The sequence below is a fragment of the Haematobia irritans genome, chromosome 3 (assembly GCF_050003625.1).
Source record: "Haematobia irritans isolate KBUSLIRL chromosome 3, ASM5000362v1, whole genome shotgun sequence".
Classification (NCBI taxonomy): domain Eukaryota; kingdom Metazoa; phylum Arthropoda; class Insecta; order Diptera; family Muscidae; genus Haematobia; species Haematobia irritans.
In genome coordinates this window covers 63,255,705-63,327,793 of record NC_134399.1, presented here as the reverse complement: position 1 = coordinate 63,327,793, position 72,089 = coordinate 63,255,705, and the positions used below count along the sequence as shown (strand labels likewise).

The 72,089-nt window shown below is 34.4% G+C and overlaps 3 protein-coding genes and 1 long non-coding RNA gene across 4 annotated transcripts; 2 read left to right on the top strand and 2 right to left on the bottom strand.

Annotated features, from left to right (window-relative positions):
• Nucleotides 1-17,181: 17,181 nt before the first annotated feature.
• Nucleotides 17,182-22,356, bottom strand: LOC142230958 (uncharacterized). The gene has a single exon (XM_075301576.1). The coding sequence runs from the start codon at nucleotides 22,354-22,356 to the stop codon at nucleotides 17,182-17,184; it is 5,175 nt and encodes a 1,724-aa protein (XP_075157691.1).
• A 25,719-nt stretch (nucleotides 22,357-48,075) lies between these two features.
• LOC142230957 (uncharacterized) lies at nucleotides 48,076-48,740 on the top strand. The gene is made up of 3 exons (XM_075301575.1): nucleotides 48,076-48,099; nucleotides 48,169-48,507; nucleotides 48,582-48,740. Exons 1-3 carry the CDS (start codon nucleotides 48,076-48,078, stop codon nucleotides 48,738-48,740), a joined length of 522 nt encoding a protein of 173 aa, XP_075157690.1.
• Nucleotides 48,741-61,460: 12,720 nt separating this feature from the next.
• LOC142231822 (uncharacterized) lies at nucleotides 61,461-62,225 on the bottom strand. Its single transcript, XR_012720931.1, has 3 exons — nucleotides 62,133-62,225; nucleotides 61,733-61,949; nucleotides 61,461-61,664 (listed from the first exon to the last, which is right to left on the bottom strand). It is a non-coding gene; the product is annotated as an uncharacterized LOC142231822 (long non-coding RNA).
• Nucleotides 62,226-69,985: 7,760 nt separating this feature from the next.
• LOC142230956 (uncharacterized) lies at nucleotides 69,986-70,636 on the top strand. The gene is made up of 3 exons (XM_075301574.1): nucleotides 69,986-70,009; nucleotides 70,076-70,414; nucleotides 70,478-70,636. Exons 1-3 carry the CDS (start codon nucleotides 69,986-69,988, stop codon nucleotides 70,634-70,636), a joined length of 522 nt encoding a protein of 173 aa, XP_075157689.1.
• Nucleotides 70,637-72,089: the final 1,453 nt, after the last annotated feature.

The window sequence follows — 72,089 nt, the reverse complement described above, 5'->3', positions numbered from 1 at the left end:
ATACATTTGTTGGCGACGTGGATCAGTGGTTGGTACGTCCGCCTTGCATGCCAAGGGTCTTGGGTTCGATCCCTGCTTCGACCGACACCAATTTTTTTTATTATTTTTTTTACATATATTCCAGATACGTTCGGAATATCGCGAAAAGGTGATCAACATTACATACTACTATATTAAATTTTGACTACGAAACTGTAACGTGTGTCTTATAAAAGACTTAAAGTCAGAAAAGAGCAGTGCTTGATATAAACGAAATGGACTAAGTTCAAATCGTATATTATTTTTTTTATTGCAAAAATAAAAATTTTGTAACAAAAAAAAGGTTTCTGTATACAAGTTTAAAATTTTCGAAGAAATTCAAAAACTTTTACAAAAGAAGAACGTGAAGTCGAGTATATATATATATATATATATATATATATATATATATATATATATATATATATATATATATATATATATATATATATATATATATATATATATATATATATATATATATATATATATATATATATATATATATATAATTTAGAAATACAAATAAATATGAATTTTTATTAACGAATAATTTTGTACTTAATTTAATTCTTAAGGCCGGTATAAAGTTGGCATTATCGCGTTAAAATGGTCATGTTTACCCTTTTACTTTTCTTTAATAATTTAAAAAAAAAAAAATAAACTTATTCAATTGTTGCTTTGGATCATTCCCCACCATGTTATAATACAATTTACCGAAAAAAGTTATAATGTTATTCTGGTTTTACCGATTCGAGTTTTGCCTCTAAAATGAGAAATAATTTTAAAATTAAAATTTGCTTCATAGAGTCAAATACACAAAACCCTCATTTAAAATAGAATTGTGTCTTAAAAGTATCATTACTTGAATTCTCCGCTTCATTGGCTCGGAATCAATACCAAAACTGTTAAAGTAGAGACAAAATCTTTGGAACTTGACATGTTTTTTCAGTGTATAGAGCCCTTTCGTTAGTTTTATGAAGATCCCCTTGTAATTTTTATATTTGCCACTTTTTTTAATTTCCTTTGTTTGAATATTTTGACTTACTCGTCTTACGTTCCGATTTGTTTTGCCGAAACAATAAAAATTGTGCCCGTAATGCGAAAATGATAAACAAAACGCATTATCTCTTTGTTCTCTTTGTTTGTTGTTTTCTCTTGGTTCCGAATGAATTTTTTCTACCAACACTCATTTTAATATTTTTACTTAAGCATATACAATTTTTGGCGATGTCTTATATCACAACATATATATGTTTACTCCAAATTTGAAAATTTATACTTGGGTATATTCACACATAGTATTTTTCCAATCTTTAATGAAATTTTCTATGTGTATAACTATATATATTTTTAAGGCGCTAATTGGTTACTTTCATTATTTTACTTCCAGAATACACTTTGTCTCTCTTTGTAAACACATATATGTTTATGAGCTATTTCTAAATTAATATATGTTTTATGTCCCAAACATAATATGTTCTAACATATTAACATATATGTCCGAAACAAGCTATGCTAGTTTATGAACATTATATGCTTGCACTTAAAATATTGTGTTTAAAAATTTGAGTTCCAAACATATAATGTTTATACCCAAACATATGAAAAACAGTCTTTTTCGTCCGTGTAGGCTACAACACCATATATGTTAGCATTATAGGTCTAACCACTGCCGTGTATAGTCAATGCACAATTTTTGGTTTTAGTCCCCACTTTTTTCCTATTGCCTTTTTGCACGAGTACAAAGCTACTGTGGCTTTTCTCGCCCTTTCTTCAATATCAGCTTCCTGTCCAAAATAACGCCAAGGTATTTTGCACACTCACCAAAGGGAATTTCAATACCCCTAAGGATATGGGCTTAACCGTGGGAGTTTTGCGATCTTTGCAGTACATGACTAATTCTGTCTTTGCAGGATTTACTCCAAGACCATTTCTCAGTCATCTGGAGGGCTCTCTGTATAATATCTCTGATTGTGGATGGGGATTTTCCCCTGACTGCTAGCGCCACATCATCTGCGTAGGCCACCACTTCTATCCTTTCGTTTTCTAGGGAAACCAGAAGGTTGTTTATAGCAACATTCCAAAGAAGAGGTGATAGAACTCCACCTTGGGGAGTGCCTCTGTTTACATACCTTTGTATGTTTGCTTGTCCTAGTGTGGCTGAAATACGTCTCTTCGTTAGAAGTTCGTCGTATACCTGGATCAACATTCAGAGTTGTTAGTCCATTTAATATCGAGTTCGGATGGATGTTATTGAACGCCCCTTCGATATCTAGAAACGCCACAATTGTGTATTCTTTGACAGATAGTGATCTTTCAATAAAGCTGACTAGTTCATGTAATGCCGTCGTTTCGAGAGCAAACTTGAATCGACGCTAGTTCTAAGATAAATATCTATCATCCCCTCCCGAGTCTTAAGTAGGAATGAGGATAAGCTGATTGGTCGGAAATCCTTCGCACTTTTGGAATAGATGCTAAGTTGATACATCCTATATAAATAGCCGGCAACCAGGGAATGATTCTGTCAGTCACTGCTTGTAACTCCGACGGAGTAATTCCATCAGGTCCGGGGGATTTGAATGGCCCAAAGCTATTTAACGCCCTTTTTATTCTAGATTCCGATACAATTTTCTCGATAGGAAACGACCGCTGAGCCCCTGTGGCACCGCCAGAACATGGTTCGACCGTCTGATTTCCTGGAAAATGTGTGTCCAAGAACCTCCAGCGTCTCCTCACTGGACGTTGTCCAATTGCCCTGCGGAGTGCGTGGATGCTAGTACCTTCCGTAGTTTGGAAGCGTCGGACGTATTCTCAATACTGCTGCAGTAATCATTCCAAGAATTATGCTGAGCCTTTCTCAGTTCTCGCTTGTATTCTCTCAGATTCTTCTTGTAAGCGTCCCAATCCTCAGTAGCTCTGGTGGACTTTGCTGTGTTAAAGAGCTTCCTGGAAGATTTCCTCATATGTTATTACTTAACTCTGTAGACCAGAGTTTCAGTGAGATGTTAAAGGCCTTAGTTTCAGTGTACGCGGTTTGATCCTCCGTCCGGACAAAAGGTAAAATTTTATAAAATGATAAAAATAAAATCTAACAAATTATTCTAAAGGATTTGTACTAAAGAAGATAATTGGTTTGTACTAAATATAATATGACATGTATAAATGGGGATCCTCAACCTTGAGGTCTCCTTGCTCCATGTCACTAGATGGTCTAGGAGATCCAGAAGATTAATTTTTTTATACCCACCACCATAAAATGGTGACGGGGGTATAATAAGTTTGTCATTCCGTTTGTAACACATCGAAATATCGATTTCCGACTATATAAAGTCTATATTTTTTGATCAGGGAGAAATTCTAAGACGATATAAGCATGTCCGTCTGTCCGTCTGTCTGTCTGTCTGTCTGTTGTAATCACGCTACAGCCTTCAATAATGGCGCTATCGTCCCGAAATTTGGCACAGATTAGTTTTTTGTTTGCAGGCAGGTCAAGTTCGAAGATGGGCTATATCGGTCCAAGTTTTGATATAGTCCCCATATAAACCGACCTCCCGATTTGAGGTCTTGGGCCTATAAAAACCGTAGTTTTTATCAAAGTTGCCTGAAATTGGAAATCTAGAAGTATTTTGGGACCACAAAGAGGTGTGTCGAAAATGGTCTGTATCGGTCCATGTTTTAGTATAGCCCCCATATAGACCGATCTCCCGATTTTGCTTCTTAGGCGTCTAGAAACAGTATTTTCTATCCGATTTGTCTGAAATTGAAAATCTAGAGGTATTTTAGGACCATAAGGAGGTGTGTCGAAAATCGTTCGTATCGGTCCATGTTTTGATATAGCCCCCATATAGATCGATCTCCCGATTTTGCTTCTTGGGCGTGTAGAAACTATATTTACCGTCCGATTTGCCTGAAATTGGAAATCTAGAGGTATTGTGAGACTATAAAGAGGTGTGTCGAAAATGGTCCATATCGGTCCATGTTTTGGTATAGCCCCCATATAGACCGATCTCCCCATTTTGCTTCTTACGCGTCTAGAAACTATATTTACCATCCGATTTGCCTGAAATTGGAAATCTAGAGGTATTTGAGGACCATAAAGAGGTGTGTCGAAAACGGTCCGAATCGGTCCATGTTTTGATATAGCCCCCATATAGACTGATTTCCCGATTTTGCTTCTTGGGCTTCTAGAAACTATATTTTCTATCCGATTTTCTGAAATTGAAAATCTAGAGTTCTTTTGGGACCATAAAAAGGTGTGCCGAAAATGGTCCCCATCGGTCCATGTTTTGGTATAGCCCCCATATACACCGAACTCCCGGCTCTATTTCTTGGGCTTCTAGAACCCGTAGTTTTTATCCGATTTGCTGGAAATTAGTAATCTATAATAAAATTATAAAGTGTTTTCGTTTATTCAACGATTGCCTCTAAAATTTGTGTCAAAAGGAAACTTTGCTTGTCTAAAATTACGTTTCTCAAAAAAGAATACACTTCTTTCAGGGTATAGCAGGCGCACTGATCATGAAAATTGCTTCAAACTGAAAGTAAAAGTTCCAGATTTTACTCATCGTATTTAAATAAATGCGGAAAAATCTACAGATTTAAGATTTTAAATCAAGGCGTAATTTCAATATATACACAACATGTTTATATTTTCTCTAAAACTCTAACAAAATTGGTTCTCATAAATCCAGAATCTCATCTGGTCTTCATAGGTAGAATCTTTAAAGTTTGTCTTCGGGAGCTGCCTCGTTTGGAAGAAGATTTGTCATCAAACCCCCTACAATTCTATATATTATCAAGTAACCCACAACGACCAAGAGTTTTCATAGTAAACTATTATACTTGATTCATGGTGGTGGGTATTTAAAATTCGGCCCGGCCGAACTTACTGCTGTATATACTTGTTGTTTTTAAAAAATGTATTATTTAGTTAATTTTTTTACTTCTGAGCAGTTAAATTTGAACTTGACAAAAGTTTAAATAAATTACTAATGAACTTACTATGAGTACATGCTTCGTTAGCAACATACGAAGTTCAATATTAACACTAGTTAGTAAAAAAAAAATAACTCGCTAGTGGGTTCACTCTTCTCTGAGTGTATATAGAGGAGTCTATAAATAATTATGAATCAATTTTCACACGGTAATAAGAGAGCCAAAATGGAGGCTATACATATAATTATGGACCGATATGGACCAAATTTTGATGCTTGTTAGAGGCCATAGACTAACACCGGATCAGATGAAATTAGATCGTCCAAGCCAAATGTGGGGATCGGTTTATATGGGGGCTATATATAATAATGGACCGATATGGACCAACTTTGGCTTGATTGTTGGAGTGCGCACGGCGTGCTCATTTCAAAACGAATCGTTCATGAAAGTGAATCAACACACATGTGGTGTCAAACTGAGAACAGGCGGTGTCAATCTGACAACGATAAAATCGCACCATTCTTTGTCAAAACAACAACCAGCGTTCATGATCTTAAAACATTATGGTTACGACTTTATAAACAAAATTAAAAAAAGATTTCCACTAGAGTGACTCGAACCTGTGTTTTCTGCACCATACGCGTTAACAGGAGCCTTAGCACATTGCACCACCGAGGGAGTTGCCATAATAACGTCTAACGATTATTTTAAGACTTTTCATGGCCAAAGAAAAACGAATCCCGTTCATAAAATCGTGAACGCCCGTGGACGAAATTGTGAACATTCCGTTTTGATTTTTTGTGAACGTTTCCGTTTCATTTTGTGACCGTCCGTTCACGACTATGGAACGTAATTTTTTCTATTAGTGTATACTAATACCACGTAGCAAATTTCAACCAAATCGAATGAAATTTACTCCTCCAAGAGGCTCCTCCAGCTAAATCTGGAGGTCGCTTTACATGGGGGTTATGTATAATGATGGCCCGATATAGACCAAGTTTTGCATTAAAAACATTAAATATGCATACTATTTCATAGTAGGTCAATATTTGTTAGTGAAGCTCAAAAATTGACAAAACAAATAGAATAACATTAGATATTTTGCAGCACAATCGGCAAGACCTTTGAGAAATAAATCGACGTAAACACAATTATATACTATTGGCAAATACCTCTAGTGATTCAGTTTTGCAATGACCAAACTGTGTCTTAATATGAATCTTCTAATATGATCCTTCATATTTGTAAGATTTTGATATTGCCAATGGGGCACTTTAAATTCACTTCAATTTAATAATAGCGCCTAAAAGTGTACTCATTATTTGCATATATTGACCGATAAGTAATTACCCCACAAAAACTAAACACACGGCTTACACATACTGAAAACAACAACATATTTTTCGGCTTTTATAATGCATTTTTAATTTAGATTTTTAATGGAGATCCAAAATTTGATTAGAATTACTTAAAATGTTTTATGTTTTATATGTTATTAATTAAAAATTGCAATGCAAATGATTATTAGATTAAAAAGTTTGTAGTCGCAAATAACTCTCATAGAAGTTTGTATAATTTTGTTCCTTATTCATTGTATAATCACAATCGAAGTTATTAACAGAAAAAAAAAAAACTAAACTGTTTAGGAAGAATGAACTACCTTGTGCGAAACCTGAACTATTGTATTGTATTTTGAGATTTCCACAAAGCGTTGTTAAAACTAGAGGTGTGCGCGTGACACGAAATTGTCGTGACACGTGTGATTCACGCGTGAATCACGTGAGTCATAAATCCAAAATCCAAAGCAACTCTCGTGAATGTGCGTGAATGGGACTAAAAGAAATATGTCGTGCGTGAGAAATAAAATCGGTTCGTGAATGTGCGTGAATAAATTTTTGGCAAAATCACACTCACGGAAAATCAAGATTTAAATCTTACTCGTATTTTAAGTGAAATAATTTAGCCATTAAACTATATTCTATTTTTGAATTTTGTTACCTTTGCTCAATCCCGGTTGGAAAATGTCGTGAATCATTAGAAGTAGTTCGTGCTTGAGCGTGCGTGAGTACTGGTTTTCTTTTCGTAAATGTGCGTGAGTGTGATTGGACACCACACGTGTCATGCGTCAGCGTGCGTTAATAAACATTTTGATTCGTGAATGTGCGTGAGGCTGAGTGAAATTTCACTCACGCGCACACCTCTAGTTAAAACTACTGCTAATTAAAATAACTGCCATATAATACAATAATGGACTAAATGTAAAGAAAAACATCATTGGCGCCAAATCATGATCATTTTAAGCACACCCAGAGAAGGAATATGATCACCTCAAACATGTTTCAAGAGCAAAATGTTATTTTTGGATGGTAACCATGTAACATGTTCGCTGCAACCATGTTATTTTCTCAGAAATTATGGATCTGTTTACGGAAAGCATATTATGTTTGCCGAAAAAACAACATTTTTGCGACAAACACGTTACATGGTCTCCATCCAAAAATAACATTTTGCTCTTGAAACATGTTTGAGGTGATCATATTCCTTCTCTGGGTGCATACACTAGTTCATTCCTACTATCCTGCATTAGTTTATATTGAACTTATGAGTACGGCCGTTGAACTTTATACCCACGTTTTGTTCATAAAATGTGTGAAACAAAAAAAACAATAATATTTCATTGGCACTAAAGGCAATTGAACATATTTTAGTTCATGGGAATTATTATGTTTTAGTTAAAATTTACCCCAAAGGAGAATATTGCCTTTACTTTGTGTGTACGTTAGTTAAATGAACTAAAACTGGGAAAAAAGTCATGAAAAAATCAAAATTTAACTAAGTTCGTGCTTCCCGCAAAATAGTTCAGGATTTACTAAATTTTGTAAAATTTACGAAACATGCGTCCATCAATACATTTTTCGATTTAAAACAGTCAGACAGACGGACATCGTCAGATCGTCTTAGAACCGTGGAAATTGGTTTGAAGACCAATTGTGGTAAGAAAGAAATGATTTGCCGGAACAAATAAAGAATTTTAAAATTGTGATTACTATTTTTTGTCCACGGAACTCGTATTTGAAATTGAGAATTTTGCCCTAAGCACAAATATATGATCGATACAGTGAGCGTCATAATAAAGTTTACATAGGCACTCAAAAAGAGTAAACCTACCAGGAAGGAAAATGTTGGTTAATTCGGAAAATTTAGGTTAATTATAGAAAATTTAAATTAAACTGCTTTAGAAACGCGGTTAACACATCTATTTCATAAAAGTAAGTAAATATTTTTGACAAATTCAAGAAAAATTAGTAGACATAATTATTTGTTTCTCTTGTGAAAGAAAATTTCATAGTTTGAAGTAAGAAATTGGAGTTCAAAATAACAAAAATTTGAACTACGAATTTAGTAAATGTTTTTGCTTCATTTGTGAGTAATTTCCACCTTTTTAAGTTTATTTAACTAACGTACACAAAAATTATTAAAGTCAAGTAATCTTTCTCAAAACATAAAATTCCATTAACTACAATAGAATTAAATTGGCTATAATGCCATATAGGGTTCACTTTTTTGGAGTGAGGACTTTTCCAAATTTCATTTTACATTTACGATTTCATTAAATTGTTTTTGGAGTATTGAAGAGTATTGAAATTCCCAACTTAAAACGTAAAATAAAAAATTAACAGCAAAAACTGCAAACACTTTGTACAATTTATTTTGACTCTCACTGTATATTCCATATGGTCGGAAATTGCACTAAAAAAACTGAACCCTATATGACACTAAAGCCAATTGAATTCTATTTGAATTCATGAAATTGCTGCGATTTGTGAATGTTTCTTTGAGCTTAATAATTTTTTGCGTTCGTTAGTAAAATTAACTAAAAACTGGGAAAAACTATACACAAGTGAAGCATAAAGATTTACTAAATTCGTGTCTTCCACAAAACAGTTCAGAATTTCTTAAAATTTGTAAATTTTTCCATAATTTTTTTCTGGAACTTCCTGTGGCACTAAAGATATTTTTGCAATTTTTAACACCAATTGTTTCCTTCAAACTACAAGATTTTCTTTAAAAAGTGAAAAAAATTGTGTCTAACAAATTTTTTTGAATTTCTCGAAAAATATTTATTTATTTTTGTGAAATTGGCGTGACACCTGTTTAGTTAAAAATTTCTCAAAGTAACCAAAATTTTTCTTCCTGTTGGGTTCACTGTTTTTATACCCTGCGCCACACTGTGGAACAGGGTATTATAAGTTAGTGCATATGTTTGCAACACCCAGAAGGAGACGAGATAGACACATGGTGTCTTTGGCAATAATGCTCAGGGTGGGTCCCTGAGTCGATATAACCATGTCCGTCCGTCTGTCTGTGAACACATTTTTGTGATCAAAGTCTAGGTCGCAATTTAAGTCCAATCGCATTCAAATTTGGCACATGTTCCTAATTTGGGTCAGAATAGAACCCTGTTGATTTTGGAAGAAATCGGTTCAGATTTAGATATAGCTCCCATATATATCTTTCGCCCGATATGCACTAATATGTACCCAGAAGCCAGAGTTTTATACAGATTTGCTTGAAATTTTGTACAAACATAACACTTAGTCGTATAGTCAAGTGTGCAAAATTTGATTGAAATCGGTTCAGATTTAGATATAGCTCCCATATATATCTTTCGCCCGATATGGACTAATATGGTCCTAAAAGCCAGAGTTTTGACCCAATTTGGTTGAAATTTTGCACCGGGAGTAGATTTAGCATTGTAGCTATGTGCCAAATTTGGTTGAAATCGATTCAGATTTAGATATAGCTCCCATATATATCTTTCGCCCGATATGCACTTATATGGACCCAGAAGCCAGAGTTTTATCCCGATTTGCTTGAAATTTTGCACAAGGAGTACAATTGGTAGAATAGTCACGTGTGCCAAATTTGATTGAAATCGGTTCAGATTTAGATATAGCTTCCACATATATTTTTCGCCCGATATGGACTTATATGGCCCCAGAAGCCAGAGTTTTGGCCCAATTTGGTTGAAATTTTGCACTAGGAGTACAATTTGTAATATAGTCATGTGTACCGATTTGATTGAAATCGGTTTAGATTTAGATATAGCTCCCATATATATGCTTTTCTGATTTCGACAAAAATGGTCAAAATACCAACATTTTCCTTGTTAAATCGCCACTGTTTAGTCGAAAAGTTGTAAAAATGACTCTAATTTTCCTAAACTTCTAATACATATATATCGAGCGATAAATCATAAAGAAAGTTTCCTTAAAATTGCTCCAGATTTAAATGTTTCCCATATTTTTTTACTAAAATTGTGTTCCACCCTAGTGCATTAGCCAACTTAAATTTTGAGTCTATAGATTTTGTAAAAGTCTATCAAATTCTGTCCAAATCGAGTGATATTTAAATGTATGTATTTGGGACAAACCTTTATATACAGCACCCAACACATTTGACGGATGTCAATCGAAAATTTAGATCTACAATGTGGTGCAGGGTATAATATAGTCGGCCCCGCCCGACTTTAGACTTTCCTTACTTGTTTGAGAGAGATAATGTATTCCAAACGGAATGGCAAACTTATTGTACCCCCTTCCCGTAATGATTGTAATGAAACGTATGTACCCATTTTTATACCCACCACCGCAGAATGGTGAATGGTAAGTTTATCATTCCGTTTGTAACACATCGAAATAACGATTTCCGACTATATAAAGTATATATATTCTTGATCAGGAAGAAATTCTAAGACGATATAAACACGTCCGTCTGTCTGTCTATTGTAATCACGCTACAGTCTTCAATAATGGAGCTATCGTGCTGAAATTTTGGACAAACTTTCTTTTTGTCCGCAGGCAGGTCAAGTTCGAAGATGGGCTATATCGTTCCAGGTTTTGATATAATCCCCATATAAACCGACCTCCCGATTTGAGGCTTGAAATTTGAAATCTAGAAGTATTTTAGGATCCTAAAGATGTGTGCCGAAATGGTGATTATCGGTCCATGTTTTAGTATAGCCCCCCATATAGACTGATCTTCCTATTTTAATTCATGAGCTTCTAGAATCCGTAGTTTTTATCCAATTTGCTTGAATTTGGAAATCTAAAGGTATTTTAGGACCATAAAGAGGTGTGCCGAAAATGGTGTGTATCGGTCGATGTTTTGATATAGCCATGTAGCCATGTAGACCGATCTCCCGATTTTATTTCCTGGGCTTTTAGAAACCGTAGTTTTTATCGAGTTTGACTGAAATTGATAATCTGGCGGTTATTTAAGTCTATAAATAGTCCTATTGTGTATCGGTACAGATTTTGATATAGCCCCCTTATAAACCGGCCCTCCGATTTGGGGTCTAGATTCTAGAACCTCCATATAGACCGATTTAACTTGTTGAGGGTATAGAAGGTGCACTGATCGTGAAAATTGCTTGAAACTGAATGTAAAATTTCCAGATTTTACTTCTCGTAATCATTTAAATAATGGGGGGTAAAAATCTACAGATTTTAGATCAAAGTGTTGTTTAATCATTTTTTGCACATATATGATTCCTCTAAAACTCAAACAAAAATGATTCTTATAAATCCAGAATCTTATCTAGTCTTCATAGGTAGAATTTTGAAAAGTGTTTTTGGGAAGCGTTGAAGTGATCTGCTTGGGAGAATATTTGTCATAGAACCCCTGAAATTCAAGTAAATGTTCAATGTTAACGACACAAAAGCAAGAGAACTAAGCAAGAGAAATGCATAACGTAAAATTCCGCATATGCCGCAAACAAAGCCTTTTGAATAGTTTCAAATAAGTTTTCTTTTTATTTCGCCCATTTTTGTTGTCTTGAGGTGTGTTTTACTAAAAGTTTTCTTATTAAATAAATCCCGCCTAAAGGCGGCCCTGGGCATTAGAGGGTTAAGATTCGCCCCGGCCGAACTTACTGCTGTATATATTTGTTTTGTCTCCAAAATATTCATATAATTTGGAGACTTTAATCGGAAAGTTCACATCGAAAACCAACGGAATTGTTCTGGATATTCCAATATGCTTTTAATTTAAGTGGAATAAAAGCGGTTAAGGTAATTACCCAAAAAAAAAGTAAATTCTAATACCTTTTTACATTCATTAGTTGCGAAAAAACTGAATGACTAAACATATTCTTTATCGAGAACATTTCCTATGAACAACATTGGATCACCCTAATCTGAATCTAAAATGATTTCTAAGAGTCCGATATTCGTTTTATTCATTATGTATTGTACATTCACAGTCAAGGTAAGGTACATGATTCACCAGTAGATGTCTAAATATTACAATCTCAAAAAAAAAATTATCAAAATGCAGGGTGGAAAACGTCCATTTGATATACATATTCATAATGTCACGTGTCCCGTGTATGCTAGCCCATCCAAACTCGCCGATTGTGATGTAATTAAATTAGGCCGAAGTAAATATGATATGGGCTTAACCGTGGGAGTTTTGCGATCTTTGCAGTACATGACTAATTCTGTCTTTGCAGGATTTACTCCAAGACCATTTCTCAGTCATCTGGAGGGCTCTCTGTATAATATCTCTGATTGTGGATGGGGATTTTCCCCTGACTGCTAGCGCCACATCATCTGCGTAGGCCACCACTTCTATCCTTTCGTTTTCTAGGGAAACCAGAAGGTTGTTTATAGCAACATTCCAAAGAAGAGGTGATAGAACTCCACCTTGGGGAGTGCCTCTGTTTACATACCTTTGTATGTTTGCTTGTCCTAGTGTGGCTGAAATACGTCTCTTCGTTAGAAGTTCGTCGTATACCTGGATCAACATTCAGAGTTGTTAGTCCATTTAATATCGAGTTCGGATGGATGTTATTGAACGCCCCTTCGATATCTAGAAACGCCACAATTGTGTATTCTTTGACAGATAGTGATCTTTCAATAAAGCTGACTAGTTCATGTAATGCCGTCGTTTCGAGAGCAAACTTGAATCGACGCTAGTTCTAAGATAAATATCTATCATCCCCTCCCGAGTCTTAAGTAGGAATGAGGATAAGCTGATTGGTCGGAAATCCTTCGCACTTTTGGAATAGATGCTAAGTTGATACATCCTATATAAATAGCCGGCAACCAGGGAATGATTCTGTCAGTCACTGCTTGTAACTCCGACGGAGTAATTCCATCAGGTCCGGGGGATTTGAATGGCCCAAAGCTATTTAACGCCCTTTTTATTCTAGATTCCGATACAATTTTCTCGATAGGAAACGACCGCTGAGCCCCTGTGGCACCGCCAGAACATGGTTCGACCGTCTGATTTCCTGGAAAATGTGTGTCCAAGAACCTCCAGCGTCTCCTCACTGGACGTTGTCCAATTGCCCTGCGGAGTGCGTGGATGCTAGTACCTTCCGTAGTTTGGAAGCGTCGGACGTATTCTCAATACTGCTGCAGTAATCATTCCAAGAATTATGCTGAGCCTTTCTCAGTTCTCGCTTGTATTCTCTCAGATTCTTCTTGTAAGCGTCCCAATCCTCAGTAGCTCTGGTGGACTTTGCTGTGTTAAAGAGCTTCCTGGAAGATTTCCTCATATGTTATTACTTAACTCTGTAGACCAGAGTTTCAGTGAGATGTTAAAGGCCTTAGTTTCAGTGTACGCGGTTTGATCCTCCGTCCGGACAAAAGGTAAAATTTTATAAAATGATAAAAATAAAATCTAACAAATTATTCTAAAGGATTTGTACTAAAGAAGATAATTGGTTTGTACTAAATATAATATGACATGTATAAATGGGGATCCTCAACCTTGAGGTCTCCTTGCTCCATGTCACTAGATGGTCTAGGAGATCCAGAAGATTAATTTTTTTATACCCACCACCATAAAATGGTGACGGGGGTATAATAAGTTTGTCATTCCGTTTGTAACACATCGAAATATCGATTTCCGACTATATAAAGTCTATATTTTTTGATCAGGGAGAAATTCTAAGACGATATAAGCATGTCCGTCTGTCCGTCTGTCTGTCTGTCTGTCTGTCTGTCTGTTGTAATCACGCTACAGCCTTCAATAATGGCGCTATCGTCCCGAAATTTGGCACAGATTAGTTTTTTGTTTGCAGGCAGGTCAAGTTCGAAGATGGGCTATATCGGTCCAAGTTTTGATATAGTCCCCATATAAACCGACCTCCCGATTTGAGGTCTTGGGCCTATAAAAACCGTAGTTTTTATCAAAGTTGCCTGAAATTGGAAATCTAGAAGTATTTTGGGACCACAAAGAGGTGTGTCGAAAATGGTCTGTATCGGTCCATGTTTTAGTATAGCCCCCATATAGACCGATCTCCCGATTTTGCTTCTTAGGCGTCTAGAAACAGTATTTTCTATCCGATTTGTCTGAAATTGAAAATCTAGAGGTATTTTAGGACCATAAGGAGGTGTGTCGAAAATCGTTCGTATCGGTCCATGTTTTGATATAGCCCCCATATAGATCGATCTCCCGATTTTGCTTCTTGGGCGTGTAGAAACTATATTTACCGTCCGATTTGCCTGAAATTGGAAATCTAGAGGTATTGTGAGACTATAAAGAGGTGTGTCGAAAATGGTCCATATCGGTCCATGTTTTGGTATAGCCCCCATATAGACCGATCTCCCCATTTTGCTTCTTACGCGTCTAGAAACTATATTTACCATCCGATTTGCCTGAAATTGGAAATCTAGAGGTATTTGAGGACCATAAAGAGGTGTGTCGAAAACGGTCCGAATCGGTCCATGTTTTGATATAGCCCCCATATAGACTGATTTCCCGATTTTGCTTCTTGGGCTTCTAGAAACTATATTTTCTATCCGATTTTCTGAAATTGAAAATCTAGAGTTCTTTTGGGACCATAAAAAGGTGTGCCGAAAATGGTCCCCATCGGTCCATGTTTTGGTATAGCCCCCATATACACCGAACTCCCGGCTCTATTTCTTGGGCTTCTAGAACCCGTAGTTTTTATCCGATTTGCTGGAAATTAGTAATCTATAATAAAATTATAAAGTGTTTTCGTTTATTCAACGATTGCCTCTAAAATTTGTGTCAAAAGGAAACTTTGCTTGTCTAAAATTACGTTTCTCAAAAAAGAATACACTTCTTTCAGGGTATAGCAGGCGCACTGATCATGAAAATTGCTTCAAACTGAAAGTAAAAGTTCCAGATTTTACTCATCGTATTTAAATAAATGCGGAAAAATCTACAGATTTAAGATTTTAAATCAAGGCGTAATTTCAATATATACACAACATGTTTATATTTTCTCTAAAACTCTAACAAAATTGGTTCTCATAAATCCAGAATCTCATCTGGTCTTCATAGGTAGAATCTTTAAAGTTTGTCTTCGGGAGCTGCCTCGTTTGGAAGAAGATTTGTCATCAAACCCCCTACAATTCTATATATTATCAAGTAACCCACAACGACCAAGAGTTTTCATAGTAAACTATTATACTTGATTCATGGTGGTGGGTATTTAAAATTCGGCCCGGCCGAACTTACTGCTGTATATACTTGTTGTTTTTAAAAAATGTATTATTTAGTTAATTTTTTTACTTCTGAGCAGTTAAATTTGAACTTGACAAAAGTTTAAATAAATTACTAATGAACTTACTATGAGTACATGCTTCGTTAGCAACATACGAAGTTCAATATTAACACTAGTTAGTAAAAAAAAAATAACTCGCTAGTGGGTTCACTCTTCTCTGAGTGTATATAGAGGAGTCTATAAATAATTATGAATCAATTTTCACACGGTAATAAGAGAGCCAAAATGGAGGCTATACATATAATTATGGACCGATATGGACCAAATTTTGATGCTTGTTAGAGGCCATAGACTAACACCGGATCAGATGAAATTAGATCGTCCAAGCCAAATGTGGGGATCGGTTTATATGGGGGCTATATATAATAATGGACCGATATGGACCAACTTTGGCTTGATTGTTGGAGTGCGCACGGCGTGCTCATTTCAAAACGAATCGTTCATGAAAGTGAATCAACACACATGTGGTGTCAAACTGAGAACAGGCGGTGTCAATCTGACAACGATAAAATCGCACCATTCTTTGTCAAAACAACAACCAGCGTTCATGATCTTAAAACATTATGGTTACGACTTTATAAACAAAATTAAAAAAAGATTTCCACTAGAGTGACTCGAACCTGTGTTTTCTGCACCATACGCGTTAACAGGAGCCTTAGCACATTGCACCACCGAGGGAGTTGCCATAATAACGTCTAACGATTATTTTAAGACTTTTCATGGCCAAAGAAAAACGAATCCCGTTCATAAAATCGTGAACGCCCGTGGACGAAATTGTGAACATTCCGTTTTGATTTTTTGTGAACGTTTCCGTTTCATTTTGTGACCGTCCGTTCACGACTATGGAACGTAATTTTTTCTATTAGTGTTTGCACAGAACCACAAAGTTGATATGTCGCCCGTAGAACAACTTAGATTTTCTTTATATTTTTACCCGTTCAAACATTGCCTTTTTAAAAACCCAACGACCGAGTAAAAATTCAGTTTAAATAATTTGTTTTATTACAATAATTATTTTCAATGTAACTATGCCGAACAACAAGAGTTAATATTCTATTTGTTTTAATATAACAAGTTCAAACATTGTTTTCCTTTATTCGAGCAACGCGTTGGTGACAAACAATAATCGACAACTAACTTTAACTTTGATCATCTCTTCCCACTGAACCACGAAAAGAACCAAAAGATGACAGTTATTGATATGTATGTATGTACATACATACATGCATTCAACCAATGTATCAAATTTGCAAGCATTATGAAAAACAAATAACAAGCAAAAGCATAAACGATATTTATGCTTTGTTGTTGTTGTTGTTTTCTTCAACTATACCCACGACCAACATAAGCAGTGGGAAGAGATCGATCAAACCAAAACAAACTATAATAACTAATGTAACATTAAATGATCGAAAACAAACGAAAAACGAATATAGGTCATAGAACTAAAAGAGAGTAAAGTAAATAAACGAAATGAATTTGAAAGTAAATATTAGGGTGGGGAAACATTAAAGGGATGTAAATAAAATTTAAATAAAGAACAATTAAACGACTAATAAAATAAATAGTGAAGAATAAATAAAATAAAAACAATAAATTAATAAATATATAAATTAAAGTAATATAAATGACATAAAATACGATCTGCCCCAACATTCTCCCGCCGTTGAAACCTCCATGTTTCAAACCTCTTCATTATTTGGTAGGGGAGCCACTTTGTGAATTGGCCGAGTACAAATTCCAGATTTAGTTTTCAGTTCAACCACACGAACCTTTCCATCACGGCCTAGAATAGGTTTTGTAACACGAGCTAGTAACCATTGTTGTGGCGGAGTGTTGTCTTCATGTATTAGAACTAGTTGCCCTTCTTTTATGTTGTTATTGTCTTTGAACCACTTTGACCTTTGTTGTAAAGATAGCATATAATCTCGGGACCACATTTGCCAAAATTGTTGTTTCAAAAATGAGACCCTTTGCCACCGAGACAATAATGATGATTGGGATGAATCGATATGTTTATCGGGAACTGCAACCAATGAAGAACCAATAAGCAGATGACCAGGCGTTAGGGCTTCACCATCATTGGGATCGTTTGATATTGGAGCGATGGGGCGCGAATTTAAAATTGCCTCAACGTCAATTATGACTGTTTGTAGCTCTTCGAAAGTAAGATATGCTTTGCCAACGTTCTTTATAAGTAGCGTTTTTGTAGATTTGACGGCTGCTTCCCACAGTCCGCCAAAATGTGGGGCACGGGGAGGTATAAAACAAAATTCGAAACCAAGTTGACAACAAAGTGATTTCATGTCGTGGACCACATCATCTCGAAAAAGACTTTCTTTTAATTCTTTGATTTGGTTACGTGCTCCAACGAAATTAGTGGCGTTGTCGCAATACAACTTTTGGGGTATGCCACGTCTTCCAACAAATCTTTTGAGACACAAGATGAAATTGTTTGTCGATAGGTCCGAAACTAGTTCTAAATGAACTGCCTTGGAAGTGAAACACACAAATACAGCTATGTATGTTTTATAAGGCACTTTTCCTCGGATACGGTACGACGTCATGAATGGACCACAAAAATCAACACCAGCAATCAAAAATGGGCGTTGAGCTCGAAGTCGATCTGATGGCAAATTTCCCATCAACTGTTCCATCAATTTCGGTTTGTAATGAAAACAATGAACGCAATTGCGAACAACTTTGCGTACAACATCTCTGGCGTTTACAATCCATATTTTCTGGCGCAATAGTCCCAACAACACTTTTGCTCCAGCGTGTAAATGTGAGCGATGAACATGCTCAATATACAATTTAACGAAGCGATGGTCTTTTGGTAATAGTGCTGGAAATCTTGCATCATATGGAATGGGCGCTTGGGACAAACGACCACCAACACGAAGAATTTTGACTGTGGTTGCTCCAAGTGTCATCTCATGTACAAATGGTGAAAGTTTTTGAAGCGATGGGTTTACCAGACCACCATTACTCAGTGATTTGATATCGGCACCAAAACACCACATCTGGATGTGAGCCACAATTCTCCAAAAACCTTCTTCTAATTCATCTGGGGACAAATGAATTACATCAGAAATATTCACATCTTTCTTAGCAGGACATCTGTTGAATATACGAAAAATATAAGCAATTATTCTAATAAATTTAATATAGGAAGAATGCTTATCGAGAAGGTCATCTATGATGTTGACTTCTGATGAATTTGCCACAAAAACAGCTGCCTTTCTACGTTCGAGAATTTCGATGTTCAATTGTTCTTCAGTTCCGGGCCATTTTGTAATATCTTCTTCCAAAAACGAAGGGCCACTAAACCAAATGGTATTAGAAATTTCCTCCGCGCTACATCCACGCGAAACCACATCAGCAGGGTTACTCTTCGAAGGGACGTGTCTCCAGCTAACATTTCTTGTTTTCTCCTGTAGTTCAGAAATACGATTTGCCACAAAACAATTCAACGTCGACGAATGTAATTTAAGCCATTGTAGTACGATTTTGGAATCAGTCCAAAAATATATCGATGAGACAAAACTTGAAATTTTTGGTTGTATTTTGAGCCATGTGTTATTCAGCAATACTGCTGCGCACAATTCGAGCCGTGGTAGTGATTGTGCCTTAATTGGGGCCACTTTGGATTTTGCAATTAAAAGGGTCGTTTTGTATTCTCCCTTAAGACAAACTCGATAGTAAATACAACAACCATATGCTCGTTGCGAGGCGTCAGCAAATCCGTGAATTTCTCCAAGAGTATCATTTGAGGTTAAAACATACCTGGGGACTTCAACTTTATGTATGTAATTTAAATCCGATTTAATTTGGAGCCATAATGATTTAAGATGTTCAGTTAATGGGTCATCCCATCCAATGTTTTGCACCCACATTTCTTGAAGAAGTATTTTGCATCGAATGACAATGGGGCTCAATAGTCCAAGCAAGTCATAGATTTTTGATACAATTGACAAAACAGATCTTTTTGTAGGATTCATCACATCTGGTAACTCGAATCGGTAAGTAAAAACGTCCTCCTTGGGTTTCCAAGACATACCCAAGGCTTTTGCAACTTCATCTTCACTTGTTTTAATGGTGATTTCTGCATCTTGATTTGAACCGAACATGATGTTATTGCTGTTCCATTTTGCTAACTCAAGGCCATGGAAACTTAATATTTTTACTAGCTCGTTTTTCTTTTGAGCCAGCGTTGCAAGGTCGTCAGCGCCGGTGAGTACATCATCCACGTATAAATCGTTGCGCAAAACTTCAGAACCACAAGGATGCGAGTGCGAATATTTATCTGCAATGAAAAACAAACTACGAATCGCCAAAAATGGGGCGGCAGATAAACCGTAGGTAACAGTATTCAGTTGATATACCTTTAAATGTTCATCTTTTTGATTTCTCCACAATATGAGTTGATATTTTCTATCATTTTCATCTATTCGAAATTGTCGATACATTTTAGAAATATCAGCAGTAAAAGCATACTTGTGTAAACGAAACGAAAATAGTGTGGTGATCAGGTCTTGTTGTATTGTTGGTCCAACCATCAAAATATCGTTCAATGATTTATTTGACGAACTACGAGAAGATGCATCAAATACAACTCTAATTTTTGTTGTAGTACTTTGTGGTCTCAAAACACAATGATGTGGTATTATGTAATAGGTACCACATAACGGTTGATTATAGAGCGACATGTGACCCAGGGACAAATACTCATCCATGAATTCTTTATACATTGACTTCAATTGTAGATCACGATCTAAACGTCTTTCCAGGGACAAAAAACGTTTTCGAGCAGCTTCGAACGAATCGCCGAGACATTTGGGATTTTCTTTAAATGGCAAGCGGACCACAACTCTTCCATCAAAATCTAATTTAACATTTTCAACAAAGTGATTTTCACATGCTGCTTCTTCTTCGGACAACATATTGGGATTCTTTTCGTATTCTTCTACTTCCCAAAATTTTTTTAGAGTTTTATCAAGATCCACTTCTAAAGAATTGACCATCAAATTGCATGTAAAATTAGATCTCGCTTGACCAGTACTTGCGATACCACCAACAATGTATCCAAAAACAGTATTGGTAAGGTTTGGCATACCATATCCAAGAGAAATTCGACCATCAAGTAATAAATCAAAAAATACTTCAGCACTCAAAAGAATGTCAATATGTTGCGGTTTGAAAAACAATGGGTCAGCTAACGGTATATCGGTGGGAATTTTCCAATTTGAAGTATATATGTACTCACCGGGCTGTACAGATGCAATTGTTGGGGTAACAGCAAAAGTTGAGGACCACTGGAACGAACTAATTCTTGATTTTATTGTAGCGGACACGGTAAATTTAATTCTGGTTCTAACTTCTCCAATTCCCGAAACTTCTTGTGAATATGGTCGAAATTTAAGCCGAAGCCTTTTTGCAGTTTCTTCTGAAATGAAATTGAGTTCGGAGCCGGAATCAAGTAAAGCTCTTACCGGTTGAAAAGTTCCACAATAATCTTTGATGAGAACCACAGCAGTCGGAATGATTGCCCTTTTACATGAGCGAGCCACAAGCGAAACTGGATTTTGATTACTAGTTGAAGGTTGCACTGTAGTAGTATTCGAAATGGTTGACTGTCCCGAGTTGTCTGGACTAAAAATGTGCAACACTGAGTGGTGAGTTGAATTACAAAATCTGCAACGTGATTTTGATGGACATTTTGAAACCATATGCCCCTTTCGCAGACAATTAATGCACAGGCCACCGCGTTTTACAAAATTAAAACGATCGGGAACTGCTATTGCCGAAAACGAAGAACAAGTTTGCAGATAATGATCAGTTGAATTACAATATACACAATTTGGATTTGAATTGACGAAAGTATGGGCAGTGCGATTAAAATTTTGCTTGGGCTTGACAAGTTTTGCTTTTTCACCAAATTCTGTCCTTTTTCCATGACTTTCGAGAAATTGACAACGAAGACTCAAAACATCATAGCAACAATCCCAAGAGGGCAACGATTTATATTCTTGTTTTTCATCATAATTCTGTTTCGTATCTGCATCCACTTTATTCAAAACCAAATGTACTAAAATTGCGTTCATAACATCTGCTTCAGACCCAAGCGACAACAAAGAACCACGAACAGCCGAAACAGTGTCAATAATATTCCGCAATGATGAGCTATCACCTTTTGCCATTTTCGGAATATCGAAAAGAGTGTTGATATGTTCCAAAAAAATCAATACCTTATTGTCATAACGTTCCTGGAGCCGTGTTAGTGCTTTCGGGTAGTTTTCCTCTGACACTTGAAAAGCTTCAACAACTGCCAAAGCGGGACCACTGAGACAGTTCAATAAATAATTGAATTTATCAACTGGGGTAATAGTTTGATTTTCATGGACCATGTTGTTAAATGTCGAAATAAATCTTTTATACTCGCCATATTTTCCATCAAAACGAGGCAATTTCAACGAAGGCAAACGAGATTGTGTTGAAATTCCGGCAATTGAAGCATTCATCAAAGTAGTATCACCAGGTATAGAACTACGACTTTTGTTCAGAAGGCCCAATATTTTTGCCTTTGCTGTTATGAAAAGTTCTTCCAAATCACTCCTCGATGTGTCAGCCGGACTAAGTGTTTCTATTTGAGTTTGGATGTGGCACAACTGTTTGAAGTATGATTCCAAAATTTGCAAACGACACTCTAAAATAGTGGAATCTACTTTTGCACCATCTTTTTCTACCTTTTTATGCATGTTGCTGATATTCCTCTTCATAGAGCTACGTTGCTGTTTAAGAGAAGACAAATCAGCACCACTTGCTTCTTCAGAAGCATCATTATCGTCTCTCGTCATTTTGCAAACTTAAGAGAACGTCAACGACGAAAGAGAAAATTGCGTTTCTTATATTTCAGGAACAACAATTTTGCAATTAGCGCTTTCCAATAAATATGGCGCTAATTTCCACTAAATTGGAATTTTATGTATCACCAAGCCAAGCTTTATAATTGTTACCTAACAACAATTCACTTTGATTCTGCTAAGAAACTCCGAGTTGAATTTCTTTCAAAATAATTACGACGGCAGCAATTAAAGTTGGTGTCCAAAGGTACAAAACTAACAGGATTTAACATCAGCAGTAGGGGCAACGAAAGCACGAATAACACAACAATGATGAAATACCCCACACCACTTCAAATGTACGAAAACCTTTTTCCACAACAAATTATTTTCAACTTTAAACACTGACCGTCCTGTCACGGTCGCCAAAATGTTTGCACAGAACCACAAAGTTGATATGTCGCCCGTAGAACAACTTAGATTTTCTTTATATTTTTACCCGTTCAAACATTGCCTTTTTAAAAACCCAACGACCGAGTAAAAATTCAGTTTAAATAATTTGTTTTATTACAATAATTATTTTCAATGTAACTATGCCGAACAACAAGAGTTAATATTCTATTTGTTTTAATATAACAAGTTCAAACATTGTTTTCCTTTATTCGAGCAACGCGTTGGTGACAAACAATAATCGACAACTAACTTTAACTTTGATCATCTCTTCCCACTGAACCACGAAAAGAACCAAAAGATGACAGTTATTGATATGTATGTATGTACATACATACATGCATTCAACCAATGTATCAAATTTGCAAGCATTATGAAAAACAAATAACAAGCAAAAGCATAAACGATATTTATGCTTTGTTGTTGTTGTTGTTTTCTTCAACTATACCCACGACCAACATAAGCAGTGGGAAGAGATCGATCAAACCAAAACAAACTATAATAACTAATGTAACATTAAATGATCGAAAACAAACGAAAAACGAATATAGGTCATAGAACTAAAAGAGAGTAAAGTAAATAAACGAAATGAATTTGAAAGTAAATATTAGGGTGGGGAAACATTAAAGGGATGTAAATAAAATTTAAATAAAGAACAATTAAACGACTAATAAAATAAATAGTGAAGAATAAATAAAATAAAAACAATAAATTAATAAATATATAAATTAAAGTAATATAAATGACATAAAATACGATCTGCCCCAACAATTAGTGTATACTAATACCACGTAGCAAATTTCAACCAAATCGAATGAAATTTACTCCTCCAAGAGGCTCCTCCAGCTAAATCTGGAGGTCGCTTTACATGGGGGTTATGTATAATGATGGCCCGATATAGACCAAGTTTTGCATTAAAAACATTAAATATGCATACTATTTCATAGTAGGTCAATATTTGTTAGTGAAGCTCAAAAATTGACAAAACAAATAGAATAACATTAGATATTTTGCAGCACAATCGGCAAGACCTTTGAGAAATAAATCGACGTAAACACAATTATATACTATTGGCAAATACCTCTAGTGATTCAGTTTTGCAATGACCAAACTGTGTCTTAATATGAATCTTCTAATATGATCCTTCATATTTGTAAGATTTTGATATTGCCAATGGGGCACTTTAAATTCACTTCAATTTAATAATAGCGCCTAAAAGTGTACTCATTATTTGCATATATTGACCGATAAGTAATTACCCCACAAAAACTAAACACACGGCTTACACATACTGAAAACAACAACATATTTTTCGGCTTTTATAATGCATTTTTAATTTAGATTTTTAATGGAGATCCAAAATTTGATTAGAATTACTTAAAATGTTTTATGTTTTATATGTTATTAATTAAAAATTGCAATGCAAATGATTATTAGATTAAAAAGTTTGTAGTCGCAAATAACTCTCATAGAAGTTTGTATAATTTTGTTCCTTATTCATTGTATAATCACAATCGAAGTTATTAACAGAAAAAAAAAAACTAAACTGTTTAGGAAGAATGAACTACCTTGTGCGAAACCTGAACTATTGTATTGTATTTTGAGATTTCCACAAAGCGTTGTTAAAACTAGAGGTGTGCGCGTGACACGAAATTGTCGTGACACGTGTGATTCACGCGTGAATCACGTGAGTCATAAATCCAAAATCCAAAGCAACTCTCGTGAATGTGCGTGAATGGGACTAAAAGAAATATGTCGTGCGTGAGAAATAAAATCGGTTCGTGAATGTGCGTGAATAAATTTTTGGCAAAATCACACTCACGGAAAATCAAGATTTAAATCTTACTCGTATTTTAAGTGAAATAATTTAGCCATTAAACTATATTCTATTTTTGAATTTTGTTACCTTTGCTCAATCCCGGTTGGAAAATGTCGTGAATCATTAGAAGTAGTTCGTGCTTGAGCGTGCGTGAGTACTGGTTTTCTTTTCGTAAATGTGCGTGAGTGTGATTGGACACCACACGTGTCATGCGTCAGCGTGCGTTAATAAACATTTTGATTCGTGAATGTGCGTGAGGCTGAGTGAAATTTCACTCACGCGCACACCTCTAGTTAAAACTACTGCTAATTAAAATAACTGCCATATAATACAATAATGGACTAAATGTAAAGAAAAACATCATTGGCGCCAAATCATGATCATTTTAAGCACACCCAGAGAAGGAATATGATCACCTCAAACATGTTTCAAGAGCAAAATGTTATTTTTGGATGGTAACCATGTAACATGTTCGCTGCAACCATGTTATTTTCTCAGAAATTATGGATCTGTTTACGGAAAGCATATTATGTTTGCCGAAAAAACAACATTTTTGCGACAAACACGTTACATGGTCTCCATCCAAAAATAACATTTTGCTCTTGAAACATGTTTGAGGTGATCATATTCCTTCTCTGGGTGCATACACTAGTTCATTCCTACTATCCTGCATTAGTTTATATTGAACTTATGAGTACGGCCGTTGAACTTTATACCCACGTTTTGTTCATAAAATGTGTGAAACAAAAAAAACAATAATATTTCATTGGCACTAAAGGCAATTGAACATATTTTAGTTCATGGGAATTATTATGTTTTAGTTAAAATTTACCCCAAAGGAGAATATTGCCTTTACTTTGTGTGTACGTTAGTTAAATGAACTAAAACTGGGAAAAAAGTCATGAAAAAATCAAAATTTAACTAAGTTCGTGCTTCCCGCAAAATAGTTCAGGATTTACTAAATTTTGTAAAATTTACGAAACATGCGTCCATCAATACATTTTTCGATTTAAAACAGTCAGACAGACGGACATCGTCAGATCGTCTTAGAACCGTGGAAATTGGTTTGAAGACCAATTGTGGTAAGAAAGAAATGATTTGCCGGAACAAATAAAGAATTTTAAAATTGTGATTACTATTTTTTGTCCACGGAACTCGTATTTGAAATTGAGAATTTTGCCCTAAGCACAAATATATGATCGATACAGTGAGCGTCATAATAAAGTTTACATAGGCACTCAAAAAGAGTAAACCTACCAGGAAGGAAAATGTTGGTTAATTCGGAAAATTTAGGTTAATTATAGAAAATTTAAATTAAACTGCTTTAGAAACGCGGTTAACACATCTATTTCATAAAAGTAAGTAAATATTTTTGACAAATTCAAGAAAAATTAGTAGACATAATTATTTGTTTCACTTGTGAAAGAAAATTTCATAGTTTGAAGTAAGAAATTGGAGTTCAAAATAACAAAAATTTGAACTACGAATTTAGTAAATGTTTTTGCTTCATTTGTGAGTAATTTCCACCTTTTTAAGTTTATTTAACTAACGTACACAAAAATTATTAAAGTCAAGTAATCTTTCTCAAAACATAAAATTCCATTAACTACAATAGAATTAAATTGGCTATAATGCCATATAGGGTTCACTTTTTTGGAGTGAGGACTTTTCCAAATTTCATTTTACATTTACGATTTCATTAAATTGTTTTTGGAGTATTGAAGAGTATTGAAATTCCCAACTTAAAACGTAAAATAAAAAATTAACAGCAAAAACTGCAAACACTTTGTACAATTTATTTTGACTCTCACTGTATATTCCATATGGTCGGAAATTGCACTAAAAAAACTGAACCCTATATGACACTAAAGCCAATTGAATTCTATTTGAATTCATGAAATTGCTGCGATTTGTGAATGTTTCTTTGAGCTTAATAATTTTTTGCGTTCGTTAGTAAAATTAACTAAAAACTGGGAAAAATTATACACAAGTGAAGCATAAAGATTTACTAAATTCGTGTCTTCCACAAAACAGTTCAGAATTTCTTAAAATTTGTAAATTTTTCCATAATTTTTTTCTGGAACTTCCTGTGGCACTAAAGATATTTTTGCAATTTTTAACACCAATTGTTTCCTTCAAACTACAAGATTTTCTTTAAAAAGTGAAAAAAATTGTGTCTAACAAATTTTTTTGAATTTCTCGAAAAATATTTATTTATTTTTGTGAAATTGGCGTGACACCTGTTTAGTTAAAAATTTCTCAAAGTAACCAAAATTTTTCTTCCTGTTGGGTTCACTGTTTTTATACCCTGCGCCACACTGTGGAACAGGGTATTATAAGTTAGTGCATATGTTTGCAACACCCAGAAGGAGACGAGATAGACACATGGTGTCTTTGGCAATAATGCTCAGGGTGGGTCCCTGAGTCGATATAACCATGTCCGTCCGTCTGTCTGTGAACACATTTTTGTGATCAAAGTCTAGGTCGCAATTTAAGTCCAATCGCATTCAAATTTGGCACATGTTCCTAATTTGGGTCAGAATAGAACCCTGTTGATTTTGGAAGAAATCGGTTCAGATTTAGATATAGCTCCCATATATATCTTTCGCCCGATATGCACTAATATGTACCCAGAAGCCAGAGTTTTATACAGATTTGCTTGAAATTTTGTACAAACATAACACTTAGTCGTATAGTCAAGTGTGCAAAATTTGATTGAAATCGGTTCAGATTTAGATATAGCTCCCATATATATCTTTCGCCCGATATGGACTAATATGGTCCTAAAAGCCAGAGTTTTGACCCAATTTGGTTGAAATTTTGCACCGGGAGTAGATTTAGCATTGTAGCTATGTGCCAAATTTGGTTGAAATCGATTCAGATTTAGATATAGCTCCCATATATATCTTTCGCCCGATATGCACTTATATGGACCCAGAAGCCAGAGTTTTATCCCGATTTGCTTGAAATTTTGCACAAGGAGTACAATTGGTAGAATAGTCACGTGTGCCAAATTTGATTGAAATCGGTTCAGATTTAGATATAGCTTCCACATATATTTTTCGCCCGATATGGACTTATATGGCCCCAGAAGCCAGAGTTTTGGCCCAATTTGGTTGAAATTTTGCACTAGGAGTACAATTTGTAATATAGTCATGTGTACCGATTTGATTGAAATCGGTTTAGATTTAGATATAGCTCCCATATATATGCTTTTCTGATTTCGACAAAAATGGTCAAAATACCAACATTTTCCTTGTTAAATCGCCACTGTTTAGTCGAAAAGTTGTAAAAATGACTCTAATTTTCCTAAACTTCTAATACATATATATCGAGCGATAAATCATAAAGAAAGTTTCCTTAAAATTGCTCCAGATTTAAATGTTTCCCATATTTTTTTACTAAAATTGTGTTCCACCCTAGTGCATTAGCCAACTTAAATTTTGAGTCTATAGATTTTGTAAAAGTCTATCAAATTCTGTCCAAATCGAGTGATATTTAAATGTATGTATTTGGGACAAACCTTTATATACAGCACCCAACACATTTGACGGATGTCAATCGAAAATTTAGATCTACAATGTGGTGCAGGGTATAATATAGTCGGCCCCGCCCGACTTTAGACTTTCCTTACTTGTTTGAGAGAGATAATGTATTCCAAACGGAATGGCAAACTTATTGTACCCCCTTCCCGTAATGATTGTAATGAAACGTATGTACCCATTTTTATACCCACCACCGCAGAATGGTGAATGGTAAGTTTATCATTCCGTTTGTAACACATCGAAATAACGATTTCCGACTATATAAAGTATATATATTCTTGATCAGGGAGAAATTCTAAGACGATATAAACACGTCCGTCTGTCTGTCTATTGTAATCACGCTACAGTCTTCAATAATGGAGCTATCGTGCTGAAATTTTGGACAAACTTTCTTTTTGTCCGCAGGCAGGTCAAGTTCGAAGATGGGCTATATCGTTCCAGGTTTTGATATAATCCCCATATAAACCGACCTCCCGATTTGAGGCTTGAAATTTGAAATCTAGAAGTATTTTAGGATCCTAAAGATGTGTGCCGAAATGGTGATTATCGGTCCATGTTTTAGTATAGCCCCCCATATAGACTGATCTTCCTATTTTAATTCATGAGCTTCTAGAATCCGTAGTTTTTATCCAATTTGCTTGAATTTGGAAATCTAAAGGTATTTTAGGACCATAAAGAGGTGTGCCGAAAATGGTGTGTATCGGTCGATGTTTTGATATAGCCATGTAGCCATGTAGACCGATCTCCCGATTTTATTTCCTGGGCTTTTAGAAACCGTAGTTTTTATCGAGTTTGACTGAAATTGATAATCTGGCGGTTATTTAAGTCTATAAATAGTCCTATTGTGTATCGGTACAGATTTTGATATAGCCCCCTTATAAACCGGCCCTCCGATTTGGGGTCTAGATTCTAGAACCTCCATATAGACCGATTTAACTTGTTGAGGGTATAGAAGGTGCACTGATCGTGAAAATTGCTTGAAACTGAATGTAAAATTTCCAGATTTTACTTCTCGTAATCATTTAAATAATGGGGGGTAAAAATCTACAGATTTTAGATCAAAGTGTTGTTTAATCATTTTTTGCACATATATGATTCCTCTAAAACTCAAACAAAAATGATTCTTATAAATCCAGAATCTTATCTAGTCTTCATAGGTAGAATTTTGAAAAGTGTTTTTGGGAAGCGTTGAAGTGATCTGCTTGGGAGAATATTTGTCATAGAACCCCTGAAATTCAAGTAAATGTTCAATGTTAACGACACAAAAGCAAGAGAACTAAGCAAGAGAAATGCATAACGTAAAATTCCGCATATGCCGCAAACAAAGCCTTTTGAATAGTTTCAAATAAGTTTTCTTTTTATTTCGCCCATTTTTGTTGTCTTGAGGTGTGTTTTACTAAAAGTTTTCTTATTAAATAAATCCCGCCTAAAGGCGGCCCTGGGCATTAGAGGGTTAAGATTCGCCCCGGCCGAACTTACTGCTGTATATATTTGTTTTGTCTCCAAAATATTCATATAATTTGGAGACTTTAATCGGAAAGTTCACATCGAAAACCAACGGAATTGTTCTGGATATTCCAATATGCTTTTAATTTAAGTGGAATAAAAGCGGTTAAGGTAATTACCCAAAAAAAAGTAAATTCTAATACCTTTTTACATTCATTAGTTGCGAAAAAAACTGAATGACTAAACATATTCTTTATCGAGAACATTTCCTATGAACAACATTGGATCACCCTAATCTGAATCTAAAATGATTTCTAAGAGTCCGATATTCGTTTTATTCATTATGTATTGTACATTCACAGTCAAGGTAAGGTACATGATTCACCAGTAGATGTCTAAATATTACAATCTCAAAAAAAAAATTATCAAAATGCAGGGTGGAAAACGTCCATTTGATATACATATTCATAATGTCACGTGTCCCGTGTATGCTAGCCCATCCAAACTCGCCGATTGTGATGTAATTAAATTAGGCCGAAGTAAATATGCTCTAAATGTGATGTTTCTATTGGATCGTACAATGCCTGCAAATGTTGATCTCAGAGTTCTGATTGAATTTACTCCAATCAAAGGCACAAGAGTACTTCGTATTATAGATGTGAAGGTGAGACTATGTGATCTTCTGGAGCATTCAAGTAAAGTACCAGTTATAAGGGATATATTGAATGAAATAAGAAGGAAGAGCAATATACCCATATCATGCCCAGTCAAAGGTGTAAGAATAAGTATGCAAATTAGATTTACCAAATCTGAAAAAAACAAACTTCTCTTCCAGAACACGATGTACAATATAACGAATGTTATTGCTACTGATACCCTATTTCCTTTGTACACCCCTATAATGTACTTCAATATTAGTGTATTCTTCTTGGAAAAGGAAACGAATTTCGTAACGTATCGCGTACAGGGATTGACAATGCCGAAAAAATCCTAATGTCTATTCATATTATCTTTCGATTTGGGCCACATATTACAATGTGTTTATTTATTTAATTAATGATTTATATTGAATATCAATTTCTTTCTATCTGTGTATATAAAATAAATTGTGGTTATTTCTTTGTTTTTATTTGCTGGATACACCCTCAAAAAAATCGCTTCTGTAACATATACCACAAACCAATTTTGTTTCATTCATATATATATATATATATATATATATATATATATATATATATATATATATATATATATATATATATATATATATATATATATATATATATATATATATATATATATATATATAATATATATATATATATATATATATATATATATATATATATATATATATATATATATATATATATATATATATATATATATTTAGGATTGGTCCAAACAAAATATTGTTTGTATTGTTCAAACATATTATGTTTCACCCTAGGCATACACTGATAGAAAAAAATTTTAATGAAATTTTATTTTTGTATATATATTTGTAAGGCGCCAATTGGTTACTTAAATTCTTTTACTTGCTGCTTACTCTCTAGGTCTCTCTTTCTAAACACACACCCAGAAAAAAGGGGCTCTAATGCCAACTGAACTTTATTTTAGTTCATGAAGATTAGTTGATTTTAGTTAAATTTTGCACAATACGAGTAAATGTTCCTTATTTGAATAATTTTTTGCTTACTTTAATGACGTGAACTAAAAACAAGAAAAAATTTGTATACAAATATGGTGCACAATTTTACTAAAAAATAAATAGTTCATATTTTCCTAAAATGGCCGAAGTTTGCTTAAATTGAGTTCCTAAGTCTCTCAAATGAGTAAATTTTAATAAAATTGTACCTGTCTCGAACTTCGTACAACGCTAAAGACATTTTAACAATTTTTAAATCCAATTTTTTCTTCCAACATATGAAATTTTCTTAAAAAACAGAAAAAAATTAATTATTTTTAAAAATTTTCTTCAGTTTGACAAAAAGTATTAACTTATTTGTAACATGTTGCAATTATAAAACTATTTTAGTTAAAATTTTCTAAATAAACCTACATTTTCTTCCACGGTGGGGTCACTTTCTTTTGGGTGCATATATGTATGTTTATAGGCTATTTCTAAATTAATATATATTTGCATCCGCACATATTATATTTACAACAAGTATATACGGCCGTAAGTTCGGCCAGGCCGAAGCTTATGTACCCTCCATCATGGATTGCGTAGAAACTTCTTCTAAACACTGCCATCCACAATCGAATTACTTAAGTTGCGGTAACGCTTGCCGATGGCAAGGTATCTTAAAACCTCCTAACACCATCTTCTAAATTGTATGTAAGTCCATACGTGGTATATATTAAATCAAAGAAGATCGATCCAATACGTATATAATTCAGTTTGACAAAGTAGACATAAAATTTTGACAAAATTTTCTACAGAAATAAAATTTTAACAAAATTTTCTATAGAAATAAAATTTTCACAAAATTTTCTATAGAAATAAACTTTTGACAAAATTTTCTATAGAAATATGGTAGATTATTTTTGGCTCGAGTGGCAACCATGATTGTGAACCGAATCAAATTTGAACAAAATTTTCTATAGAAATAAAATTTTGACAATGATGAAAATTTTATTATGAACCGAATAAAATTTTAACAAAATTTTCTCTAGAAATAAAATTTTGACAAAATTTTCTATAGAAATAAAATTTTGGTAGATTATTTTTGGCTCTAGTGGCAACCATGATTATGAACCGATATGGACCAATTTTTGTGTGATTGGACCAATTTTGGTATGGTTGTTAGCGACCATATACTAACACCACGTTCCTAATTTGAACCGGATCGGACGAATTTTGCTCCTCCAAGAGGCTCCGAAAGTCAAATCTGGAGAACGTTTTATATGGGGGCTATATATAATTAAGGACCGATATGGACCAATTCTGGCACGCTTGTTAAAGATCATATACTAACACCATGTTCCAAATTACAACCGGATTGGGTGAAATTTGCTTCTCTTTGAGGCTCCGCAACCCAAATCTGGGGATCGGTTTATATGGACGGTATATATAATTATGGACCGATGTGGACCAATTTTTGCATGATTGTTAGAGACCATATACCAACACCATGTACCAAATTTCAGCCGTATCGGATGAAATACGCTTCTCTTAGAGACTCCACAAGCCAAATCTGGGGATCGGTTTATATGGGGGCTATATATAATTATGGACCGATGTGAACCAGTTTTTGCACGGTTGTTAGAGACCATATACCAACACCATAACCAAATTTCAGCCGGATCGGATGAAATATGCTTCTGTTAGAGGCTCCACAAGCCAAATCTGAGGGTCCCTTTATATGGGGGCTATACGTAAAAGTGGACCGATATGGCCCATTTTCAATACCATCCGACCTACATCGATAACAACTACTTGTGCCAAGTTTCAAGTCGATAGCTTGTTTCGTTCGGAAGTTAGCGTGATTTCAACAGACGGACGGACGGACGGACATGCTTAGATCGACTCAGAATTTCACCACGACCCAGAATATATATACTTTATGGGGTCTTAGAGCAATATTTCGATGTGTTACAAACGGAATGACAAAGTTAATATACCCCCATCCTATGATGGAGGGTATACAAATTGTATGTCCCAAACATAATATATTCTAACATATGTTAATATGTTAGAATATATTATGTTTGGCGACGCTTTCTTTGCTGAGTTTATGAACATCCCAGCAAAAAAAGCGTCGCAAAAAATGTAATGAAAATGTTCTTTTTGGATCCGGAAGTGGTGCAAAATTGACGCAGAAGCGATGAATTTAACATGGGCTTGTCATAGGACGGAAGTCCTCCATTTCAACAGCCGTTGCACTGAATTTGCATCACTTCTTTAGGTATGATCCGAATTCAATGTTTTGGATATAAATTAAAAAATTCTGTGATATTTTGTCAAATAGATAATTTTTATAATTTTTTATAATTTTTAATGGATTCTAACGCTTGTCGGAAACGTTTGACCTCAAATATTTTCAAAAATTCACAATTTTTTCAGATTGGATTTAGCATTTTTGTCGACAAAATTTAAATGATTTGTACCATTTTATGAATTCTTACTCTGTTTTTAACCTATTTGAGACAAAAAAAGCTAAAATTATCCATTAAAAGTATGAAAAAACCAAGTTATAAAAAATTGGATTAAAAGAACTTCTTGGGTAGTTAAAATAAAGAACATCATTGGGAGTGCATCTTCTGGAAGTGATTTTAAAGTTGTGCCTTTGGAAGAACTTCCAAATTTTTTTGCTGGGTATTATATGCTTGCACTGAAAAATAATATGTTAAACAATTTGAGTTCCAAACATATAATTGTTACACCCAAACATATGAAAAACAGTCTTTTTCGTCCGTGTAAGCTCTATAAAGAAAACGATTTTGCACGGAAAATAGATAACGATCCTGAATAGAGAAAAATATTCGTTATTTCTGGTCGATAGGTTGTATTCTGCCCGACTTGATGACAAATTAACTTTAGTCCTATGATTTTTATGAAAAATAACAGGTAGAAGGCACTCCGTCGTCAACTAGCCCGTCAATTTCATATTGAAATTGTCAAACTAGAAATTATAGCTACATTAAACTCGTTTTATTAACAAGTGATTACATTTATAATAAGTCCCAAAAGCAAGTGCGTATTAGTTAATTAATAAGTAAATACGGCCGGAAGTTCGGCCAGGCCGAATCTTTTATATCCTCCACCATGGATTGCGTAAAAAACTTTACTAAAGACTGTCATCCACAATTGAATTATTTGCCGATGTTAATGTATCTTAAAATTTCTAAGGTAGGAGCTATTTCTGTGGCAACCATGTAACATTTTCACCTGCAACCATGTTGGCTCAGTGAACATAGTTCTAAGAACAATTATATACGGCCGTAAGTTCGGCCAGGCCGAAGCTTATGTACCCTCCACCATGAATTGCGTAGAAACTTCTACTGAAGACTGTCATCCAAAATCGAATTACTTGGGTTGCGGTAACTGTTGCCGATGACAAGGTATCATAAAACTTCCTAATACCGTAATATATACCACGTAGTCCATACGTGGTATATACTAAACTTAAAATGGCCGATTAAATACGTATATAATTAAGTTTGACAAAATTTTCTATAGAAATAAAATTTTGACAAAATTAAATTTTGACAACATTCCCCATAGAATTAAAATTTTGACAACATTTTCTATAGAAATACGATTTTAACAAAATTTTCTATAGAAATAAAATTTGACAAAATTTTCTAGAGGAATAAAATTTCGACAAAATTTTCTATAGAAATAAAATTTTGACAAAATTTTCTATAGAAATAAAATTTTGCTAGATTATTTTTGCTCGAGTGGTAAGCATGATTATGAAACGATATGGACCAATTTTTGTGTGATTGGGGATCGGCCATATATAACTATAGACCGATATGGACCAATTTTGGCATGGTTATTAGCGGCCATATATTAACACCACGTTGCAAATTTCAACCGGATCGGATGAATTTTGCTCGTCCAAGTGGCTCCAATTTTTGAATGGTTCTTAGAGACTATATACTAATACAATGTACCAAATTTCAGCCGGATCGGATGAAATTTGCTTCTCTTAGAGGATCCGCAAACCAAATCTGGGAATCGGTTTATATGGGGGCTATATATAATTATGGACCGATATGGACCAATTTTTGCATGGTTTTTAGAGACCAAATACTAACACCACGTACCAAATTTCAACCGGATCGGATGAATTTTGCTCCTCTACGAGGCTCCGGAGTTCAAATCTGGGGATCGGTTTATATTGGGGCTATATATAATTATGGACCGATATGGACCAATTTTTGCATGGTTGTTAGAGACCATACACTAATACCATGTACCAAATTTCAGCCGTATCGGATGAAATTTGCTTCTCTGGGAATGCTCCGCAAGCCAAATCTGGGGATCGGTTTATATGGGGGCTATATATAATTATGGACCGATATGGACCAATTTTTGCATGATTATTAGAGACCATATACTAACACCATGTACCAAATTTCAGCCGGATCGGATGAAATTTGCTTCTCTTAGAGCAATCGCAAGCCAAATTTGGGGGTCCGTTTATATGGGGGCTATACGTAAAAATGGACCGATATGGACCAATTTTTGCACGGTTGTTAAAGACCATATACTAACACCATGCACCAAATTTCTGCCGGATCGGATGAAATTTGGTTCTCTTAGAGCAATCGCAAGCCAAATTTGAGGGTCCGTTTATATGGGGGCTATACGTAAAAGTGGACCGATATGGACCAGTTTTTGCATGGTTATTAGAGACTATATACTAACACCATGTACCAAATTTCATCCGGGTCGGATGAAATTTGCTTATCTTAGAGCAATCGCAAGCCAAATTTGCGGGTCCGTTTATATGGGGGCTATACGTAAAAGTGGACCGATATGGACCAGTTTTTGCATGGTTGTTAGAGACCATATACTAACACCATGTACCAAATTTCAGCCGGATCGGATGAAATTTGCTTCTCTTAAAGCAATCGCAAGCCAAATTTGGTGGTCCGTTCATATAGGGGCTATACGTAAAAGTGGACCGATATGGACCAATTTTTGCATGATTGTTAGAGACCATATACTAACACCATGTACCAAATTTCAGCCGGATCGGACGAAATTTGCTTCTCTTAGAGCAATCGCAAGCCAAATTTGGGGGTCCGTTTATATGGGGGCTATACGTAAAAGTGGACCGATATGGACCAATTTTTGCATGGTTGTTAAAGACCATATACTAACACCATGCACCAAATTTCAGCCGGATCGGATGAAATTTGCTTCTCTTAGAGCAATCGCAAGCCAAATTTGGGGGTCCGTTTATATGGGGGCTATACGTAAAAGTGGACCGATATGGCCCATTCGCAATACCGTCCGACCTACATCAATAACAACTACTTGTGCCAAGTTTCAAGTCGATAGCTTGGTTCGTTCGGAATTTAGCGTGATTTCAACAGACGGACGGACGGACATGCTCAGATCGACTCAGAATTTCACCACGACCCAAAATATATATACTTTATGGGGTCTTAGAGCAATGTTTCGATGTGTTACAAACGGAATGACAAAGTTAATATACCCCCATCCTATGGTGGAGGGTATAAAAACAAAAGGATGTAAAAACAATTTCATAAAGACTAACTCAATTTATGTTTTCTTTTCGGACTAATTGCATCTTCCCTCACATCTTTTTCACTTCGATGATTTTTTTTAGTTCTGACACGGAAAAAAGTGTACTGTTTTGTAGGAAGAATGAACTACCTCGCACGAAAATTGAACTAAATTTTACTCCACATTTTGAGATTTCCACAAAGCGTTGTTAAAACCGGGAACATGTAATGCTCTGTTTTAATTTTTAACTGCACTTCACGAAATTACATCCTCTCGTAGCAAAAAAATGAACTAAAAGTAAAGAAGAAAATCATTGGCGCCAAATCATCACCATTTTAACCATACAGTAGTTCATTCTTACTATTTTTGGGAATCGTACAAAAATTTTCATTTGTTTTAGTTCATATTGAACTTATGTGTACGGTCATTGAACTTTATACTCACGTTTAGTTCATAAAATTTTTGAGACATACTTAAAAAAAGTAAGATTTCATTAAGCTGTGGAAAATTTCGAAAAAAAACTAATAAAATTTAACTACTAGCAAATAATTTTTTTCCAATAAAAATAAGTTAAATTTAGCGTTAGTTTAACTAAGGAAATTTTTTTCTGTGTACTATCTTTTTCTGTAATACAAAGGATATAAACGAAATTATTCGATATTTTAACTTTTCGCCCTGGGCTACCTAACTGCTATTGTCATCAACAGACAATTATCGCTATACACCGAAAAAAAGTACATTTTTTTTTTAGGAAGAATGAACTATCTCGCATGAAAATTGAGCTAAATTTTACTCCACATTTTGAGACTTCCACAAACCAGGAAAATTGAATGCCCTATTGTACTTTTTAACTTCGCCTCACGAAATTACATCCTCTCATAGAAGAAAAAATTAACTAAAAGTAAAGAAGAAAATCATTGGCGCCAAATCATGATCATTTTAAGCATACAGTAGTTCATTCTTACTATTTTTGGGAATCGGACGAAAGTCTTCTTTTGCTTTAGTTCATATTGAATTTATGTGTATGGTCATTGAACTTTATACCCGCGTTTAGTTCATTACATTTTTGATACATAATTAAAAAAAGTAAAATTTCATTAAGCTGTGGAAAATTTCGAAAAAATAATAAAATTTAACTATTAGCAAATAAATTTTTTGCAATGAAAATAAGTTAAATTTAGCGTTAGTTTAACTACGGAAATTTTTTTCTGTGTAGCCATCAACGCAAACAGTCAAGCAGTTACATTTATAAAGTATAGTTTTCGGCGTCCACGTGCCGATGTAAAGAAAGTTTTTTTGACATAAACATACCTTTAGCAATTTCAATTTGACGCTACACTCAAAAAAAGTTTACTTGAATCCAAAGATTTTGACCTACCTTAAATAATATTGGTATTGATTCCGAGCCAAATATGCGGGCTCTTTAAAAAAAGGAAAAAGGAATCATTTATTGAATTTTCATTTCATTTTTCCGGTATATTAATGAAGCTATTCACGTACAGAAAAATGCCAGTTTAAAAATCCAAATTATGACGGATATTTCGAAGTAAAAAAAATATTTTCTTAATTCCAAAATAACTTTAAACTAAAGATGCTAAATGGGAGCCACCGTGGTGCAATGGTTAGCATGCCCGCCTTGCATACACAAGGTCGTGGGTTCGATTCCTGCTTCGACCGAACACCAAAAAGTTTTTCAGCGGTGGATTATCCCACTCCAGTAATGCTGGTGACATTTCTGAGGGTTTCAAAGCTTCTCTAAGTGGTTTCACTGCAATGTTGGACGCCGTTCGGAGTCGGCTATAAAAAGGAGGCCCCTTTTCATTGAGCTTAACATGGAATTGGGCAGCACTCAGTGATAAGAGAGAAGTTCACCAATGTGGTATCACAATGGACTGAATAGTCTAAGTGAGCCTGATACATCGGGCTGCCACCTAACCTAACCTAACATAAAGATGCTAAATCCTCAAAATAAGTCTTAGCCTATATGTCAGTTAATTTAAGGACGATTTCTTAAAATCCAAAATGTGTTTCTTTACTTTAACGAAAATTTGCCTTAGTTTAAAGTCATGCAACTTTAACGAAGGGACGCAAATTTTCAAAATGTGTGTCCTATCTATATATATAAAATTCAATTTATGTTTGTTTATTTGTTTGTTTGTTTGTTTGATTGTTTGTTTGTATGTTCCGAGTTGGCTCCGAAACGGTTGAACCGATTTACTTGAAACTTTCAGAGAACGAAGGGGGCGTTCATGTGGTAAAAATAGCGTACCTCATTTTTTGACACCTGGTCGCGGAGGGGGACCTCTCCTTTGTCGGACTTTTTGAAAATTGGACCAAAGTTGACCGATTTGCTTGAAATTTTCATTGAATGTTGGGGTTGGCATCTAGACAAAAATCCGCTACATTATTTTTCGATACTTGGTCGGGGAGGGGGACCACCCCTTTGACCGACTTTATTTTTAAAGTACAGTGAAAACAAAACTAAACTCCCCCGACTGAAATTTTACGGAAAAAATAGGTGAGGTTATATCAGGTTCCTGATTTTTAATAAAAATAAAAGGGCATAGGGAGACATCCGCTTCTCTTAAGTACATACAGAAAAACAATTTAACTTTACCGAGTTACTTGAAATGTACAGAGGACTGGGGAGAGGTTGTGATTATTAATAGTTGATACCTGATTTTGTGATATTTGGACGGAAGAGAGGCCGCCCCTTTAGGCTTATAATTTGCTTGACATTTTCTGGGACGTTTACAAAAGATACGCTACATCACTTTTCGATATTTGGTCGGGGAGGAGGTCCTCCTCTAAAACTGCAAAAAAAATTCTTAAGTTTTCTTGAAATTTACAAAGGAAGTGGGGGATAGTTATAAACGAAGAGGCAACCTTCCTTGCCCCACACTTGAAGGAAAGTTTCAAGAATTTTCAGGGAAGGTTAGGGGTGCTATTCACCACGGTGTTTGTCGATATTGTATCGGGGAAAGTGACGTCCCTTTAAAACAATAGAGCAAAATTTAAACATCTCCGATCTACTTGAAATTTACATGGAACGTGGGAGGAGGTGATTACATTTATACATGATTTTTAAATTAGTATATGATTTTTCGATATCTGGTTGGGGAAGGGGAAAATTGATATAAACTTTGTCGATTTACTTCGATAGAATTTATAGGGACCATTGAGTAGTTGTGAAATTAATATATGGTACGTGATAGTCAGATATCAGGTCAGAGTGGAGCGAAGGTGGGGAGAGGATTCCCTTTTGTCCGTTATTTTTTCTTAAATTGAAAGTAGAGGGTTGTCCGTAAATGGGAACTCGGTACATAATTGTATGATTTTTGCCAGACTTCTTTTTAGTAAAGAACTTAAATTTACATGAAATTGGCAGCCAACGTAGAGGGTGCATCATTTTCCAACATTTTAGCAAATGTTAATGTTGTAAAATTTTTTACAATTTTTTTTTTCCGATTTATTGGATGGGAAACAGTAATACTTTGTATTATATTATAATCAGGGATCCGGAGCGGTCCATTTTTTTCGCTCCGCTCCGCTCCCGCTCCGGAGAAAAAAAAACCGCTCCGCTCCACGCTCCGCTCCGAGAAAAAAAAAATCGCTCCGCTCCGCTCCACGCTCCGCTCCGCTCCTCTTCGAGAAAATTATAGTACAAATATTGTATTATTTGTTCAATTGAATTTTATTATAACCTGCTCCACACTGTGGAACAGGGTATTATAAGTTAGTGCATATGTTTGCAACACCAGAAGGAGACGAGATAGACACATGGTGTCTTTGGCAAAAATGCTCAGGGTGGGCTCTTGAGTCGATATATTGATGTCCGTCTGTCCGTGAACACATTTTTGTAATCAAAGTCTAGGTCGCAGTATTAGTCCAATCGACTTCAAATTTGACACAAGTATGTGCTTTGGCTCAGAATAGAACCCTATTGATTTTGGAAGAAATCGGTTCAGATTTAGATATAGCTCCCATATATATATTTCGCCCGATATGGACTTATATGGCCCCAGAAGCCAGAGTTTTACCCTAATTTGCTTAAAATTTTGCAGAAGAAGAACAATTAGCACTAGAGTCAAGTGTGCCAAATTTTATTGAAATCGGTTCAGATTTAGATATATACGGTCCCAGAAGCTAGAGTTTTATCCCAATTAGGTTAAAATTTTGCACTAGGGGTACAATTAGTAGTGTAGTCAAGTATGCCAAATTTTATTGAAATCGGTTCAGATTTAGATATAGCTCCCACATATAGCTTTCGACCGATTAACACTCATATGACCACAGAGGCCAATTTTTAACTCCGATTTAGTTGACATTTTGCACAGGGAGTAGAATTAGCATTGTAGCTCTGCGTGCCAAATTTGGATTAAATCGGTTCAGATTTAGATACAGCTCTCATATATATGTTTTTCTGATTTCGAAAAAAATGGTAAAAATACCAACATTTTCCTTGTAAAATCGCCACTGCTTAGTCGAAAAGTTGTAAAAATGACTCTAATTTTCCTAAACTTCTAATACATATATATCGAGCGATAAATCATAAATAAACGTTTGCGAAGTTTCCTTAACATTGCTTCAGATTTAAATGTTTCCCATATTTTTTTACTATCATTGTGTTTCACCCTAGTGCATTAGCCGACTTAAATTTTGAGTCTATAGATTTTGTAGAAGTCTATCAAATTCTGTCCAGATCGAGTGATATTTAAATATATATATTTGGGACAAACCTTTATATATAGCCCCCAACACATTTGACAGATGTGATATGGTATCGAAAATTTAGATCTACAAAGTGGTGCAGGGTATAATATAGTCGGCCCCGCCCGACTTTAGACTTTCCTTACTTGTTTTATTTAGAAAAATCGGGTGGTACATATATGGGAGCTATAGCTAAATCTGAACCGATTTCGATGATTTTTTGCACATATAGTTAGTGCTATAGAAGATTACATTTAGCCAACTTTGAGTAAGATCGGTTGATAAATAAGGGTTTTATGACATAATTTGGCAAAATCGGGCGATACATATATATGGGACCTATATCTAAATCTGAACCGATTTCGATGAAATTTTCAGACTTAAAGGGTGATACAAAAGATTATTTTGTGCTAAATTTGACCACGATCGGTTAGTAAAAAAGTGCAACGTGACCCCATTTGTCGAAATCGAGCAATACATATATATGGGAGCTATATCTATATTTGATCCGATTTATTCCAAATTCAATAGCGTTCGTCCTTGTGCCCAAAAAAACTCCCTGTACCAAACTTCATCAAAATCGGTTAATAATTGCGACCGGAATCCTGTGAACAACAAATACATGGACAGACGGACGGACGGACACCAAGCGCTAGATCGACTCAGGAGGTGATTCTGAGTCGATCGGTATATACTTTATTGGGTCTAAAATCAATATTTCTGGTAGGCACATTTTTTGGCAGATCAAACTTATTATACCCTAACCACTATGTGGTTTAGGGTATAATGACTTTAAAACAATGTGTTGAAACATTTTATTAATTTTGAAGATTTTTTAAGAAATATTAAATCCATTTTGACTTCATTAAAACGAATTTTTATTCATGTTAGGATACACATTTTTATGTCGAATCACTTAACTATAAGGACAAACAGACTTCATTGAAAAGTTTAGAGACTTTTAGGCAAGGAAAAAACTTTACTTCAGAGAAATACGTTTTCTATTCTAAGCAAAATTCGTATTCATATTTTACGCATGTGAAATATTTGGCCTCCCGACAATATTCTTTGCGGTGCACCATCTACTATTTAATATGTGATAGAAACCAAATTTATGAAAATGGACCAAATTCTGTTTGGTCCGACCATCGGACCAAATTTAAAAATTAGAAATTTTTTGGACCAATTTTGGTCCGATCGGACCAAAACGGCAACGGTGACTGGAATTGAAAGTCTATACACAGAGTAGAAGTAGCTACTCTCCGAAAGTTTTTTTTTGTTTTGCAACAGACGTAGAGAAGAGGTTTTGTTATATTTGTAATGTGTGTGTGTATGTTTATGTTTATGTTTGCAACAACCTCCATCGAAATCAGTCCGTGGTATACCTACGAATATTCTTACTCAGATCTAGTGTTACCTAATTTCGCTTTTTTCCCTTTTATTGCAAAAATACATTTTCGAACAGCGTTTTTAAGAAATGTTCGTTCTCAAAAAAGTAGATAACATGCAATAATACAAATCAAGTCAATGTGAGAAAAAAATTAAAATAATGTATATGCGCACATTTTTCAACCAAAATTGAAACTATCCATAATTTTAATTAAATTTTCGAGAACTAATATCAGAAATAAGAGAATGCTAGGATATAGTACAATAGTAAAGCAAATATGAATGTCCTTACACTGAAAAAAAAAGAATTTTTCTTAATTATTAAAGTCACGTTGACCTTACCTCAAAAATTTTATCTTTCATGTTATGATACACATTTTTAAGTAAAATCACTTTATTATAAGGACATTACAACTTCATTCAAAAGTTTAGAGAAATGCGTCTTCCATGTTAAGCAAAATTTGCAATCTTATTCTAAGGACATGAAATCTTTGACTTCACGACAATATTTTTTTCAGTGTAGAAAACTAAAAAATTAAATATAAATAAGATCATTTAATTGCATTTATTTCACGTTCATTACAAACATCTTTGTAGTAATACGGGATGAAATTGATCGAAAGTACTGTTGTTACTTTTACAACACATACTAGAGATATATTTTGACATTTGCCGTTTTTGAAAAAAATTACTAAAAAACACGTTGTGTTTTATCCAATGTACGTACGTACAAAAATACATATCGTACATTTTAAATGTTTACTCACACTACGCTAAGTACTAACTATATTTGAAATTACCTACACAGTGTAATTTCAAAGTTACCCATTTCATTCAAGTAATATTTTATTCGGAGCGGAGCGGTTTTTCATTTGGAAACCGCTCCGCTCCCGCTCCGCTCCGGATTTTGGAAATGCCGCTCCCGCTCCGCTCCCGCTCCGGCAAAAAAAGGGCTTGCTCCGCTCCGCTCCGCTCCGGATCCCTGATTATAATATAGTGCTTAATATTCAGATATGTTGAGGAGAAGGATACCTTTCCTTGAGAACCCACACTTAAAATTCACAAGAAATATAGAAGATTGTCCAACTACTTGAATACAGAACATTATTTCAAAAAATTTGGAGGAAAGGGTACACCCTCTCCCCGACATTTTTTAAAACGAACCATTTTACATATGCATATCCGCCGTATTTGTACCTATAAACGAAAAAGCAAGTAGTCCGATTTGTTTGAAAGAATTCAAATCTTTTCGAATTTGTTTTCAGCACGAAGGATATGGTTGACTAAGTTAACGCAAAATGTTCCTACAAATACGCTTCGGAAGGCGCAGCGAAGCGGGCCGGGTTACGCTAGTATTTAATGAAAACAAGTAAGGAAAGTCTAAAGTCGGGCGGGGCCGACTATATTATACCCTGCACCACTCTGTAGATCTAAATTTTCGATACCATATCACATCCGTCAAATGTGTTGGGGGGCTATATATATATATAAAGGTTTGTCCCAAGTACATACATTTAAATATCACTCGATCTGGACAGAATTTGATAGACTTCTACAAAATCTATAGACTCAAAATTTAAGTCGGCTAATGCACTAGGGTGGAACACAATGTTAGTAAAACAAATATGGGAAACATTTAACTCTGAAGCAATTTTAAGCAAACTTCGCAAAAATTTATTTATGATTTATCGCTCAATATATATGTAATAGAAGTTTAGGAAAATTAGAGTCATTTTTACAGCTTTTCGACTAAGCAGTGGCGATTTTACAAGGGAAATGTTGGTATTTTGACCATTTTTGTCGAAATCAGAAAAACATATATATGGGAGCTATATCTAAATCTGAACCGATTTCAACCAAATTGGCACGCATAGCTACAATGCTAATTCTACTCCCTGTGCAAAATTTCAACTAAATCGGAGCAAAAAATTGGCCTCTGTGGTCATATGAGTGTAAATCGGGCGAAAGCTATATATGGGAGCTATATCTAAATCTGAACCGATTTCAACCAAATGTGGCACGCATAGCTACAATGCTAATTCTACTCCCTGTGCAAAATTTCAACTAAATCGGAGCAAAAAATTGGCCTCTGTGGTCATTTGAGTGTAAATCGGGCGAACGATATATATGGGAGCTATATCTAAATCTGAACCGATTTCAATAAAATTTGGCACACTAGACTACACTACTAATTGAACTCCTAGTGCAAAATTCCAATCAAATTGGGGTAATACTCAGGCTTCTAGGGCCGTATAAGTGCATATCGGGCGAAAGATATATATGGGAGCTATATCTAAATCTGAACCGATGTCTTCCAAAATCAATAGGGTTCTTATTTGACCCAAAACACATACTTGTGCCAAATTCGACTACTACCTAATCCCTTGGTTACAAAAATGTGTTCACGGACAGACGGACAGACGGACATGGCTATATCGACTCAGGAGCCCACCCTAAGCATTTTTGTCAAAGACACCATGTGTCTATCTCGTCTCCTTCTGGGTGTTGCAAACATATGCACTAACTTATAATACCCTGTTCCACAGTGTGGCGCAGGGTATAAAAAAAAAGAATTTAAGCAAAGATTATAAACTTACTTTTAATTAAAATTTCATTATTTTAAAGAAATTTCTCCTTAATAGTGTGTAAATTGCGCATCCTAAAATTGAGGTTACGTAAACTTTAATATAACGTTAATATTTTTTTTCAGTGAGTGTATTTATTTTAAAGAAGCCTCATCTTTGTCTCGGAATTATCACCAAAATTCTTAAAGGAAGGTTAGAATCTTTTGACCTAAGTAAACTTTTTTTTGCGTGTTGTTAAATACTCATATTTTGTTGTTGTTGTACCACTTTATCTAAAAATTCAATTAAATCGGGCACTGAACTAAGCATTAACCAACAACGGAATAATGTTTAGATTTTAGATTTTTCTGATGTGCTTTTAATTTAAGTTGAATAGACGTGGATATTAATTAAAAAAATAATTTGAATACTTTATCTAAAAATTCACTTTATCTAAAAATCTTATCTAAAAATTCAAATAAATCGGGCACTGAACTAAGCATTAACCAACAACGGAATTATGTTTAGATTTTTATACACTTCACCACTACTGTGGTACAGGGTATAATAAGTTTGTGCATTTGTATGTAACGCCAAGAAATAGTGGTCATAGACCCATCTTTTAGTATACCGATCGGCTTAGAATTAAATTCTAAGTCGATTTTGGGCACAAAGTACAGCTCGCAATTTAAGTCCGATCGTTCTAAAATTTGGCATAGGGCCGTTTCTTGGGACAGAGACAATCGCTATTGGTTTTGGAAAAAATCGGTTCAGATTTAGATATAGTTGCCATATATATTTATCCCCGATTTGGTCATAGTTAGCGAGTTTATCAACCGATTTTCTTGAAATACCGTACATCCAAATATTTTACGAATCTGGAAAATCTTGCAAAATATGAGCCAAATCGGTTCAAATTTAGATATAGCTCCCATATATATCTTTCGTCCGATTTGAACCTTAATGGCCACAAAAGCCAGAGTTTTGCCGTGATTTGCTTCAAATTTTGCACAAGGGGTACGTTTAATAGTAACGTTAAGTGTGTCAAATTTTGTTAAAATCGGTTCAGATTTAGATATAACTCACATAGCTGGCTATATCTAAATCTGGCTTTTGAGACCATAGTACATATATATTTATATATGTATATATATATATATATATATATATATATATATATATATATATATATATATATATATATATATATATATATATATATATATATATATATATATATATATATATATATATATATATATATATATATATATATATATATATATATATATATATATATATATATATATATATATATATATATCTTTCGCCCGATTTGGACTTCTATGGTCTCAAAAGCCAGAGTTTTGCACAAGCGGTACTTTTAACGATACTATTGTATGTGCCAAATATGGTCAAAATCGATTCAGATTTAGATATAGCTCCCATATATATCTTTCGTCCGATTTGAACTTATATGGACTCAAAATCCAGGGTTTTGCCGTGATTTGCTTCAAATTTCGCATAAGGAGTACGTTTAGTAGTATCGGTAATTGTGCCAAGTTTGGTTGAAATCGGTTCAGATTTAGATATGGCTCCCATATATATCTTCCGTCCGATTTGCACTCATATGACCAGGGAGGCCAAAGTTATACTCCCATTTACGTGAAATTTCGCATAGATAGCAGAATTATTATTCTAACTATGCATGTCAAATTTAGTCAAAATTGGTTCAGATTGTATATAGCTCCCATATATACGTACACCAGAGTTGGGGAAATATTTTAGACCCATTTTCAATGGGATTTTCCTCCAATTGATTGGATAGTTTCCTCAGAGAATACAAATATGGCCAAAATTCTCACACTTTACACAAAATTCTGTGATTATTTCCCCATATCTTAGCCATATCCTACACACTACATGCCAAAATTTCCACAGAACGGATGACCGACTAGACCAAATAATATATCACAACCCACACTTGACCACATATCTTGGCGCGATCTAACCAATATCCTTGTAAAATCGCCACTGCTGAGTAGCAAAAATTGTAAATATTACTGTAATTGTCCTATATCTCGAATACATATGTATCGCCTGAAAAATAATAAATCTCTCTTGTACAATTGCATTAAAATTTCTCTCGCTTCATATTTCCCATATTTTTTAATAACATTGTGTTTCATCCCATGGCGTTAGCCGATTTAAATTTTAATTCTAGAGTTTTTGTAGAAGTACAAAAAATTGTTTCCATTAAAAGTATTTGTATCTGAAAATGCAAACTTTTATTTAGCTCCCAGCAAATTTTAAGTAGTTGAGATGGTAACACAAATGTTTGTCTACATATTGGTGAAGGGTATAATATAGTCGGCTCCGCCCGACTTTAGACTTTACTTACTTGTTAGATTTTTCTGATGTGCTTTTAATTTAAGTTGAATAGACGTGGATATTAATTTAAAAAAAAATTGAATACTTTTTTACATACATTAGTTGTTACATACGCCTTCCGTAAACAACATTGAATCACCGCAAATCAAGAATTGTTTAAAATTTTTTGAAAATACAATGGCAAAGTCTCCTATATTAATTTTAATCATTATGTATTGTACATTCTCAGTCAAGGTAAGATTTATGATCTACCAACACAAGCGTAAAATGTATTATAATCACAACAGAATTGTTAACATTTAGTGTGGAAAACGTCCATTTGATGTACATTTCCACAATGTCACGTGTCCCGCATATACTAGCCTTGTCAAACTTGCCGAATGTGACGTCATTAAAGTTGCCAAAAATAAATATGCCCTAAATGTGATGTTCCTATTGGCACGCACTATGCCTGCAAATACTGATCTTCGATTTCTATTTGAATTAACACCGATCAAAGGCACAAAAATAATTCGAATTCTGGATGTGAAGATGAGAATATGTGATCTTCTGGAGCATTCAAGTAAAATACCAATTATAAAGGACTTAATGAATGAAATAAGAAGAAAGAGCAATATACCCATATCATGTCCAGTCAAAGATGTAAGAAAAAGAATGCAAATTAGATTTACAAAAAAAAAAAAAAAAACAAAACGTTAAAATTCTTTCTCTTTCAGAACATGATGTACAATATAACGAATGTTATTGCTACTGATGCCCTATTTCCTTTGTACACCCCTATAGTGTACTTCAATATTAGTATGGTGTTTTTGCAAAAGGAAATTCATCTCGTAACATATCGCTTACAGGGATTGACAATGCAGAAAAAACCCTAAGGTGAATTAATGTTCTTCTTTCAATGTGTGTAACAAATTTCAAATTGTTCATGCACTTAGTTACTGATCATATCTTTGTCCCCTTCTATACTTGTGTAATAAATTGCAACGCGTTCGTTCATTTAATTACTGATGATATCTTTGTCTCTTTCTTTGTACGTATGAAAACAATTTGCTTTTGTTGTCTGTTTTAACATATTAACGATTAAACAAAATTAATTACTTTTTTAATTGTACACCCAGAAAAATATGCCAGCTATAGATTCTTTATAAATGTATTTAATGTATTAATAAAGCATGTCTATTATTGAAGAAAATATGAAACTGTACTTAAAAACGTAAGCAATATTGAAGCAAAATGTTTACCACAAATACATATGTAAGATTTGTCCACACACGCAAAGAAAAAAAAAACGTTTGGAAAACGTGTACCGAAAACGTTTTTCTTTTGTCAGAGTTTTTTGAATTGCTTCGAAACTTTTAAACTTTTATCACCAAAAAAATTCGTTTGTTACAAAATTTTTATTTTGTCAATAAAAAAAGTTATTTTTGAAACAATAACACAGTCCATTTCGTTTATATCAAACACTGTTCTTTTCTGACTTTAGGTCTTTAATAAGACACATTTTACAATTCAAAATTTAATATAGTACAATGTAATGTTGACCCTTGGCATGCAAGTCGGACGTAGCAACCACTGCTCCACGGTGCCAAACTAAATGTTTGTTTCTGTGAAATAAACTTTGTTTATTCGGTTCGTGGGCGCCGCAAGCTATGCTATATAAATATAACTTATATGGATAATTATCTATTGATGACCATAACCGGTACATAGCTCAGTGGTTAGTGTGTTGGCTTACAAAGTGCATGGTCCGCGCTTCGATTCTCCGTCCAGGCGAAAGGTAAAAAAATTTTAAAAATTTATAAAATCGTATAATTTCTTCTACAATGTTGGTATTACAGGAAAAGGTGTTAAGAACTAAAAACACTCGTTGATGTGAGAAGGATGTGAGGGAAAATGCAATTAGCAAGAAAACAATGTTTGTTTTTTAGTTTGTTTTTATGAAATTGTTTTTACATCCTGGAAAAGAATAAAAGTTTATCACAAAAAGTATATACTTTTCTTCCAAATAAACTTCCTTACAGCGAAAAGCAAATGAGAAACGAACTTTGTTTGTCTAAAATTTCGTTTGGGAGGAAAGAATTATTTTTTTGCGTGCATGAATGAAAAAAGTTCAATAAAATCATTCCATATATCAATTCAATTCAGTTAAATGTTTTTTATTATATTGTATAGTGGATCATACATATACTAACATAAATATAACTGATATATATTCTTCCTAATTTCTATGAAATTCACATCGTCCAAATAAATAACAAGTATATACGGCCGTAAGTTCGGCCAGGCCGAAGCTTATGTACCCTCCATCATGGATTGCGAAGAAACTTCTTCTAAACACTGCCATCCACAATCGAATTACTTAAGTTACGGTAACGCTTGCCGATGGCAAGGTATCTTAAAACCTCCTAACACCATCTTCTAAATTGTATGTAAGTCCATACGTGGTATATATTAATTCAAAAAAGATCGATCCAATACGTATATAATTCAGTTTGACAAAGTAGACATAAAATTTTCACAAAATTTTCTATAGAAATAAAAATTTTGACAAAATATTCTATAGAAAGAAAATTTTGACAAAAATTTCTACAGAAATAAAATTTTAACAAAATTTTCTATAGAAATAAACTTTTGACAAAATTTTCTATACAAATAAAATCTTGGTAGATTATTTGTAGCTCGAGAGGCAACCATGATTATGAACCGAATAAAATTTGAACAAAATTTTTACAAAATTTTCTATAGAAATAAAATTTTGAAAATGATGAAAATTTTATTATGAACCGAATAAAATTTTAACAAAATTTTCTCTAGAAATAAAATTTTGACAACATTTCCTATAGAAATAAAATTTTGACAAAATGTTCTATAGAAATAAAATTTAGGTAGATTATTTTTGGCTCTAGTGGCAACCATGATTATGAACCGATATGGACCAATTTTTGTGTGATTGGACCAATTTTGGTATGGTTGTTAGCGACCATACACTAACACCACGTTCCTAATTTGAACCGGATCGGATGAATTTTGCTCCTCCAAGAGGCTCCGGAGGTCAAATCTGGAGAACGTTTTATATGGGGGCTATATATAATTATGGACCGATATGGACCAATTCTGGCACGGTTGTTAAAGAATATATGCTAACACCATGTTCCAAATTACAACCGGCTTGGATGAAATTTGCTTCTCTTGGAGACTTCGCAAGCCAAATCTGGGGATCGGTTTATATGGGGGCTATATATAATTATGAACCGACGTGGACCAATTTTTGCATGGTTGTTAGAGACCATATACCAACATCATGTACCAAATTTCAGCCGGATCGGATGATATTTGCTTCTCTTTGAGGCTCCGCAAGCCAAATCTGGGGATCGGTTTATATGGGGGTTATATATAATTATGGACCGATGTGGACCAATTTTTGTATGATTGTTAGAGACCATATACCAACACCATGTACCAAATTTCAGCCGTATCGGATGAAATATGCTTCTCTTAGAGGCTCCACAAGCCAAATCTGGGGATCGGTTTATATGGGGGCTATATATAATTAAGGGCCGATATGGACCAATTTTTGCATGGTTGTTAGAGACCATATACCAACATCATGTACCAAATTTCAGCCGGATCGGATGAAATACGCTTCTCTTAGAGACTCCACAAGCCAAATCTGGGGATCGGTTTATATGGGGGCTATATATAATTATGGACCGATGTGGACCAATTTTTGCACGGTTGTTAGAGACCATATACCAACATCATGTACCAAATTTCATCCGGATCGGATGAAATATGCTTCTGTTAGAGGCTCCACAAGCCAAATCTGAGGGTCCCTTTATATGGGGGCTATACGTAAAAGTGGACCGATATGGCCCAATTTTTGCACGGTTGTTAGAGACCATATACCAACACAATGTACCAAATTTCAGCCGGATCGGATGAAATATGCTTCTGTTAGAGGCTCCACAAGCCAAATCTGAGGGTCCCTTTATATGGGGGCTATACGTAAAAGTGGACCGATATGGCCCATTTTCAATACCATCCGACCTACATCGATAACAACTACTTGTGCCAAGTTTCAAGTCGATAGCTTGTTTCGTTCGGAAGTTAGCGTGATTTCAACAGACGGACGGACGGACGGACGGACGGACGGAAGGACGGACGGACATGCTTAGATCGACTCAGAATTTCACCACGACCCAGAATATATATACTTTATGGGGTCTTAGAGCAATATTTCGATGTGTTACAAACGGAATGACAAAGTTAATATACCCCCATCCTATGATGGAGGGTATAAAAATGTCTTTGGCGCTATACGAATTTCAACTTTCCTCAAAATTAGTTTATTTTACTTAACGTTGCTTTAATATACTTTAACTTAGTGAAGGGGTCATATTTTTCTGGGTATAGATGGATTAAGTTAGAGTCAGAAATTATATATTCGTATGTCATGAAGACAATAATTCCAGTGTTTTTTAATTTTGTTTGAAAAAGTTATTTCTAAATAAAAATAATAAAACTTCTTTATGTGTAAAATTATCTTTTATTACAATCACATATTTATGTTGAATATTGGTAAACTGATGACGATATTTTTATATTCATTAATTAAAGGGTGATTCTTTTGAGGTTAGGATTTTCATGCATTAGTATTTGACAGATCACGTGGGATTTCAGACATGGTGTCAAAGAGAAAGATGCTCAGTATGCTTTGACATTTCATCATGAATAGACTTACTAACGAGCAACGCTTGCAAATCATTGAATTTTATTACCAAAATCAGTGTTCGGTTCGAAATGTGTTTATCGACAAATTTTGTTCAGCGATGAGGCTCATTTCTGGTTGAATGGCTACGTAAATAAGCAAAATTGCCGCATTTGGAGTGAAGAGCAACCAGAAGCCGTTCAAGAACTGCCCATGCATCCCGAAAAATGCACTGTTTGGTGTGGTTTGTACGCTGGTGGAATCATTGGACCGTATTTTTTCAAAGATGCTGTTGGACGCAACGTTACGGTGAATGGCGATCGCTATCGTTCGATGCTAACAAACTTTTTGTTGCCAAAAATGGAAGAACTGAACTTGGTTGACATGTGGTTTCAACAAGATGGCGCTACATGCCACACAGCTCGCGATTCTATGGCCATTTTGAGGGAAAACTTCGGAGAACAATTCATCTCAAGAAATGGACCGGTAAGTTGGCCACCAAGATCATGCGATTTGACGCCTTTAGACTATTTTTTGTGGGGCTACGTCAAGTCTAAAGTCTACAGAAATAAGCCAGCAACTATTCCAGCTTTGGAAGACAACATTTCCGAAGAAATTCGGGCTATTCCGGCCGAAATGCTCGAAAAAGTTGCCCAAAATTGGACTTTCCGAATGGACCACCTAAGACGCAGCCGCGGTCAACATTTAAATGAAATTATCTTCAAAAAGTAAATGTCATGGACCAATCTAACGTTTCAAATAAAGAACCGATGAGATTTTGCAAATTTTATGCGTTTTTTTTTTTTTTAAAGTTATCAAGCTCTTAACAAATCACCCTTTACAAATAAGAACAGAAAGATAAAAAAGCTTACGTCAGGAAAAATGACAAATACCTTACACAAAAAAATTGTTTTTTGATTCAATAACGAAATTAATTGATCCAATTAATTTTGTAAATTAAATGTCTTTAATCACACAAATGATCACAAATGAGTATCAATTAAAAAATTAATTGAAAATCAATTAAAAAATTAATTGATCCAATTTAAATTGATACTATTAATATTTATACCCTAAACCACATAGTGGTCAGGGTATAATAAGTTTGATCGGCCAAAAAATATTGATTTTAGACCCCATAAAATATATACCGATCGACTCAGAATCACCTCCTGAGTCGATCTAGCGCTTGGTGTCCGTCCGTCTGTCCATGTATTTGTTGTTCACAGGATTCCGGTCGCAATTATTAACCGATTTTGATGAAATTTGGTTCAGCGAGTTTTTTGGGCACAAGGACGAACGCTATTGAATTTGGAAGAAATCGGATCAAATTTAGATATAGCTCCCATATATATGTATCGCCCGATTTCGACAAATGGGGTCACGTTGCGCGTTTTTCAAACGGATCGTCACCAAATTTGGCAAAAGGTAAAATTTTCCATTGCCCTTCAAGTCCGCAAAATTTCATCCAAATCGGTTCAGATTTAGATATAGCTCTCATATATATGTATCGCCCGATTTTCCCAAATTTGACCACAAAACCTTTATTTATCAACCGATCTTACTCAAAGTTGGCTAAATATAATCTTCTATAGCACTAACTATATGTGCAAAAAATCATCGAAATCGGTTCAGATTTAGCTATAGCTCCCATATATATGTACCGCCTGATTTTTCTAAATTTGGCCATAAAACCCTTATTTATCAACCGATCTTACCCAAATTTGGCTAAATGTAGTCTTCTATAGCACTAACTATATGTGCAAAAAATCATCGAAATCGGTTCAGATTTAGATATAGCTCCCATATATATGTATAGCCCGATTTTCCAAAATTTGGCCATAGAACCCTTATTTATTAACCGATCTTACTAAAAGTTGGCTAGATCCAGTCCTCTACAGTACTAACTATATGTGCAAAATTTCATCGAAATCGGTTCAGATGTAGATATAGCTCCCATATATGTATCACCCGATTTTGAAAAATTTGCCCCTAATAACCTTATGTTTGACCATACAGGCCTCATTTCTTAACTGATCTTACTAAAAACTTGCACAAGGTAACCTTTTGTGGTATTAATCAAACCCGCAAAATATTATGCAAATTAGTTCAGATTTAGATATAGCTTCCATATATATGCATCGCTCGATTTTCCCAAATTTGGCCATAGTACTCTTATTTATTAACCAATGTTACTCAAATTTCAAATTTTGATGTACTAGCCGATCGTACTTATACGTACTTGTAGCTCTTACATAAGAATATTGCTCGATTTTTACAAATTTGTATTTATTACCCACACTAATTTAACGATTTTCTCTTTTTTAATAATGGGCTCAATATTAGTGGCATACTAACTCCGTAGGTGCAATATCAACACAGCCAGTGTTGCTAGAAGTAGGGGAAATTCGCTATATGTAGGGTTTTTCTAATATTTAGCGTCTTGTAGGGACGTAGGGCCACAATGTAGGACATTTTCACTCAACACAATTTGTAATAATTTTTACATTTTGGTGGCTCTAGAGGAGGAAATTAGAAGCCGGCAAGGCTTGATCTTTAACAATGTGTGGTAAACTTTATTCCTGTAGAAAATTTTGTGAACATTTTATTTCTATAGCACATTTTGTCAAAATTGTATTTCTATAGAAATTTTTTTCAAAATATTATTTTTATAAAAAATTTTCTCAAAATTTTATTTCTGTGGAATTTTGTCTCAAAATTTTATTTCTATAGAAAAATTTCTCACAAAAATTTATTTATAGAAACTTTTTCCAAAATTTTATTTTTATAAAGATTTAACATAAAATATTACTAATTTGGGTAGAATTCTACCAACTGTGGCAACCGTGGTCGTAATAGAAATTTATATTCTAAGTTATATACGTTGCATATTCATGTTTTAGGATAATAATTTTTTTTTTTAAATTTAACGAAAAATATAGTAGGGAAAATTGTTTGGGAATGTATAGGAAAGTAGGGAACTTTTTTTGTCCTCGTAGGGTAAACCGAACATTTTCCCTGGCAACGTTGACTATGAGCTATAGTCAGATTGACACAAAGCACCCATAGACATGTACCCCTTAATTTTCTTAAATATGCAACTGCGGTTTATCTCCCAGACCTATATCAATGTTAACCCACAAATGCTTTTGATTACTATTTCTGTAATGGTGGTTTGGGTATGATATAGTCGGCCCCGCCCGACTTTCTACTTTACTTACTTGTTGTGATTGATTTTTGTTCCATTAAAAAATTTGTTGAATCAATCAAATTTTTAATTGAATATTTTTTAAAACTCAATAGAGATTTTAACTGGATACATTTTTGTGAAAGTTTTTTTCTGTGTTACGAAATTTTTATCCAATAGTGGAATTTTGTATCAACTTAATGTTGATAAATCGCTTGCGATATTGTTATCAAATTTTTTATAGATATTAAACTTACAAGTATACTCTGGATAAACTCTGGATGTTAAATCTTTTAAAAAGTTTATCGCAGGAAAATTGATAAATGTTTCATTTGGATCTTCGTATCTTTTATGAAATAAATATTTTTTCGTTCTGTGAACGATTAAACAAAACGAATTAATATTTTAATTGATGTGTCTTCAATCAAGAAATGAGTATAATTCACTAATGTAAAGCTTTAATTGATTCAATTAAAAGTTTTGTTGATTTTGGAATAGAGGTGTGCAGATGACACGAAATTTTCGTAACTCACGAAAATTTTTGTGAGTCACACTGATGGCAACGTCGTGAGTAACAAACCAAATGTGGTGCGTGAGCGTGAGTCACAACAATAATTTCATCTTGAGTGTGCGTGAGTAACGAATTTCGGCAAAATACGCTCACGAACATAATCCCGCCCACGAAAATAAACCACTTACGAGTTGAATTCACTTACAAGTTTAGTGACACCTGCGATGTTAAGAGTTTAATAATGCTCAAGTTTTTAGACACGTCGCTAAGGTAAATTACTCATAAAATTATTCGTGAGTCACGACATTTTCGTGCGTGAGTATAAATTTTCTTTTCGTGAGTATACACTCAAAACAAAGTGAACTCTCTACTTCACTAAAGCCAATTTAACTTTATTTTAGTTCATGGAATTATTATGTTTGAAGAAAGTTTCCTCTACTCTAATAATTTTTTGTGTACGTTAGTTAAATTAACTAAAACCGAGGAAAAAACTGTACACAAATGAAGGATAAAGATTAACTAAGTTCGCGTCTTCCACAAAATAGTTCAATATTTCTTTAAATTTGTAAATTTTACTACAAATGCGTTCTTCATGAACTTCGTATGTCACTAAAGACATTCTTTCAATTTTGAACTCCAATTTTTTCCTTCAAACTACAAAATTTTTTTTAACAAATGAAAAAACCTAATTTTGTCTAATAGATTTTCTTGAATTTGTAGAAAAATATTTACTTATTTTAATGACATCGGCGTGATGCCAGTGTTTGTTATACTGTTTAGTTAAAATTTTCTCAAAATATTCAGAATTTTCTAAAATCAACCGAAATTTTTCTTCCTGGTGGGTTCACTGTTTTTTCAGTGTACGTGAGTCCTACCAAACAATATCGTGCATGAGTAAGATTTTTCCGTCGTGAGTAAAATATTATTCACGTGCACACCTCTACTGTGGAACAAGGTATTATGAGTTTGGCAAGGTATAGGTATGGAATAATTTATTATCTTTGGCAATAATGCTCAGGGGCGGTCCCTGAGTCGATCTAGCCATGTCCGTCTGTCTGTGAACACATTTTTGTAATCAAAGTCTAGGTTGTAATTTAAGCCCAATCGACGTCAAATTTGGCATAATTATGTGTTTTTGGTCAAAACTGAAATCGGTTCAGATTTAGAATTAGCTCCCATATATGTTTTTCGCCCGATATCCACTTATATGGCCTCAGACAGCGTTGCAAGAATTGTTTCACTAAAAACCGCTAGATAAAAAAACTTAAATGTTTTATTTCACTTGGAATGCAATTTAATTTAATTGTCTTCATTTTAATTGTATTTTTGTAAGACTATGACAATATTCATGTCATATTAGACCCGTTGAGTACCCTATAAATTTTGATTACTATCACAAAATTTTACTGGAAGTCATTCGTTTACTCCAGGAAGAACATTTGTCCCCAGTAAAAACTTGCAAGAGGTAGCACGCAATTAACAGCTGTTTTTAGTCATTAACAATTCATATGTGCGATATATTGCACAATGTGACATAGTAGTGTGTTAGAAAATATCAATATGTTTACTTTTAATTGGTTTAAAATCGTTGAGTTAACATAAACGTGTAAATTTTTGCTAATTTTACCCAAGAGGGTAAATCCTATTCTTATTGTCTTGCAAGTTTATACTGAATAATTTTTATGGGAAAAGTACGCAAACAAACCAATTGTTGTCTAATTTTCGACAATGTAATACCATCCCATTCACAATCTGCAGATTTGTTTGTATAGCGCTCATAATAATCTTTTGATGCTATCAATACGAATTTTTTTATTGTATGTTTTGATGTTAAAAAATAACAATATATTAAAAATTTTATCTCCTTCATTTTGTCTTCCATACACTAAAAAAACGTATGTACGGTTCTAAAGATTTTGTCTTTATTGGTATTGATTCTGAGCCAAATTTGAATTTATTCGTTTTTTTCAACCTTTTTTCATGAGCTATCAAAGTCCTTTGAAAACGTGTTAACGACAACAACATTGGTTTTTATTTACTTTAATTTTTTCAATGTTATTTTAAGACTATTCGTATATACACGCACAGAAAAAACATGTATGGACATGGTTGCCGCATTCATTTAATGCTTATCTAGAGTATCCCAGCAAAAAATTTTGGAAGTTCTTCTTAAGGCACAACTTTAAAAGCACTTCCAAATATGTTCTCACAAAGATGTTCTTTATTTTAGCTGCACAGGAAGTTCATTAAAGTCAATTTTTTCTAACTCGCTTTTTTCATATTTTTAATGGGAAATTTAAAATTTTATTGTTTCAAATGGGTTAAAAACAGATTAAAAATTAATAAAATAGTGCAAATTATTTAAATTTAGCCGAAAAAAATGCTAAATCCTTTTTAGAAAAATTGCGAATTTTTGAAAAAATTTCATGTCAAACGTTCCAGACAAGCGTTATAAACCATTAAAAATCATAAAAAAAAATATTTATTCGTCAAAATACCACAAAATGTCTTTATTCACATCTAAATCACTGGATTCGCATCACACCTTAAGAAGTGATGCAAATTCAGTACAACGGCTGTTGAAATGGTGGACATCCGTCCTATGACAAGCTCATGTTAAAATAATCGCTTCTGTGCCAATTTTGCACCACTTCCGGATCCAAAAAGAACATTTTCACTACTTTTTTGGCGACGCTTTCTTTGCTGGGATGTAATTGTCGCGCAAACCATGTATTTTGTCTTTGTAAAAATAATTTTCGAGCGGAGAAAAATATATGTTGGCAATAAGCATTTAAATGGTTCTCAGATGCGGCAAAATTTTTCTATTATTTAAATGATAGAATTTGAGAACATTACATGGCCGGGAAAATCATGTACCTGTTTTGGCTTTTTTGCAGGGGAGAAAGTATTTTTATAGGTTACGTATAGACGTGTCTAGAACCATTACGTGGTCATAAAGACCATGTACATTGTTTTCGTGACCATTTAATTTTTTAATTTTGTTGCAGCGAAAAGAATTTTACAAAAACATTGACCAGGTACACACGATTTTCATTTTGCGCGTCTGTCGTGTGTTGATTGTTTCTGGGAATGGACGGAGAATACGGAATTACTGTGTTTTGTGTTAATTTATTTATTCAGAAGTTGCACGTGGTTTTATGTGAATACATGGATTGCGTACACACAGAAAACAAATTTGTTGTGCCAACCAATTTCTTTGCCAACCGAATTATTTGGTTGCGTCTACTATCGGAATATAACCTACATAATTTGTTGTAACAACTGTACATAAAATTGTTTGGATAACTACAATTTTGGCATATCAACACTCAAATTGGCAATAATAACAATACGATTTCATTTGTTTGTTAAAACAACTAACTATTTTTGTCGGACAACCAAAGCTTGTGAAATTAAATAAACCATCTATTTGTTATTTTTATACCCTTCACCATAGGATGGGGGTATATTAACTTTGTCATTCCGTTTGTAACACATCGAAATATTGCTCTAAGACCCCATAAAGTATATATATTCTGGGTCGTGGTGAAATTCTGAGTCTATCTAAGCATGTCCGTCCGTCTGTCCGGCTGTCCGTCCGTCTGTGGAAATCACGCTAACTTCCGAACGAAACTAGCTATCGACTTGAAACTTGGCACAAGTAGTTGTTATTGATGTAGGTCGGACGGTATTGAAAATGGGCCATATCGGCCCACGTTTACGTATAGCCCCCATATAAACCGATCCCCAAATTTGGCTTGCGGAGCCTTCCGGAGCAGCAAAATTCATCCGATCCGGTTGAAATTTGGTACGTGGTCTAAGTATACGGTCTCTAACAACCATGCAAAAATTGGTTCATATCGGTCCATAATTATATATAGCCCCCATATAAACCGATCCCCAGATTTGACCTCCGGAGCCTCTTGGAGGGGCAAAATTCATCCGATCCGGTTGAAATTTGGTACCTGATGTTAGTATACGGTCTCTAAGAACCATGCAAAAATTGGTCCATATCGGTCCATAAATATATATAGCTCCCATATAAACCGATCCCCAGATTTGACCTCCGGAGCCTCTTGGAGGAGCAAACTTCATCCTACCCGATTGAAATTTGGTACGTGGTATTAGTATATGGTCTCTAACAACCATGGAAAAACTGGTCCATATCGGTCCATAATTATATATAGCTCCCATATAAACCGATCCCCAGATTTGACCTCCGGAGCCTCTTGGAGGGGCAAAATTCATCCGATCCGTTTGAAATTGGGTACCTGATGTTAGTATGCGGTCTCTAACAAGCATGCAAAAATTGGTCCATATCGGTCCATAATTATATATAGCTCCCATATAAACCGATCCCCAGATTTGACCTCCGGAGCCTCTTGGAGGAGCAAAAGTCATCCGATGCGGTTGAAATTTGGTACATTTCGTTAGTATATGGCCTCTAACAGCCATGTAAAAATTGTCAAATTTTATTACTATAGAAAGTTTTGTCAAAATTTCATTTCTATAGAAAGTGTTGTAAAAAGTTTATTTCTATAGCAATGTTTGTCAACATTTTATTTCCATAGAAAATTTTGTCAAAATTTTATTTCTATAGAAAATTTTGTAAAAAATTTATTTCTGTAGAAAATTTTGTCAACATTTTATTTCTATAGCAATGTTTGTCAACATTTTATTTCTATAGAAAATTTTGTCAACATTTTATTTCTATAGAAAATTTTGTCAAAATTTTATTGCTATAGAAAATTTTGTCAACATTTTACTTCCATAGAAAATTTTGTCAACATTGTATTTCTATAGAAAATTTTGTCAAGTTTTTATTTCTATAGAAAATTTTGTCAAAATTTTATTTCTATAGAAAATTTTGTCAAAATTTTATTTCTATAGAAAATTTTGTCAAACTGAATTATATACGTATTTAATCGGCCTTTTTTTGTTTAATATATACCCCTTATGGACTAACTTACAATTTAGAAGACAGTGTTAAAAAGTTTTACGATACCTTGCCATCGGCAAGTGTTATCGCAACCTAAGTAATTCGATTGTGGATGACAGCCTTTAGTAGAAGTTCCTACGCAATCCATGGTGGAGGGTACATAAGATTCGGCCTGGCCGAACTTACGGCCGTATATACTTGTTTTAGTTATTATTTAAATATATATTATATTAACATTATGTATTGATTAATGACCTAATAGAGAATCTGGACAAAATAATCTTGTAAAACGTATGCCTCTCATGAGCTCCGCTACAGCGGAGATGTTTACAAAACGATATGGCAAATTTTCAGGCACAAGGGAGACCAGGGTCTGAATGCCTTGTCAAATTGTATTTGAGAAAAATTGTGGGCTTCGAAATTTGGATTTGTACTCCGATTTCTTTTCTAAATCCTGGAAGAAAAAAGAAAAGACACATTTTTATATTTTTCGCTTTAATGTCCAAGCTGACCGGGATTTACTTGTGTGTAAAATCTTGAGATTCTCAACTTTGCAAAGAAGATATACGATTGTATGCTTATTGAGCATTTTGATGCTATCAAGGACCGTTTCTTGAAATAGAAAACAAAGTTCTTCATCCACTTCAAACAAATTGCTTACAAAACCAATTTGTTTGCAATTAAAATGTTCGTAAATTTGCCATAGACCAAATACTGCGCTCTTTTTAAATGTGTTCGCCTTACATGATTATATATTTCATTAGATTGGAGTCACAAATCCACAGTATCAAAAAAAAAACCAATAGAGTTGAAAAAATGCGTGAAAAGGTTAAGATTGAGTGGTATTAATATCATTTAGTGTTTAACTTGCCACTTAAGAATGCAGCTTTCGAAATGAAAAATATATACATATTTAACTTACAATGTTTTTTGAGGGGCAGAATGTTACAAAAATAGAATTATATTCACAAAAATTTTAATTTTGCAGTTTCATATATTTATGAGACAAAAAATATATTTTATTCATATATTTATGAGACAAAAAATAAAACTTATGTATTTGTTGTCATATACACGTCGTCCATAGCAACAAATTCAATGTATAACTATCAAATCTATTAACACAACCAAATTATTTGTTACATAGACCTTCAGTTGGGTATGGTAGTACATTGGCAAAATAAATCAGTTAACACAACAGGGTGAAATAACTTAAAATGGTTGCTTACTTCAATATATAAATAACGGCCAATATTTGGTCGTGTGTACCATATTTTGGTTATATAAACTAGGGAATAAGAGAAATAACTAAGAGTTATTGCTCACAATTAAAATTGGGTTGCGGTAACGCTTGCCGATGACAAGGTATCTTAAAACCTCCTAACTCCATCTTCTAAATTGTAAGTCAGTCCATACGTGGTATATATTAAATTAAAAACAAGTATGTAAAGTCTAAAGTCGGGCGGGGCCGACTATATTATACCCTTCACCATTATGTAGACCAAAATTTGTGTTACCGTCTCAACTCCTTCAAATTTGTTGGGAGTTATTATCAAGGTTTATATTCCCATATACAAATATTTATATCTGAAACGATTTGGAGAAAATTTTTTGTAATTCTACAAAATCGCTAGAATTAAAAATTAAGTAGGTTTAGCCCTCTGGGATGAAACACAATGTTAGTAAAAAAATATGGGAAATAATAAAGCTAGAGCAATTTTGATGCAATTGTACAAAAGAGCATTTATGATTTATCGGGCGATACATATGTATTCGGGATATAGGACAATTTGAGTAATATTTAAAATTTTTGCTACTCAGCAGTGGCGATTTTACAAGGATATTGGTCAAATCTCGCCAAGATTTGTGGTCAATTGTAGGTTGTGATATATTATTTGGTTAATTCGGGCGATATTTCTACAAGTCGGAGCTTTATTTAAAATTCTACCATTCTGTGGAAAGTTTGGCATTACAGTGTGTAGGATATGACTACGATATGGGGAAATCATCACAGAATTTTGTGTAAAATGTGGGTATTTTGGCCATATTAGATCAAGATGGCACACTTAAATAGCATATTAAATGTATTCTCTGTGGAATCTATCGAGTCAATTGGAGGAAACTCCCATTGAAAATGGGCCTAAAATATGAAACATTCTACCATATTTCCCCTACTCTGGCGTACATATATATGGGAGCTATATCTAAATATGAACCGATTTTGACCAAATTTGACATGCATAGTTAGAATAATAATCCTGCTTTCTCAACAAAAAACGTAAATGGGAGCATAATTTTGGCCTCCGTTTTCATATGGGTGTAAATCGGGCGAAAGATATATATGGGAGCTATATCTAAATCTGAACCGATTTCAACCAAATTTGGCACACTTAACGATACTATTAAACGTACTCCTTATGCAAAATTTGAAGCAACTCAGGTCAAAACTCTGGCTTTTGAAACCATATAAGTGCAAATCGGATGAAAGATATATATGGGAGCTATATAAAAACCACACCTAAACGCCAAGTTTTTTTTCCGAAATTTATTTGACATTTCTCTATTTCAGACTTACTCAATTTGAACCATGGAGAGATACACAATCCAACAACGTGTTAAATGGTTACAAGAAATGGCAACAGTGGATGATCAATTTTCGAAGAAAATCATCTTCAGTGATGAGGCACATTTTCACCTCAGTGGATTCGTCAATAAACAGAATTGCCGCATTTGGGCGAATGAGAATCCAAGAGTGATTGTCGAAAAACCAATGCACCCACAAAGAGTGACTGTTTGGTGCGGTTTATGGGCTGGCGGCATCATCGGGCCATATTTTTTCCAAAATGAGGCCGGTCAGGCAGTTACTGTGAATGGTGTTCGCTATCGTGAGATGATAACGAACTTTTTATGGCCCGAATTGGAAGATATGGATGTGGACGATATGTGGTTTCAGCAGGACGGTGCCACTTGCCACACAGCTAACGAAACAATGGCTCTTTTGCGCAACAAATTCAATGGCCGTGTTATCTCGCGTAATAGCGATGTCAATTGGCCGCCAAGATCATGTGATTTGACACCGTTGGGCTTTTTTCTTTGGGGTTATTTGAAAGAAAAGGTGTACGTCGATAAGCCAGCAACAATTCAAGAGCTAAAGGATGAGATAATTCGGCACATTAACGGCATAGAACCTCCATTATGCCTCAGCGTCATCGAAAATTTGGACCATCGAATGAAGGTGTGCCACCGAGGTCGCGGCTCCCATTTGGCCGATATTTTGTTCCATACATAATTGAGTAATACCAATATATCATAATAAAATAAAATTACAATAATTTCCTAAATAGTTTGTGTTTTATTCAAAATCAACATCGGCCCTTGAAATTTTAACCACCCTTTATAACTACAGACCGATATGGTATGGTTGTTAGCGGCCATATAACATACTAATACCACGTTGCAAATTTCAACCGTATCGTATGGAATTTGCTTCTCTTAGAGGATCCACAAGCCAAATCTGGGGATCGGTTTATATGGGGGCTATATATAATTATGGAACGATGTAGACCAAGTTTTGCATGGTTGTTAGAGACCATATACCAAACCCATGTACCAAATTTCAGCCGGATCGGATGAAATTTGCTACTCTTAGAGGCTCCGCAAGCCAAATCTGGGGATCGGTTTATATGGGGACTATATATAATTATGAACCGATGTGGCTAAATTTATGCATGGTTGTCAGAGACTATATACCAACATTATGCACCAAATTTTAGCCGGATCGGATAAAATTTGCTTCTCTTTGAGGCTCCGCAAGCCAAATCTGGGGATCGGTTTATATGGGGCCTATATATAATTATGGACCGACCAAGTTTTGCATGGTTGTTTGAGACCAAATACCAAAACCATGTACCAAATTTCAGCCGGATCGGACCGACCAAGTTTTGCATGGTTGTTAAAGACCAAATACCAATACCATGTACCAAATTTCAGCCGGATCGGATGAAATTTGCTTCTCTTTGAGGCTCCGCAACGAATTCTGGGGATCGGTTGATATGGGGGCTATATATAATTATGGACCGATGTAGACCAAGTTTTGCATGGTTGTTAGAGACAATATACTAAAAACCAAGAAACAAATTTCAGCCGGATCGGATGAAATTTGCTTCTCTTTGAGGCTCCGCAAGCCAAATCTGTCGATCGGTTTATATGGTGCCTATATATAATTATGGACCGACCGACCAATTTTTGCATGGTTGTTAGAAACCAAATACCAAAACCATGCACCAAATTTCAACCGGATCGGACCGACCAAGTTTTCCATGGTTGTTTGAGACCAAATACCAAAACCATGTACCAAATTTCAGCCGGATCGGACCGACCAAGTTTTGCATGGTTGTTAAAGACCAAATACCAATACCATGTACCAAATTTCAGCCGGATCGGATGAAATTTGCTTCTCTTTGAGGCTCCGCAACGAATTCTGTGGATCGGTTGATATGGGGGCTATATATAATTATGGACCGATGTAGGCCAAGTTTTGCATGGTTGTTAGAGACAATATACTAAAAACCAAGAAACAAATTTCAGCCGGATCGGATGAAATTTGCTTCTCTTTGAGGCTCCGCAAGCCAAATCTGTCGATCGGTTTATATGTTACGGGGGCTATATGTTATATAAAAAATGTTTTGTTTTGAACCCATGTCATTTTAACTGGCAGTCTAGAGAACCAAAGTATAATAAAGCACCAATATTCGTGCTAATTCACCAGTATGTTGCCAAGAAGGTCAATATATATGGCTTCCTCCCTTTTTACGATTCCTTCAAAATTCATCCCCAGCACTGCAGATATGTTTTCCACTCCATCGCACATTGGTCGAAATGACCTGTTACAGCGGCAGAAAGTCAATTTTTAAAGTTATGTTTTTGTTAAAACTAAGAATTGCAATTTGTAGGAAACTATTTAGAATATCCGAAAACTAAAAAATTATGACCAGGTGGCATCTCTGTTTTTATAACGAAGCTGTCAAAACAACTGTTGTTTTTCATCTTCGTTTTCTGTTGATTTACTTCAAAATAGTGAATTAGAAAAATACGTTTTTTAATAATAGTTGATATAATAACAAATATCTAAAAAATGGAAATTACTTCTGAAGGTATGTATAATAATATGTTAGAATTATTTTTTAAATAAAAGTGTTGTGTTTAATAAAAATCTGCGTTAAAGTGTGTAGTGTTTGTAGTGACGTTTTGATCGTGGCGTCTGTGTTTCTGGGAATAGTACTGTCTTCATTCGAGTTTATTCGCAAAATTATTTGTATCTGTAGATATGTCAAGATGTGAGCTTTCATATCGTGAAAAAATCTTTTGCCCCAATTTACCCCAACTCATAATATAACTCATTTTAGGCACCATCAAAATCAACAATTCCGATATTGTTTAACAAACCGCGCTTCGGCTCAGAAACGACTTCCTCTTCCAAGATAAGGATTCCTGAGAGTCAATGTCCTACACCAAGTACTGCAGTAACAGAGAATTCTTCAGAGTCAGAAGATGAAGACTTTATACCTCATTTGGATATCGAACTAGATGCCGAAGAAACGTTAGAATAGTTTAACGTAAGAGTTTATTTACAAATGTTAACATAACCAACTCATCTTTCTTTACAGTTTAAATAAGTATTGATGAACCGTGTGGATAGATGTTATATATAAACCTTTCAGAGAATATTGTTTAAGAGAATATTGTAGCTCCGTTAGGATTTAACTGCCAGTTAACAGAAAGTAAATTGCAAATATCTTCTCTCCAGTTAACTTTAACTGCAAAATTTTCGTCAGTTAAGTTCCTAACTGGCATATGGAATATATATGCAAGATGACAGCTTCGTCCATAATACGGTTTAAAAATTGGTTAGTTAACGGAACACTAACGGAGCTTTATGAAAATGGGGGTTAATGTATTTGAGTACAGAAATTAATTTGATAATGATTTAATATAGCCACCGTGGTGCAATGGTTAGCATGCCCGACTTGCATACACAAGGTCGTGGGTTCGATTCCTGCTACGACCGAACACCAAGAAATTTTTCAGCGGTGGATTATCCCACCTCAGTAATGCTGGTGACATTTCTGAGGGTTTCAAAGCTTCTCTAAGTGGTTTCACTGGAATGTGGAACGCCGTTCGGACTCGGCTATAAAAAGGAGGTCCCTTGTCATTGAGCTTAACATGGAATCGGGCAGCACTCAGTGATAAGAGAGAAGTTCACCACTGTGGTATCACAATGGACTGAATAGTCTAAGTGAGCCTGATACATCGGGCTGCCACATAACCTAACTTAACCTAACCTAATATATTTATATATAAAAATATTTCGACGGACGGACATATACATCGATATAACTCCCCTATATATCGATCCAACTAGCTGATTTTTTTACTGTACACTTCTTTAACTGCCACTAATGCATGTGCTAAATATTAGAGCTCAAACTTCTTCCTGTGAATTACTGCCGCTGAAACAGGTCATTTCGACCAATTTGCATCATCACTACACATCCCAATCGACGCACAGTGGGGCAAAATTGCAAAAAATGGAGATTAATTAAACTACTTATCCGATTTTAAAAATTCTTTCACTATTATAATGCTACGTTATCACTGAGTGACATAGGCTACACATCTTTTGGAAAAGTGGGCGGTGCCACTCCCACTATTAAAACTAGCTCTAGCGGCCATAGTAACGGACCGACTGTCATGAAACTTTCCCAATGTTGTATTGTTAACATGGTAATAATCCTTGGCTATGCATGTCCTGCTAATAGACCGTGGCTATACTTGGTTATGATTGGGCGTGGCACCGCCCTTTCAAACTTGGAACAGATATATCTCATGAACTATTAGCGGTATGAATATGAGATTTGGTATATATGTTGATCATACAGTATGAGTTACATCCAAGGTGAAATAGGGCCACGCCCCCTTTTACAAAATGTTCTGGCTCAGTCGAATTTTTTTGTTTTTTGGAAAAAATTAATACAATTTTCACATAGTAATTAATTTATTTGTATTATAATAACGTTGACGTAAGGGGTATTGTTGTATCATATGTGTAACTAAATTCGGGACCCAAAGCAGATATTAAATTTGTTATAAAAATAGCTTGTTCCTTCATATCTACAAAGTAGGAAAAAAGTTTATACATATGTTTTTATATTTATATCGTTTTATATTATAAGACATGTGTTTCTGATCTGTTATTTTAAAATATATGCCCAAAGTCATCAAACTCGAATGCATTGTACTCCATATAATCATCGTCGTCATCTGTTTCATGATTTGTGCCTTCTGGAGCCACGTTCGTCAAAACTGAAGGCGAAACAAGTAGATCTATCACTGATTTTGGAAGTTGGTGGATTTTTTCTTTTTTTGGCAATTTTGATTTACCAGATAGGATTGGATCTTAACTAAGTAGGAACCTATTTAATATGTTTCAATGGCAATCCTCTCGACTACATTTGCGAGAAAAATGTTCTCTGTAGTTCTTAAAATCTTTGTTTCGGACAACCCAGGAACCCAATTCCAAGTTTTACATCATGCGAAAACGTCAGACGTGTTGACGTTTTCGCATTTCAATACACAACACATAACGCACAATAACAAATACTCTTATCATTGTAACACACAGTTGCTAACGATATTTAAAAACAACAGTTATAACAAAGAAAACGAAGAAAAAGCTAAGAAAAGACAAAAATTTTCACAGTTAATTTAATAAAAAAAAATTTCGCGCAAAAACGCGCAACATTTTATTACTTAATATGAAAGCCTAGGAATTGTAGTTTATTAAAACATTAATATTCTAACGCCAAGTGACCCCATACATGTTTAAATATTCAAAGATATTTTGAAAATAGCCAAAATTTAGACACATTTTAAAATATTTTTTCAAAATATTTTTACACATTTTTTGTTTACACAATTTTTGTAGAACAACGCTAAAATACCAGAGGTTGAAGATTCCATAGTGAAAATATTACTTTTGGTTTGCGAAATACTATATATTAGGCTCCGAAATATACCGAATTTCAAAAAAACAATACTTTGCGCGAATAGCTCAAAAATTGTTTAAGTTTAACATAATGCAGCTTGACAAGTAAACAACATATGACATTGAAATTTTCAGTAGTGATGTAGAATTTTATATACTTTAATCGGATCCTAAGTATTTGTCAAAAAACAAAAATTTAATTTTTCAATTAATATCCATTTTTTGCGATCTTGCCCCTCTGTGCTACGTTCAAAATTTGTTCAATGTCATTGTTTTTCAGACCATTTTCTTAAGGTTTAAAGGAGCCTCATCTTTGGCTCGGAATTAATTAATTACTTAAGGAAGGTCAAAATCTTTGGATCCACGTCAACTTTGTTTGGAGTGGGTATAAAAATTAAGTACCCATATTTTGTTGTTGTTGTGCCACCCTCCACCTTATCTAAAAATTCAAATAAATCACTGAGCACTGAACTAAATATTTGTAGATTTTAGATTTTTCTGATGTATTTTTAATTTCAGTTAAGTAGACGTGGATATTAAATTACCAAAAAAAAAAAAAATAATAATAATAATTTTAAAACTTGTTTGCGTCCATTAGTTGTTACATAAGTCAATTATAGTGAACACCTTCCATGAACAACATTGAATCACCCCAAATCAGGGATTGTTTAAAATTTTTTGAAAATACAATGACTAAGACTCCGATATTAATTATATTAATTTTAATCAATATGTATTGTATATTCTCAGTCGAGGTAAGATTCCTGATCCACCAACACAAGCGTACATGTTATAACCACAACAAAATTATCATCATTTAGTGTGGAAAACGTCCATTTAATGTACATTTCCACAATGTCACGTGTCCCGCATATACTAGCCTTGTCAAACTTGCCGAATGTGACGTCATTAAAGTTGCCAAAAATAAATATGCCCTAAATGTTATGTTCCTATTGGATCGGACATTACCTACAAATGTTGATCTTCGATTTCTATTTGAATTAACACCAATCAAAGGCACAAAAATAATTCGAATTCTGGATGCGAAGATGGGAATATGTGATCTTCTGGAGCATTCAAGTAAAGTACCAATTATACGGGATGTAATGAATGAAATAAGAAGAAAGAGCAATATACCCATATCATGTCCAGTCAAAGGTGTAAGAAAAACAATCCATATTAGATTTACCAAAAACAAAACGTTAAAAATCTTTCTCTTTCAGAACATGATGTACAATATAACGAATATTATTCTTACTGATGCCCAATTTCCTTTGTACACGCCTATAGTGTACTTCAACATTAGTTTAGAGTTTTTGCAGAAGGAAATTCATCTCGTAACATATCGCTTACAGGGATTGACAATGCAGAAAAAACCCTAAGGTGAATGAATTTTCATCTTTCAATTTGTGTAACCAATTGCAAAGTGTTCCTGCACTTAGTTTGTGGTCATATCTTTGTTTCTTTCTGTACTTGCACTGTTAGAAAAATATGTTTTTCATATGTTCCGATATAAACAAAATGTGTTTCGGGCACAATTTTTAAACACAATATATTTAAGTGCAAACATATAATGTTCCTAAACTAACACTTAATGTTTGGGACACATATGTTAATATGTTAGAACATATTATGTTTGGCTCATGAATGTTTCATAAAAATAATATGTGTGAATGTAAACATATATACATTTACAAATTTCGAGTAAACATATATATGTTGTAATATTTTATTTAGAGAGCAACAGAGAGAGTATAGAGAAAGAAATAGAGATGGAAACCGGGAGGGTTGACGAAAGAAATCAACATAACACATCGAGATAATCAAAAGGCCAAAAATTTGATATGCTTAAGTCTAAATATTATTTAATTTGAATATCAGAATGACTATTCGCAGTAAAGAGAAAATTGTAAATGTATTTAAAATAGTGTTAAATGCTAGTAAAAAATTGTTCACTCCTAAATAAATTTATGTGTATGTTTATTATAAAATTATTTATATATTTATGTTTGTGCTCGACTCCACGTTCTTCTTTCGTTAGAGTTTTTGAATTCCTTTCAAAATTTCAAACTTTTATATAAAACAGTTTTTTGTTACAAAATTGTTATTTATGCAATAAAAAATAATATTTTATCCAAAAGCTCTGTCCATTTCGTTTATATCAAGCACTGTTTCTGACTGTAAATCTTTAATAACCCACATTTCGAAGTTTCATTATAAAAATTTAATATAGTATAAATATAAATGTGTAAATTAAAAAAAAATTGGTTCGGTCGGAGCAGGGATTGAACCCACGACCCTTTGCATGCAAGTCAGACATGCGAACCACTGTTCCACGTGGCCAACAAATGTATGTTTCTTGTAAATAATGTTATGTTTGCATGGTCTCGTGGGCGCTGCAAACTATGCTATATAAATGTAACTCATAACGATAATTGTCTACTGGTGACTGTAACAGCCACGTAGCCCAGTGGTAGTGTGTTGGCTTACAAATTCCATGGTTCCCGGTTGTTATTTATGCAATAAAAAATAATATTTTATCCAAAAGCTCAGTCCATTTCGTTTATATCAAGCACTGTTTCTGACTGTAAATCTTTAATAACCCACATTTCGAAGTTTCATTATAAAAATTTAATATAGTATAAATATAAATGTGTAAATTAAAAAAGAGTGTTCGGTCGGAGCAGGGATTGAACCCACGACCCTTGGCATGCAAGGCGGATATGCTAACCACTGCTCCTCGGGGCCAACAAATATATGTTTCTGTTGAATAATGTTTTGTTTGCTTCGGCTCGTGGGCGCTGCAAACTATGCTATACAAATATAACTTATAAC

Bases quoted from the DNA above. Each gene is read 5' to 3' on its own strand.
- LOC142230958 (XM_075301576.1), bottom strand. From the start codon at position 22,356: ATGACGAGAGACGATAATGATGCTTCTGAAGAAGCAAGTGGTGCTGAT.
- LOC142230957 (XM_075301575.1), top strand. From the start codon at position 48,076: ATGTATTGTACATTCTCAGTCAAG. The intron at 48,100-48,168 runs GTAAGATTTATG...GTTAACATTTAG, and splicing joins ATTGTACATTCTCAGTCAAG to TGTGGAAAACGTCCATTTGA. The intron at 48,508-48,581 runs GTAAGAAAAAGA...TTTCTCTTTCAG, and splicing joins TATCATGTCCAGTCAAAGAT to AACATGATGTACAATATAAC.
- LOC142230956 (XM_075301574.1), top strand. From the start codon at position 69,986: ATGTATTGTATATTCTCAGTCGAG. The intron at 70,010-70,075 runs GTAAGATTCCTG...ATCATCATTTAG, and splicing joins ATTGTATATTCTCAGTCGAG to TGTGGAAAACGTCCATTTAA. The intron at 70,415-70,477 runs GTAAGAAAAACA...TTTCTCTTTCAG, and splicing joins TATCATGTCCAGTCAAAGGT to AACATGATGTACAATATAAC.